The sequence below is a fragment of the Mytilus trossulus genome, chromosome 2 (assembly GCF_036588685.1).
Source record: "Mytilus trossulus isolate FHL-02 chromosome 2, PNRI_Mtr1.1.1.hap1, whole genome shotgun sequence".
Taxonomy (NCBI): Eukaryota; Metazoa; Mollusca; class Bivalvia; order Mytilida; family Mytilidae; genus Mytilus; species Mytilus trossulus.
The window spans coordinates 101,763,172-101,835,260 of record NC_086374.1 but is presented as its reverse complement, the minus strand read 5'-3'; the positions used below and the strand labels follow the sequence as shown (position 1 = coordinate 101,835,260).

The following is a 72,089-nucleotide window of genomic DNA, read 5'->3' as shown; positions in this document are numbered from 1 at the left end:
TGATTGGTTGATTGATTGATTGGTTGGTTGGTTGGTTGGTTGGCTAAACATGTTGATTGGTTGATTAAACACGTTGGTTGGTTGGTTAAACAACACGTTTGATAGTGTTTCTTGAAACAAGCGAGAAAGAAACAAATGAGATCGTGGACTCCATATTAAACACATGAGACGGAAACATGCACTGATTGGTTGATTGATTGATTGGTTGGTTGGTTGGTTGGTTGGCTAAACATGTTGATTGGTTGATTAAACACGTTGGTTGGTTGGTTAAACAACACGTTTGATAGTGTTTCTTGAAACAAGCGAGAAAGAAACAAATGAGATCGTGGACTCCATATTAAACACATGAGACGGAAACATGCACTGATTGATTGATTGATTTATTGGTTGGTTGGTTGGTTGGTTGGTTGGTTGGTTGGTTAAACACGTTGATTGGTTGATCAAACACATTCATTCGTAAGTGGGGGTAAAAAAAAAGGGGGGGGGGTCCTAGGGATTTTTTTTTTTATATAAACGGAACAGAATGGTTAAAATTGTCGTTTTACAATTTAAATCAATTGCTTCTTAAAAGCAATTGTAAACGGTCTTGCCCCCCCCCCCTTTTGAAACATGATTGATTGTTATGTGTGTGTGTGTTTGTTTGTCTGTCTGTTTGTTTGTTTGTTTGTCTGTTTGTTTCTGTAAGGGGTCTATATTATTCCGGGGAAGTTTCATGTTTAGTTCGGAAAGTTTTTATTTTATTTCAGGTCCAGCGCGCGCGCCAGATTGAGGAGACATCACGTGACGCGGGTTGATAATAACGAAAACTCAGTCTTTTTATTTCTTTTCAGGTGGAGACGTTGAACAGACAACATCTATAGAGATGGAATGTGCACAATGTAATTTCTTTTGTCATTGTAGGAAATTGACATTTCGGTCACAGTTCACCAGCAGTGCATGATTTGGATTTTATTGATCCGGTGTAACTTTAAAACACGCGTTGCATGCTTATTTTCTTGTAATGTACATTTATCAGCACCAGTTTGTAACACAGATAAGTATTTTAATCTAGGAGCGAACATTTTATTTTAGGATTTCACTGAGATTTACGGCCCTGCACTGCTAATTTTGCATAGGTACTTTTTCTGTACAAAAAATCTGTAGTACTGGAAAATTACTTTTAAAATATAGTACTTTTTTAGTACTTTAAATTTATTGTAATATTTAAGTACTTGTTTTTTACAGTACTTGATTTGTACTTCAAATTTTAAGTACTCAATTTGTACTTTAATTGTGTAGTACTAAATGTGTACCTCAAATATTAGGTACAAATCAAGTACTGTAAAAAACAGGTACCTAAATATTACAATAAATTTAAAGTACTAAAAAAGTACCATATTTTAAAAGTAATTTTCCAGTACCACAGATTTTTTGTACAGAAAAAGTACCTATGCAAAAGTAGCAGTGCAGGGCCGTAAATCTCAGTGAAATCCTAAAATAAAATGTTCGCGATTTTTACGGCATTGCCATTTCTTTTCTCTAGGAAAAGTCTTGAGAGATATCTGCACCACGTTGTTTTATGAACCTTTAGTACATGTATGCCCTGCTGACTGCACATTTTGGGGTCGATTAGACTTGTAGTTTCAGAGTATAACTGATAAGAAGGATGTGGATTTTTTGTTTTCAGAAGAGATGTAAGAACAATATTGAAATTCAATTCTTCTTGAATAATTGATCATAGGTCTTTCCTTCCATATTGTTTTAATGAAACTGTCATAAATAAACGGTCATACATATTGATTGATTGGTTGGTTGGTTGGTTGGTTGGTTGGTTTATTACTTAAACACTTGGGTTAGGGTCTCTTGAAGCAACCGGAAAAAACTGAGATCTTGGACCCCGTATTGAACACACGAGACGGAAACATGCACTGATTTATTGATTGATGGATTGATTGGTTGGTTGGTTGGTTGGTTGGTTGGTTGGTTGGTTGGTTAAACATGTTGATTGGTTGATTAAACACGTTGGTTGGTTGGTTAAACACGTTAGATAGTGTTCCTCGAAACAAGCGAGAAAGAAACTAATGAGATCGTGGACTCCATATTAAACACATGAGACGGAAACATGCACCGATTGGTTAATTGATTGGTTGGTTGGTTGGTTGGTTGGCTAAACATGTTGATTGGTTGATTGAACACGTTGGTTGGTTGTTTGGTTGGTTAAACACGTTTGATAGTGTTTTTTGAAACAAGCGAGAAAGAAACAAATGAGATCGTGGACTCCATATTAAACACATGAGACGGAAACATGCACTGATTGGTTGATTGATTGATTGGTTGGTTGGTTGGTTGGTTGGCTAAACATGTTGATTGGTTGATTAAACACGTTGGTTGGTTGGTTAAACACGTTGGAAAGTGTTTCTTGAAACAAGCGAGAAAGAAACAAATGAGATCGTGGACTCCATATTAAACACATGAGACGGAAACATGCACTGATTGGTTGATTGATTGGTTGGTTGGTTGGCTAAACATGTTGATTGGTTGATTAAACACGTTGGTTGGTTGGTTAAACGACACGTTTGATAGTGTTTCTTGAAACAAGCGAGAAAGAAACAAATGAGATCGTGGACTCCATATTAAACACATGAGACGGAAACATGCACTGATTGGTTGATTGATTGATTGGTTGGTTGGTTGGTTGGCTAAACATGTTGATTGGTTGATTAAACACGTTGGTTGGTTTGTTAAACACGTTGGAACGTGTTTCTTGAAACAAGCGAGAAAGAAACAAATGAGATCGTGGACTCCATATTAAACACATGAGACGGAAACATGCACTGATTGGTTGATTGATTGGTTGGTTGGTTGGCTAAACATGTTGATTGGTTGATTAAACACGTTGGTTGGTTGGTTAAACGACACGTTTGATAGTGTTTCTTGAAACAAGCGAGAAAGAAACAAATGAGATCGTGGACTCCATATTAAACACATGAGACGGAAACATGCACTGATTGGTTGATTGATTGATTGGTTGGTTGGTTGGTTGGCTAAACATGTTGATTGGTTGATTAAACACGTTGGTTGGTTTGTTAAACACGTTGGAACGTGTTTCTTGAAACAAGCGAGAAAGAAACAAATGAGATCGTGGACTCCATATTAAACACATGAGACGGAAACATGCACTGATTGGTTGATTGATTGGTTGGTTGGTTGGCTAAACATGTTGATTGGTTGATTAAACACGTTGGTTGGTTGGTTAAACGACACGTTTGATAGTGTTTCTTGAAACAAGCGAGAAAGAAACAAATGAGATCGTGGACTCCATATTAAACACATGAGACGGAAACATGCACTGATTGGTTGATTGATTGATTGGTTGGTTGGTTGGTTGGTTGGCTAAACATGTTGATTGGTTGATTAAACACGTTGGTTGGTTGGTTAAACAACACGTTTGATAGTGTTTCTTGAAACAAGCGAGAAAGAAACAAATGAGATCGTGGACTCCATATTAAACACATGAGACGGAAACATGCACTGATTGGTTGATTGATTGATTGGTTGGTTGGTTGGTTGGTTGGCTAAACATGTTGATTGGTTGATTAAACACGTTGGTTGGTTGGTTAAACAACACGTTTGATAGTGTTTCTTGAAACAAGCGAGAAAGAAACAAATGAGATCGTGGACTCCATATTAAACACATGAGACGGAAACATGCACTGATTGATTGATTGATTTATTGGTTGGTTGGTTGGTTGGTTGGTTGGTTGGTTGGTTAAACACGTTGATTGGTTGATCAAACACATTCATTCGTAAGTGGGGGTAAAAAAAAAGGGGGGGGGGGTCCTAGGGATTTTTTTTTTTATATAAACGGAACAGAATGGTTAAAATTGTCGTTTTACAATTTAAATCAATTGCTTCTTAAAAGCAATTGTAAACGGTCTTGCCCCCCCCCCTTTTGAAACATGATTGATTGTTATGTGTGTGTGTGTTTGTTTGTCTGTCTGTTTGTTTGTTTGTTTGTCTGTTTGTTTCTGTAAGGGGTCTATATTATTCCGGGGAAGTTTCATGTTTAGTTCGGAAAGTTTTTATTTTATTTCAGGTCCAGCGCGCGCGCCAGATTGAGGAGACATCACGTGACGCGGGTTGATAATAACGAAAACTCAGTCTTTTTATTTCTTTTCAGGTGGAGACGTTGAACAGACAACATCTATAGAGATGGAATGTGCACAATGTAATTTCTTTTGTCATTGTAGGAAATTGACATTTCGGTCACAGTTCACCAGCAGTGCATGATTTGGATTTTATTGATCCGGTGTAACTTTAAAACACGCGTTGCATGCTTATTTTCTTGTAATGTACATTTATCAGCACCAGTTTGTAACACAGATAAGTATTTTAATCTAGGAGCGAACATTTTATTTTAGGATTTCACTGAGATTTACGGCCCTGCACTGCTAATTTTGCATAGGTACTTTTTCTGTACAAAAAATCTGTAGTACTGGAAAATTACTTTTAAAATATAGTACTTTTTTAGTACTTTAAATTTATTGTAATATTTAAGTACTTGTTTTTTACAGTACTTGATTTGTACTTCAAATTTTAAGTACTCAATTTGTACTTTAATTGTGTAGTACTAAATGTGTACCTCAAATATTAGGTACAAATCAAGTACTGTAAAAAACAGGTACCTAAATATTACAATAAATTTAAAGTACTAAAAAAGTACCATATTTTAAAAGTAATTTTCCAGTACCACAGATTTTTTGTACAGAAAAAGTACCTATGCAAAAGTAGCAGTGCAGGGCCGTAAATCTCAGTGAAATCCTAAAATAAAATGTTCGCGATTTTTACGGCATTGCCATTTCTTTTCTCTAGGAAAAGTCTTGAGAGATATCTGCACCACGTTGTTTTATGAACCTTTAGTACATGTATGCCCTGCTGACTGCACATTTTGGGGTCGATTAGACTTGTAGTTTCAGAGTATAACTGATAAGAAGGATGTGGATTTTTTGTTTTCAGAAGAGATGTAAGAACAATATTGAAATTCAATTCTTCTTGAATAATTGATCATAGGTCTTTCCTTCCATATTGTTTTAATGAAACTGTCATAAATAAACGGTCATACATATTGATTGATTGGTTGGTTGGTTGGTTGGTTGGTTGGTTTATTACTTAAACACTTGGGTTAGGGTCTCTTGAAGCAACCGGAAAAAACTGAGATCTTGGACCCCGTATTGAACACACGAGACGGAAACATGCACTGATTTATTGATTGATGGATTGATTGGTTGGTTGGTTGGTTGGTTGGTTGGTTGGTTGGTTGGTTAAACATGTTGATTGGTTGATTAAACACGTTGGTTGGTTGGTTAAACACGTTAGATAGTGTTCCTCGAAACAAGCGAGAAAGAAACTAATGAGATCGTGGACTCCATATTAAACACATGAGACGGAAACATGCACCGATTGGTTAATTGATTGGTTGGTTGGTTGGTTGGTTGGCTAAACATGTTGATTGGTTGATTGAACACGTTGGTTGGTTGTTTGGTTGGTTAAACACGTTTGATAGTGTTTTTTGAAACAAGCGAGAAAGAAACAAATGAGATCGTGGACTCCATATTAAACACATGAGACGGAAACATGCACTGATTGGTTGATTGATTGATTGGTTGGTTGGTTGGTTGGTTGGCTAAACATGTTGATTGGTTGATTAAACACGTTGGTTGGTTGGTTAAACACGTTGGAAAGTGTTTCTTGAAACAAGCGAGAAAGAAACAAATGAGATCGTGGACTCCATATTAAACACATGAGACGGAAACATGCACTGATTGGTTGATTGATTGGTTGGTTGGTTGGCTAAACATGTTGATTGGTTGATTAAACACGTTGGTTGGTTGGTTAAACGACACGTTTGATAGTGTTTCTTGAAACAAGCGAGAAAGAAACAAATGAGATCGTGGACTCCATATTAAACACATGAGACGGAAACATGCACTGATTGGTTGATTGATTGATTGGTTGGTTGGTTGGTTGGCTAAACATGTTGATTGGTTGATTAAACACGTTGGTTGGTTTGTTAAACACGTTGGAACGTGTTTCTTGAAACAAGCGAGAAAGAAACAAATGAGATCGTGGACTCCATATTAAACACATGAGACGGAAACATGCACTGATTGGTTGATTGATTGGTTGGTTGGTTGGCTAAACATGTTGATTGGTTGATTAAACACGTTGGTTGGTTGGTTAAACGACACGTTTGATAGTGTTTCTTGAAACAAGCGAGAAAGAAACAAATGAGATCGTGGACTCCATATTAAACACATGAGACGGAAACATGCACTGATTGGTTGATTGATTGATTGGTTGGTTGGTTGGTTGGCTAAACATGTTGATTGGTTGATTAAACACGTTGGTTGGTTTGTTAAACACGTTGGAACGTGTTTCTTGAAACAAGCGAGAAAGAAACAAATGAGATCGTGGACTCCATATTAAACACATGAGACGGAAACATGCACTGATTGGTTGATTGATTGGTTGGTTGGTTGGCTAAACATGTTGATTGGTTGATTAAACACGTTGGTTGGTTGGTTAAACGACACGTTTGATAGTGTTTCTTGAAACAAGCGAGAAAGAAACAAATGAGATCGTGGACTCCATATTAAACACATGAGACGGAAACATGCACTGATTGGTTGATTGATTGATTGGTTGGTTGGTTGGTTGGTTGGCTAAACATGTTGATTGGTTGATTAAACACGTTGGTTGGTTGGTTAAACAACACGTTTGATAGTGTTTCTTGAAACAAGCGAGAAAGAAACAAATGAGATCGTGGACTCCATATTAAACACATGAGACGGAAACATGCACTGATTGGTTGATTGATTGATTGGTTGGTTGGTTGGTTGGTTGGCTAAACATGTTGATTGGTTGATTAAACACGTTGGTTGGTTGGTTAAACAACACGTTTGATAGTGTTTCTTGAAACAAGCGAGAAAGAAACAAATGAGATCGTGGACTCCATATTAAACACATGAGACGGAAACATGCACTGATTGATTGATTGATTTATTGGTTGGTTGGTTGGTTGGTTGGTTGGTTGGTTGGTTAAACACGTTGATTGGTTGATCAAACACATTCATTCGTAAGTGGGGGTAAAAAAAAAGGGGGGGGGTCCTAGGGATTTTTTTTTTTATATAAACGGAACAGAATGGTTAAAATTGTCGTTTTACAATTTAAATCAATTGCTTCTTAAAAGCAATTGTAAACGGTCTTGCCCCCCCCCCTTTTGAAACATGATTGATTGTTATGTGTGTGTGTGTTTGTTTGTCTGTCTGTTTGTTTGTTTGTTTGTCTGTTTGTTTCTGTAAGGGGTCTATATTATTCCGGGGAAGTTTCATGTTTAGTTCGGAAAGTTTTTATTTTATTTCAGGTCCAGCGCGCGCGCCAGATTGAGGAGACATCACGTGACGCGGGTTGATAATAACGAAAACTCAGTCTTTTTATTTCTTTTCAGGTGGAGACGTTGAACAGACAACATCTATAGAGATGGAATGTGCACAATGTAATTTCTTTTGTCATTGTAGGAAATTGACATTTCGGTCACAGTTCACCAGCAGTGCATGATTTGGATTTTATTGATCCGGTGTAACTTTAAAACACGCGTTGCATGCTTATTTTCTTGTAATGTACATTTATCAGCACCAGTTTGTAACACAGATAAGTATTTTAATCTAGGAGCGAACATTTTATTTTAGGATTTCACTGAGATTTACGGCCCTGCACTGCTAATTTTGCATAGGTACTTTTTCTGTACAAAAAATCTGTAGTACTGGAAAATTACTTTTAAAATATAGTACTTTTTTAGTACTTTAAATTTATTGTAATATTTAAGTACTTGTTTTTTACAGTACTTGATTTGTACTTCAAATTTTAAGTACTCAATTTGTACTTTAATTGTGTAGTACTAAATGTGTACCTCAAATATTAGGTACAAATCAAGTACTGTAAAAAACAGGTACCTAAATATTACAATAAATTTAAAGTACTAAAAAAGTACCATATTTTAAAAGTAATTTTCCAGTACCACAGATTTTTTGTACAGAAAAAGTACCTATGCAAAAGTAGCAGTGCAGGGCCGTAAATCTCAGTGAAATCCTAAAATAAAATGTTCGCGATTTTTACGGCATTGCCATTTCTTTTCTCTAGGAAAAGTCTTGAGAGATATCTGCACCACGTTGTTTTATGAACCTTTAGTACATGTATGCCCTGCTGACTGCACATAAGAAGGATGTGGATTTTTTGTTTTCAGAAGAGATGTAAGAACAATATTGAAATTCAATTCTTCTTGAATAATTGATCATAGGTCTTTCCTTCCATATTGTTTTAATGAAACTGTCATAAATAAACGGTCATACATATTGATTGATTGGTTGGTTGGTTGGTTGGTTGGTTGGTTTATTACTTAAACACTTGGGTTAGGGTCTCTTGAAGCAACCGGAAAAAACTGAGATCTTGGACCCCGTATTGAACACACGAGACGGAAACATGCACTGATTTATTGATTGATGGATTGATTGGTTGGTTGGTTGGTTGGTTGGTTGGTTGGTTAAACATGTTGATTGGTTGATTAAACACGTTGGTTGGTTGGTTAAACACGTTAGATAGTGTTCCTCGAAACAAGCGAGAAAGAAACTAATGAGATCGTGGACTCCATATTAAACACATGAGACGGAAACATGCACCGATTGGTTAATTGATTGGTTGGTTGGTTGGTTGGTTGGCTAAACATGTTGATTGGTTGATTGAACACGTTGGTTGGTTGTTTGGTTGGTTAAACACGTTTGATAGTGTTTTTTGAAACAAGCGAGAAAGAAACAAATGAGATCGTGGACTCCATATTAAACACATGAGACGGAAACATGCACTGATTGGTTGATTGATTGATTGGTTGGTTGGTTGGTTGGTTGGCTAAACATGTTGATTGGTTGATTAAACACGTTGGTTGGTTGGTTAAACACGTTGGAAAGTGTTTCTTGAAACAAGCGAGAAAGAAACAAATGAGATCGTGGACTCCATATTAAACACATGAGACGGAAACATGCACTGATTGGTTGATTGATTGGTTGGTTGGTTGGCTAAACATGTTGATTGGTTGATTAAACACGTTGGTTGGTTGGTTAAACGACACGTTTGATAGTGTTTCTTGAAACAAGCGAGAAAGAAACAAATGAGATCGTGGACTCCATATTAAACACATGAGACGGAAACATGCACTGATTGGTTGATTGATTGATTGGTTGGTTGGTTGGTTGGCTAAACATGTTGATTGGTTGATTAAACACGTTGGTTGGTTTGTTAAACACGTTGGAACGTGTTTCTTGAAACAAGCGAGAAAGAAACAAATGAGATCGTGGACTCCATATTAAACACATGAGACGGAAACATGCACTGATTGGTTGATTGATTGGTTGGTTGGTTGGCTAAACATGTTGATTGGTTGATTAAACACGTTGGTTGGTTGGTTAAACGACACGTTTGATAGTGTTTCTTGAAACAAGCGAGAAAGAAACAAATGAGATCGTGGACTCCATATTAAACACATGAGACGGAAACATGCACTGATTGGTTGATTGATTGATTGGTTGGTTGGTTGGTTGGCTAAACATGTTGATTGGTTGATTAAACACGTTGGTTGGTTTGTTAAACACGTTGGAACGTGTTTCTTGAAACAAGCGAGAAAGAAACAAATGAGATCGTGGACTCCATATTAAACACATGAGACGGAAACATGCACTGATTGGTTGATTGATTGGTTGGTTGGTTGGCTAAACATGTTGATTGGTTGATTAAACACGTTGGTTGGTTGGTTAAACGACACGTTTGATAGTGTTTCTTGAAACAAGCGAGAAAGAAACAAATGAGATCGTGGACTCCATATTAAACACATGAGACGGAAACATGCACTGATTGGTTGATTGATTGATTGGTTGGTTGGTTGGTTGGTTGGCTAAACATGTTGATTGGTTGATTAAACACGTTGGTTGGTTGGTTAAACAACACGTTTGATAGTGTTTCTTGAAACAAGCGAGAAAGAAACAAATGAGATCGTGGACTCCATATTAAACACATGAGACGGAAACATGCACTGATTGGTTGATTGATTGATTGGTTGGTTGGTTGGTTGGTTGGCTAAACATGTTGATTGGTTGATTAAACACGTTGGTTGGTTGGTTAAACAACACGTTTGATAGTGTTTCTTGAAACAAGCGAGAAAGAAACAAATGAGATCGTGGACTCCATAATAAACACATGAGACGGAAACATGCACTGATTGATTGATTGATTTATTGGTTGGTTGGTTGGTTGGTTGGTTGGTTGGTTGGTTGAACACGTTGATTGGTTGATCAAACACATTCATTCGTAAGTGGGGGTAAAAAAAAAGGGGGGGGGGGGGTCCTAGGGATTTTTTTGTTTATATAAACGGAACAGAATGGTTAAAATTGTCGTTTTACAATTTAAATCAATTGCTTCTTAAAAGCAATTGTAAACGGTCTTGCCCCCCCCCCCTTTTGAAACATGATTGATTGTTATGTGTGTGTGTGTTTGTTTGTCTGTCTGTTTGTTTGTTTGTTTGTCTGTTTGTTTCTGTAAGGGGTCTATATTATTCCGGGGAAGTTTCATGTTTAGTTCGGAAAGTTTTTATTTTATTTCAGGTCCAGCGCGCGCGCCAGATTGAGGAGACATCACGTGACGCGGGTTGATAATAACGAAAACTCAGTCTTTTTATTTCTTTTCAGGTGGAGACGTTGAACAGACAACATCTATAGAGATGGAATGTGCACAATGTAATTTCTTTTGTCATTGTAGGAAATTGACATTTCGGTCACAGTTCACCAGCAGTGCATGATTTGGATTTTATTGATCCGGTGTAACTTTAAAACACGCGTTGCATGCTTATTTTCTTGTAATGTACATTTATCAGCACCAGTTTGTAACACAGATAAGTATTTTAATCTAGGAGCGAACATTTTATTTTAGGATTTCACTGAGATTTACGGCCCTGCACTGCTAATTTTGCATAGGTACTTTTTCTGTACAAAAAATCTGTAGTACTGGAAAATTACTTTTAAAATATAGTACTTTTTTAGTACTTTAAATTTATTGTAATATTTAAGTACTTGTTTTTTACAGTACTTGATTTGTACTTCAAATTTTAAGTACTCAATTTGTACTTTAATTGTGTAGTACTAAATGTGTACCTCAAATATTAGGTACAAATCAAGTACTGTAAAAAACAGGTACCTAAATATTACAATAAATTTAAAGTACTAAAAAAGTACCATATTTTAAAAGTAATTTTCCAGTACCACAGATTTTTTGTACAGAAAAAGTACCTATGCAAAAGTAGCAGTGCAGGGCCGTAAATCTCAGTGAAATCCTAAAATAAAATGTTCGCGATTTTTACGGCATTGCCATTTCTTTTCTCTAGGAAAAGTCTTGAGAGATATCTGCACCACGTTGTTTTATGAACCTTTAGTACATGTATGCCCTGCTGACTGCACATTTTGGGGTCGATTAGACTTGTAGTTTCAGAGTATAACTGATAAGAAGGATGTGGATTTTTTGTTTTCAGAAGAGATGTAAGAACAATATTGAAATTCAATTCTTCTTGAATAATTGATCATAGGTCTTTCCTTCCATATTGTTTTAATGAAACTGTCATAAATAAACGGTCATACATATTGATTGATTGGTTGGTTGGTTGGTTGGTTGGTTGGTTTATTACTTAAACACTTGGGTTAGGGTCTCTTGAAGCAACCGGAAAAAACTGAGATCTTGGACCCCGTATTGAACACACGAGACGGAAACATGCACTGATTTATTGATTGATGGATTGATTGGTTGGTTGGTTGGTTGGTTGGTTGGTTGGTTAAACATGTTGATTGGTTGATTAAACACGTTGGTTGGTTGGTTAAACACGTTAGATAGTGTTCCTCGAAACAAGCGAGAAAGAAACTAATGAGATCGTGGACTCCATATTAAACACATGAGACGGAAACATGCACCGATTGGTTAATTGATTGGTTGGTTGGTTGGTTGGTTGGCTAAACATGTTGATTGGTTGATTGAACACGTTGGTTGGTTGTTTGGTTGGTTAAACACGTTTGATAGTGTTTTTTGAAACAAGCGAGAAAGAAACAAATGAGATCGTGGACTCCATATTAAACACATGAGACGGAAACATGCACTGATTGGTTGATTGATTGATTGGTTGGTTGGTTGGTTGGTTGGCTAAACATGTTGATTGGTTGATTAAACACGTTGGTTGGTTGGTTAAACACGTTGGAAAGTGTTTCTTGAAACAAGCGAGAAAGAAACAAATGAGATCGTGGACTCCATATTAAACACATGAGACGGAAACATGCACTGATTGGTTGATTGATTGGTTGGTTGGTTGGCTAAACATGTTGATTGGTTGATTAAACACGTTGGTTGGTTGGTTAAACGACACGTTTGATAGTGTTTCTTGAAACAAGCGAGAAAGAAACAAATGAGATCGTGGACTCCATATTAAACACATGAGACGGAAACATGCACTGATTGGTTGATTGATTGATTGGTTGGTTGGTTGGTTGGCTAAACATGTTGATTGGTTGATTAAACACGTTGGTTGGTTTGTTAAACACGTTGGAACGTGTTTCTTGAAACAAGCGAGAAAGAAACAAATGAGATCGTGGACTCCATATTAAACACATGAGACGGAAACATGCACTGATTGGTTGATTGATTGGTTGGTTGGTTGGCTAAACATGTTGATTGGTTGATTAAACACGTTGGTTGGTTGGTTAAACGACACGTTTGATAGTGTTTCTTGAAACAAGCGAGAAAGAAACAAATGAGATCGTGGACTCCATATTAAACACATGAGACGGAAACATGCACTGATTGGTTGATTGATTGATTGGTTGGTTGGTTGGTTGGCTAAACATGTTGATTGGTTGATTAAACACGTTGGTTGGTTTGTTAAACACGTTGGAACGTGTTTCTTGAAACAAGCGAGAAAGAAACAAATGAGATCGTGGACTCCATATTAAACACATGAGACGGAAACATGCACTGATTGGTTGATTGATTGGTTGGTTGGTTGGCTAAACATGTTGATTGGTTGATTAAACACGTTGGTTGGTTGGTTAAACGACACGTTTGATAGTGTTTCTTGAAACAAGCGAGAAAGAAACAAATGAGATCGTGGACTCCATATTAAACACATGAGACGGAAACATGCACTGATTGGTTGATTGATTGATTGGTTGGTTGGTTGGTTGGTTGGCTAAACATGTTGATTGGTTGATTAAACACGTTGGTTGGTTGGTTAAACAACACGTTTGATAGTGTTTCTTGAAACAAGCGAGAAAGAAACAAATGAGATCGTGGACTCCATATTAAACACATGAGACGGAAACATGCACTGATTGGTTGATTGATTGATTGGTTGGTTGGTTGGTTGGTTGGCTAAACATGTTGATTGGTTGATTAAACACGTTGGTTGGTTGGTTAAACAACACGTTTGATAGTGTTTCTTGAAACAAGCGAGAAAGAAACAAATGAGATCGTGGACTCCATAATAAACACATGAGACGGAAACATGCACTGATTGATTGATTGATTTATTGGTTGGTTGGTTGGTTGGTTGGTTGGTTGGTTGGTTGAACACGTTGATTGGTTGATCAAACACATTCATTCGTAAGTGGGGGTAAAAAAAAAGGGGGGGGGGGGTCCTAGGGATTTTTTTGTTTATATAAACGGAACAGAATGGTTAAAATTGTCGTTTTACAATTTAAATCAATTGCTTCTTAAAAGCAATTGTAAACGGTCTTGCCCCCCCCCCCCTTTTGAAACATGATTGATTGTTATGTGTGTGTGTGTTTGTTTGTCTGTCTGTTTGTTTGTTTGTTTGTCTGTTTGTTTCTGTAAGGGGTCTATATTATTCCGGGGAAGTTTCATGTTTAGTTCGGAAAGTTTTTATTTTATTTCAGGTCCAGCGCGCGCGCCAGATTGAGGAGACATCACGTGACGCGGGTTGATAATAACGAAAACTCAGTCTTTTTATTTCTTTTCAGGTGGAGACGTTGAACAGACAACATCTATAGAGATGGAATGTGCACAATGTAATTTCTTTTGTCATTGTAGGAAATTGACATTTCGGTCACAGTTCACCAGCAGTGCATGATTTGGATTTTATTGATCCGGTGTAACTTTAAAACACGCGTTGCATGCTTATTTTCTTGTAATGTACATTTATCAGCACCAGTTTGTAACACAGATAAGTATTTTAATCTAGGAGCGAACATTTTATTTTAGGATTTCACTGAGATTTACGGCCCTGCACTGCTAATTTTGCATAGGTACTTTTTCTGTACAAAAAATCTGTAGTACTGGAAAATTACTTTTAAAATATAGTACTTTTTTAGTACTTTAAATTTATTGTAATATTTAAGTACTTGTTTTTTACAGTACTTGATTTGTACTTCAAATTTTAAGTACTCAATTTGTACTTTAATTGTGTAGTACTAAATGTGTACCTCAAATATTAGGTACAAATCAAGTACTGTAAAAAACAGGTACCTAAATATTACAATAAATTTAAAGTACTAAAAAAGTACCATATTTTAAAAGTAATTTTCCAGTACCACAGATTTTTTGTACAGAAAAAGTACCTATGCAAAAGTAGCAGTGCAGGGCCGTAAATCTCAGTGAAATCCTAAAATAAAATGTTCGCGATTTTTACGGCATTGCCATTTCTTTTCTCTAGGAAAAGTCTTGAGAGATATCTGCACCACGTTGTTTTATGAACCTTTAGTACATGTATGCCCTGCTGACTGCACATTTTGGGGTCGATTAGACTTGTAGTTTCAGAGTATAACTGATAAGAAGGATGTGGATTTTTTGTTTTCAGAAGAGATGTAAGAACAATATTGAAATTCAATTCTTCTTGAATAATTGATCATAGGTCTTTCCTTCCATATTGTTTTAATGAAACTGTCATAAATAAACGGTCATACATATTGATTGATTGGTTGGTTGGTTGGTTGGTTGGTTGGTTTATTACTTAAACACTTGGGTTAGGGTCTCTTGAAGCAACCGGAAAAAACTGAGATCTTGGACCCCGTATTGAACACACGAGACGGAAACATGCACTGATTTATTGATTGATGGATTGATTGGTTGGTTGGTTGGTTGGTTGGTTGGTTGGTTGGTTGGTTAAACATGTTGATTGGTTGATTAAACACGTTGGTTGGTTGGTTAAACACGTTAGATAGTGTTCCTCGAAACAAGCGAGAAAGAAACTAATGAGATCGTGGACTCCATATTAAACACATGAGACGGAAACATGCACCGATTGGTTAATTGATTGGTTGGTTGGTTGGTTGGTTGGCTAAACATGTTGATTGGTTGATTGAACACGTTGGTTGGTTGTTTGGTTGGTTAAACACGTTTGATAGTGTTTTTTGAAACAAGCGAGAAAGAAACAAATGAGATCGTGGACTCCATATTAAACACATGAGACGGAAACATGCACTGATTGGTTGATTGATTGATTGGTTGGTTGGTTGGTTGGTTGGCTAAACATGTTGATTGGTTGATTAAACACGTTGGTTGGTTGGTTAAACACGTTGGAAAGTGTTTCTTGAAACAAGCGAGAAAGAAACAAATGAGATCGTGGACTCCATATTAAACACATGAGACGGAAACATGCACTGATTGGTTGATTGATTGGTTGGTTGGTTGGCTAAACATGTTGATTGGTTGATTAAACACGTTGGTTGGTTGGTTAAACGACACGTTTGATAGTGTTTCTTGAAACAAGCGAGAAAGAAACAAATGAGATCGTGGACTCCATATTAAACACATGAGACGGAAACATGCACTGATTGGTTGATTGATTGATTGGTTGGTTGGTTGGTTGGCTAAACATGTTGATTGGTTGATTAAACACGTTGGTTGGTTTGTTAAACACGTTGGAACGTGTTTCTTGAAACAAGCGAGAAAGAAACAAATGAGATCGTGGACTCCATATTAAACACATGAGACGGAAACATGCACTGATTGGTTGATTGATTGGTTGGTTGGTTGGCTAAACATGTTGATTGGTTGATTAAACACGTTGGTTGGTTGGTTAAACGACACGTTTGATAGTGTTTCTTGAAACAAGCGAGAAAGAAACAAATGAGATCGTGGACTCCATATTAAACACATGAGACGGAAACATGCACTGATTGGTTGATTGATTGATTGGTTGGTTGGTTGGTTGGCTAAACATGTTGATTGGTTGATTAAACACGTTGGTTGGTTTGTTAAACACGTTGGAACGTGTTTCTTGAAACAAGCGAGAAAGAAACAAATGAGATCGTGGACTCCATATTAAACACATGAGACGGAAACATGCACTGATTGGTTGATTGATTGGTTGGTTGGTTGGCTAAACATGTTGATTGGTTGATTAAACACGTTGGTTGGTTGGTTAAACGACACGTTTGATAGTGTTTCTTGAAACAAGCGAGAAAGAAACAAATGAGATCGTGGACTCCATATTAAACACATGAGACGGAAACATGCACTGATTGGTTGATTGATTGATTGGTTGGTTGGTTGGTTGGTTGGCTAAACATGTTGATTGGTTGATTAAACACGTTGGTTGGTTGGTTAAACAACACGTTTGATAGTGTTTCAGCGAGAAAGAAACAAATGAGATCGTGGACTCCATATTAAACACATGAGACGGAAACATGCACTGATTGGTTGATTGATTGATTGGTTGGTTGGTTGGTTGGTTGGCTAAACATGTTGATTGGTTGATTAAACACGTTGGTTGGTTGGTTAAACAACACGTTTGATAGTGTTTCTTGAAACAAGCGAGAAAGAAACAAATGAGATCGTGGACTCCATAATAAACACATGAGACGGAAACATGCACTGATTGATTGATTGATTTATTGGTTGGTTGGTTGGTTGGTTGGTTGGTTGGTTGGTTGAACACGTTGATTGGTTGATCAAACACATTCATTCGTAAGTGGGGGTAAAAAAAAAGGGGGGGGGGGGGTCCTAGGGATTTTTTTGTTTATATAAACGGAACAGAATGGTTAAAATTGTCGTTTTACAATTTAAATCAATTGCTTCTTAAAAGCAATTGTAAACGGTCTTGCCCCCCCCCCCTTTTGAAACATGATTGATTGTTATGTGTGTGTGTGTTTGTTTGTCTGTCTGTTTGTTTGTTTGTTTGTCTGTTTGTTTCTGTAAGGGGTCTATATTATTCCGGGGAAGTTTCATGTTTAGTTCGGAAAGTTTTTATTTTATTTCAGGTCCAGCGCGCGCGCCAGATTGAGGAGACATCACGTGACGCGGGTTGATAATAACGAAAACTCAGTCTTTTTATTTCTTTTCAGGTGGAGACGTTGAACAGACAACATCTATAGAGATGGAATGTGCACAATGTAATTTCTTTTGTCATTGTAGGAAATTGACATTTCGGTCACAGTTCACCAGCAGTGCATGATTTGGATTTTATTGATCCGGTGTAACTTTAAAACACGCGTTGCATGCTTATTTTCTTGTAATGTACATTTATCAGCACCAGTTTGTAACACAGATAAGTATTTTAATCTAGGAGCGAACATTTTATTTTAGGATTTCACTGAGATTTACGGCCCTGCACTGCTAATTTTGCATAGGTACTTTTTCTGTACAAAAAATCTGTAGTACTGGAAAATTACTTTTAAAATATAGTACTTTTTTAGTACTTTAAATTTATTGTAATATTTAAGTACTTGTTTTTTACAGTACTTGATTTGTACTTCAAATTTTAAGTACTCAATTTGTACTTTAATTGTGTAGTACTAAATGTGTACCTCAAATATTAGGTACAAATCAAGTACTGTAAAAAACAGGTACCTAAATATTACAATAAATTTAAAGTACTAAAAAAGTACCATATTTTAAAAGTAATTTTCCAGTACCACAGATTTTTTGTACAGAAAAAGTACCTATGCAAAAGTAGCAGTGCAGGGCCGTAAATCTCAGTGAAATCCTAAAATAAAATGTTCGCGATTTTTACGGCATTGCCATTTCTTTTCTCTAGGAAAAGTCTTGAGAGATATCTGCACCACGTTGTTTTATGAACCTTTAGTACATGTATGCCCTGCTGACTGCACATTTTGGGGTCGATTAGACTTGTAGTTTCAGAGTATAACTGATAAGAAGGATGTGGATTTTTTGTTTTCAGAAGAGATGTAAGAACAATATTGAAATTCAATTCTTCTTGAATAATTGATCATAGGTCTTTCCTTCCATATTGTTTTAATGAAACTGTCATAAATAAACGGTCATACATATTGATTGATTGGTTGGTTGGTTGGTTGGTTGGTTGGTTTATTACTTAAACACTTGGGTTAGGGTCTCTTGAAGCAACCGGAAAAAACTGAGATCTTGGACCCCGTATTGAACACACGAGACGGAAACATGCACTGATTTATTGATTGATGGATTGATTGGTTGGTTGGTTGGTTGGTTGGTTGGTTGGTTGGTTGGTTAAACATGTTGATTGGTTGATTAAACACGTTGGTTGGTTGGTTAAACACGTTAGATAGTGTTCCTCGAAACAAGCGAGAAAGAAACTAATGAGATCGTGGACTCCATATTAAACACATGAGACGGAAACATGCACCGATTGGTTAATTGATTGGTTGGTTGGTTGGTTGGTTGGCTAAACATGTTGATTGGTTGATTGAACACGTTGGTTGGTTGTTTGGTTGGTTAAACACGTTTGATAGTGTTTTTTGAAACAAGCGAGAAAGAAACAAATGAGATCGTGGACTCCATATTAAACACATGAGACGGAAACATGCACTGATTGGTTGATTGATTGATTGGTTGGTTGGTTGGTTGGTTGGCTAAACATGTTGATTGGTTGATTAAACACGTTGGTTGGTTGGTTAAACACGTTGGAAAGTGTTTCTTGAAACAAGCGAGAAAGAAACAAATGAGATCGTGGACTCCATATTAAACACATGAGACGGAAACATGCACTGATTGGTTGATTGATTGGTTGGTTGGTTGGCTAAACATGTTGATTGGTTGATTAAACACGTTGGTTGGTTGGTTAAACGACACGTTTGATAGTGTTTCTTGAAACAAGCGAGAAAGAAACAAATGAGATCGTGGACTCCATATTAAACACATGAGACGGAAACATGCACTGATTGGTTGATTGATTGATTGGTTGGTTGGTTGGTTGGCTAAACATGTTGATTGGTTGATTAAACACGTTGGTTGGTTTGTTAAACACGTTGGAACGTGTTTCTTGAAACAAGCGAGAAAGAAACAAATGAGATCGTGGACTCCATATTAAACACATGAGACGGAAACATGCACTGATTGGTTGATTGATTGGTTGGTTGGTTGGCTAAACATGTTGATTGGTTGATTAAACACGTTGGTTGGTTGGTTAAACGACACGTTTGATAGTGTTTCTTGAAACAAGCGAGAAAGAAACAAATGAGATCGTGGACTCCATATTAAACACATGAGACGGAAACATGCACTGATTGGTTGATTGATTGATTGGTTGGTTGGTTGGTTGGCTAAACATGTTGATTGGTTGATTAAACACGTTGGTTGGTTTGTTAAACACGTTGGAACGTGTTTCTTGAAACAAGCGAGAAAGAAACAAATGAGATCGTGGACTCCATATTAAACACATGAGACGGAAACATGTACTGATTGGTTGATTGATTGGTTGGTTGGTTGGCTAAACATGTTGATTGGTTGATTAAACACGTTGGTTGGTTGGTTAAACGACACGTTTGATAGTGTTTCTTGAAACAAGCGAGAAAGAAACAAATGAGATCGTGGACTCCATATTAAACACATGAGACGGAAACATGCACTGATTGGTTGATTGATTGATTGGTTGGTTGGTTGGTTGGTTGGCTAAACATGTTGATTGGTTGATTAAACACGTTGGTTGGTTGGTTAAACAACACGTTTGATAGTGTTTCTTGAAACAAGCGAGAAAGAAACAAATGAGATCGTGGACTCCATATTAAACACATGAGACAGAAACATGCACTGATTGGTTGATTGATTGATTGGTTGGTTGGTTGGTTGGTTGGCTAAACATGTTGATTGGTTGATTAAACACGTTGGTTGGTTGGTTAAACAACACGTTTGATAGTGTTTCTTGAAACAAGCGAGAAAGAAACAAATGAGATCGTGGACTCCATAATAAACACATGAGACGGAAACATGCACTGATTGATTGATTGATTTATTGGTTGGTTGGTTGGTTGGTTGGTTGGTTGGTTGGTTGAACACGTTGATTGGTTGATCAAACACATTCATTCGTAAGTGGGGGTAAAAAAAAAGGGGGGGGGGGGGGTCCTAGGGATTTTTTTGTTTATATAAACGGAACAGAATGGTTAAAATTGTCGTTTTACAATTTAAATCAATTGCTTCTTAAAAGCAATTGTAAACGGTCTTGCCCCCCCCCCCCTTTTGAAACATGATTGATTGTTATGTGTGTGTGTGTTTGTTTGTCTGTCTGTTTGTTTGTTTGTTTGTCTGTTTGTTTCTGTAAGGGGTCTATATTATTCCGGGGAAGTTTCATGTTTAGTTCGGAAAGTTTTTATTTTATTTCAGGTCCAGCGCGCGCGCCAGATTGAGGAGACATCACGTGACGCGGGTTGATAATAACGAAAACTCAGTCTTTTTATTTCTTTTCAGGTGGAGACGTTGAACAGACAACATCTATAGAGATGGAATGTGCACAATGTAATTTCTTTTGTCATTGTAGGAAATTGACATTTCGGTCACAGTTCACCAGCAGTGCATGATTTGGATTTTATTGATCCGGTGTAACTTTAAAACACGCGTTGCATGCTTATTTTCTTGTAATGTACATTTATCAGCACCAGTTTGTAACACAGATAAGTATTTTAATCTAGGAGCGAACATTTTATTTTAGGATTTCACTGAGATTTACGGCCCTGCACTGCTAATTTTGCATAGGTACTTTTTCTGTACAAAAAATCTGTAGTACTGGAAAATTACTTTTAAAATATAGTACTTTTTTAGTACTTTAAATTTATTGTAATATTTAAGTACTTGTTTTTTACAGTACTTGATTTGTACTTCAAATTTTAAGTACTCAATTTGTACTTTAATTGTGTAGTACTAAATGTGTACCTCAAATATTAGGTACAAATCAAGTACTGTAAAAAACAGGTACCTAAATATTACAATAAATTTAAAGTACTAAAAAAGTACCATATTTTAAAAGTAATTTTCCAGTACCACAGATTTTTTGTACAGAAAAAGTACCTATGCAAAAGTAGCAGTGCAGGGCCGTAAATCTCAGTGAAATCCTAAAATAAAATGTTCGCGATTTTTACGGCATTGCCATTTCTTTTCTCTAGGAAAAGTCTTGAGAGATATCTGCACCACGTTGTTTTATGAACCTTTAGTACATGTATGCCCTGCTGACTGCACATTTTGGGGTCGATTAGACTTGTAGTTTCAGAGTATAACTGATAAGAAGGATGTGGATTTTTTGTTTTCAGAAGAGATGTAAGAACAATATTGAAATTCAATTCTTCTTGAATAATTGATCATAGGTCTTTCCTTCCATATTGTTTTAATGAAACTGTCATAAATAAACGGTCATACATATTGATTGATTGGTTGGTTGGTTGGTTGGTTGGTTGGTTTATTACTTAAACACTTGGGTTAGGGTCTCTTGAAGCAACCGGAAAAAACTGAGATCTTGGACCCCGTATTGAACACACGAGACGGAAACATGCACTGATTTATTGATTGATGGATTGATTGGTTGGTTGGTTGGTTGGTTGGTTGGTTGGTTGGTTGGTTAAACATGTTGATTGGTTGATTAAACACGTTGGTTGGTTGGTTAAACACGTTAGATAGTGTTCCTCGAAACAAGCGAGAAAGAAACTAATGAGATCGTGGACTCCATATTAAACACATGAGACGGAAACATGCACCGATTGGTTAATTGATTGGTTGGTTGGTTGGTTGGTTGGCTAAACATGTTGATTGGTTGATTGAACACGTTGGTTGGTTGTTTGGTTGGTTAAACACGTTTGATAGTGTTTTTTGAAACAAGCGAGAAAGAAACAAATGAGATCGTGGACTCCATATTAAACACATGAGACGGAAACATGCACTGATTGGTTGATTGATTGATTGGTTGGTTGGTTGGTTGGTTGGCTAAACATGTTGATTGGTTGATTAAACACGTTGGTTGGTTGGTTAAACACGTTGGAAAGTGTTTCTTGAAACAAGCGAGAAAGAAACAAATGAGATCGTGGACTCCATATTAAACACATGAGACGGAAACATGCACTGATTGGTTGATTGATTGGTTGGTTGGTTGGCTAAACATGTTGATTGGTTGATTAAACACGTTGGTTGGTTGGTTAAACGACACGTTTGATAGTGTTTCTTGAAACAAGCGAGAAAGAAACAAATGAGATCGTGGACTCCATATTAAACACATGAGACGGAAACATGCACTGATTGGTTGATTGATTGATTGGTTGGTTGGTTGGTTGGCTAAACATGTTGATTGGTTGATTAAACACGTTGGTTGGTTTGTTAAACACGTTGGAACGTGTTTCTTGAAACAAGCGAGAAAGAAACAAATGAGATCGTGGACTCCATATTAAACACATGAGACGGAAACATGCACTGATTGGTTGATTGATTGGTTGGTTGGTTGGCTAAACATGTTGATTGGTTGATTAAACACGTTGGTTGGTTGGTTAAACGACACGTTTGATAGTGTTTCTTGAAACAAGCGAGAAAGAAACAAATGAGATCGTGGACTCCATATTAAACACATGAGACGGAAACATGCACTGATTGGTTGATTGATTGATTGGTTGGTTGGTTGGTTGGCTAAACATGTTGATTGGTTGATTAAACACGTTGGTTGGTTTGTTAAACACGTTGGAACGTGTTTCTTGAAACAAGCGAGAAAGAAACAAATGAGATCGTGGACTCCATATTAAACACATGAGACGGAAACATGCACTGATTGGTTGATTGATTGGTTGGTTGGTTGGCTAAACATGTTGATTGGTTGATTAAACACGTTGGTTGGTTGGTTAAACGACACGTTTGATAGTGTTTCTTGAAACAAGCGAGAAAGAAACAAATGAGATCGTGGACTCCATATTAAACACATGAGACGGAAACATGCACTGATTGGTTGATTGATTGATTGGTTGGTTGGTTGGTTGGTTGGCTAAACATGTTGATTGGTTGATTAAACACGTTGGTTGGTTGGTTAAACAACACGTTTGATAGTGTTTCTTGAAACAAGCGAGAAAGAAACAAATGAGATCGTGGACTCCATATTAAACACATGAGACGGAAACATGCACTGATTGGTTGATTGATTGATTGGTTGGTTGGTTGGTTGGTTGGCTAAACATGTTGATTGGTTGATTAAACACGTTGGTTGGTTGGTTAAACAACACGTTTGATAGTGTTTCTTGAAACAAGCGAGAAAGAAACAAATGAGATCGTGGACTCCATAATAAACACATGAGACGGAAACATGCACTGATTGATTGATTGATTTATTGGTTGGTTGGTTGGTTGGTTGGTTGGTTGGTTGGTTGAACACGTTGATTGGTTGATCAAACACATTCATTCGTAAGTGGGGGTAAAAAAAAAGGGGGGGGGGTCCTAGGGATTTTTTTGTTTATATAAACGGAACAGAATGGTTAAAATTGTCGTTTTACAATTTAAATCAATTGCTTCTTAAAAGCAATTGTAAACGGTCTTGCCCCCCCCCCCCTTTTGAAACATGATTGATTGTTATGTGTGTGTGTGTTTGTTTGTCTGTCTGTTTGTTTGTTTGTTTGTCTGTTTGTTTCTGTAAGGGGTCTATATTATTCCGGGGAAGTTTCATGTTTAGTTCGGAAAGTTTTTATTTTATTTCAGGTCCAGCGCGCGCGCCAGATTGAGGAGACATCACGTGACGCGGGTTGATAATAACGAAAACTCAGTCTTTTTATTTCTTTTCAGGTGGAGACGTTGAACAGACAACATCTATAGAGATGGAATGTGCACAATGTAATTTCTTTTGTCATTGTAGGAAATTGACATTTCGGTCACAGTTCACCAGCAGTGCATGATTTGGATTTTATTGATCCGGTGTAACTTTAAAACACGCGTTGCATGCTTATTTTCTTGTAATGTACATTTATCAGCACCAGTTTGTAACACAGATAAGTATTTTAATCTAGGAGCGAACATTTTATTTTAGGATTTCACTGAGATTTACGGCCCTGCACTGCTAATTTTGCATAGGTACTTTTTCTGTACAAAAAATCTGTAGTACTGGAAAATTACTTTTAAAATATAGTACTTTTTTAGTACTTTAAATTTATTGTAATATTTAAGTACTTGTTTTTTACAGTACTTGATTTGTACTTCAAATTTTAAGTACTCAATTTGTACTTTAATTGTGTAGTACTAAATGTGTACCTCAAATATTAGGTACAAATCAAGTACTGTAAAAAACAGGTACCTAAATATTACAATAAATTTAAAGTACTAAAAAAGTACCATATTTTAAAAGTAATTTTCCAGTACCACAGATTTTTTGTACAGAAAAAGTACCTATGCAAAAGTAGCAGTGCAGGGCCGTAAATCTCAGTGAAATCCTAAAATAAAATGTTCGCGATTTTTACGGCATTGCCATTTCTTTTCTCTAGGAAAAGTCTTGAGAGATATCTGCACCACGTTGTTTTATGAACCTTTAGTACATGTATGCCCTGCTGACTGCACATTTTGGGGTCGATTAGACTTGTAGTTTCAGAGTATAACTGATAAGAAGGATGTGGATTTTTTGTTTTCAGAAGAGATGTAAGAACAATATTGAAATTCAATTCTTCTTGAATAATTGATCATAGGTCTTTCCTTCCATATTGTTTTAATGAAACTGTCATAAATAAACGGTCATACATATTGATTGATTGGTTGGTTGGTTGGTTGGTTGGTTGGTTTATTACTTAAACACTTGGGTTAGGGTCTCTTGAAGCAACCGGAAAAAACTGAGATCTTGGACCCCGTATTGAACACACGAGACGGAAACATGCACTGATTTATTGATTGATGGATTGATTGGTTGGTTGGTTGGTTGGTTGGTTGGTTGGTTGGTTGGTTAAACATGTTGATTGGTTGATTAAACACGTTGGTTGGTTGGTTAAACACGTTAGATAGTGTTCCTCGAAACAAGCGAGAAAGAAACTAATGAGATCGTGGACTCCATATTAAACACATGAGACGGAAACATGCACCGATTGGTTAATTGATTGGTTGGTTGGTTGGTTGGTTGGCTAAACATGTTGATTGGTTGATTGAACACGTTGGTTGGTTGTTTGGTTGGTTAAACACGTTTGATAGTGTTTTTTGAAACAAGCGAGAAAGAAACAAATGAGATCGTGGACTCCATATTAAACACATGAGACGGAAACATGCACTGATTGGTTGATTGATTGATTGGTTGGTTGGTTGGTTGGTTGGCTAAACATGTTGATTGGTTGATTAAACACGTTGGTTGGTTGGTTAAACACGTTGGAAAGTGTTTCTTGAAACAAGCGAGAAAGAAACAAATGAGATCGTGGACTCCATATTAAACACATGAGACGGAAACATGCACTGATTGGTTGATTGATTGGTTGGTTGGTTGGCTAAACATGTTGATTGGTTGATTAAACACGTTGGTTGGTTGGTTAAACGACACGTTTGATAGTGTTTCTTGAAACAAGCGAGAAAGAAACAAATGAGATCGTGGACTCCATATTAAACACATGAGACGGAAACATGCACTGATTGGTTGATTGATTGATTGGTTGGTTGGTTGGTTGGCTAAACATGTTGATTGGTTGATTAAACACGTTGGTTGGTTTGTTAAACACGTTGGAACGTGTTTCTTGAAACAAGCGAGAAAGAAACAAATGAGATCGTGGACTCCATATTAAACACATGAGACGGAAACATGCACTGATTGGTTGATTGATTGGTTGGTTGGTTGGCTAAACATGTTGATTGGTTGATTAAACACGTTGGTTGGTTGGTTAAACGACACGTTTGATAGTGTTTCTTGAAACAAGCGAGAAAGAAACAAATGAGATCGTGGACTCCATATTAAACACATGAGACGGAAACATGCACTGATTGGTTGATTGATTGATTGGTTGGTTGGTTGGTTGGCTAAACATGTTGATTGGTTGATTAAACACGTTGGTTGGTTTGTTAAACACGTTGGAACGTGTTTCTTGAAACAAGCGAGAAAGAAACAAATGAGATCGTGGACTCCATATTAAACACATGAGACGGAAACATGCACTGATTGGTTGATTGATTGGTTGGTTGGTTGGCTAAACATGTTGATTGGTTGATTAAACACGTTGGTTGGTTGGTTAAACGACACGTTTGATAGTGTTTCTTGAAACAAGCGAGAAAGAAACAAATGAGATCGTGGACTCCATATTAAACACATGAGACGGAAACATGCACTGATTGGTTGATTGATTGATTGGTTGGTTGGTTGGTTGGTTGGCTAAACATGTTGATTGGTTGATTAAACACGTTGGTTGGTTGGTTAAACAACACGTTTGATAGTGTTTCTTGAAACAAGCGAGAAAGAAACAAATGAGATCGTGGACTCCATATTAAACACATGAGACGGAAACATGCACTGATTGGTTGATTGATTGATTGGTTGGTTGGTTGGTTGGTTGGCTAAACATGTTGATTGGTTGATTAAACACGTTGGTTGGTTGGTTAAACAACACGTTTGATAGTGTTTCTTGAAACAAGCGAGAAAGAAACAAATGAGATCGTGGACTCCATAATAAACACATGAGACGGAAACATGCACTGATTGATTGATTGATTTATTGGTTGGTTGGTTGGTTGGTTGGTTGGTTGGTTGGTTGAACACGTTGATTGGTTGATCAAACACATTCATTCGTAAGTGGGGGTAAAAAAAAAGGGGGGGGGGGGTCCTAGGGATTTTTTTGTTTATATAAACGGAACAGAATGGTTAAAATTGTCGTTTTACAATTTAAATCAATTGCTTCTTAAAAGCAATTGTAAACGGTCTTGCCCCCCCCCCCCTTTTGAAACATGATTGATTGTTATGTGTGTGTGTGTTTGTTTGTCTGTCTGTTTGTTTGTTTGTTTGTCTGTTTGTTTCTGTAAGGGGTCTATATTATTCCGGGGAAGTTTCATGTTTAGTTCGGAAAGTTTTTATTTTATTTCAGGTCCAGCGCGCGCGCCAGATTGAGGAGACATCACGTGACGCGGGTTGATAATAACGAAAACTCAGTCTTTTTATTTCTTTTCAGGTGGAGACGTTGAACAGACAACATCTATAGAGATGGAATGTGCACAATGTAATTTCTTTTGTCATTGTAGGAAATTGACATTTCGGTCACAGTTCACCAGCAGTGCATGATTTGGATTTTATTGATCCGGTGTAACTTTAAAACACGCGTTGCATGCTTATTTTCTTGTAATGTACATTTATCAGCACCAGTTTGTAACACAGATAAGTATTTTAATCTAGGAGCGAACATTTTATTTTAGGATTTCACTGAGATTTACGGCCCTGCACTGCTAATTTTGCATAGGTACTTTTTCTGTACAAAAAATCTGTAGTACTGGAAAATTACTTTTAAAATATAGTACTTTTTTAGTACTTTAAATTTATTGTAATATTTAAGTACTTGTTTTTTACAGTACTTGATTTGTACTTCAAATTTTAAGTACTCAATTTGTACTTTAATTGTGTAGTACTAAATGTGTACCTCAAATATTAGGTACAAATCAAGTACTGTAAAAAACAGGTACCTAAATATTACAATAAATTTAAAGTACTAAAAAAGTACCATATTTTAAAAGTAATTTTCCAGTACCACAGATTTTTTGTACAGAAAAAGTACCTATGCAAAAGTAGCAGTGCAGGGCCGTAAATCTCAGTGAAATCCTAAAATAAAATGTTCGCGATTTTTACGGCATTGCCATTTCTTTTCTCTAGGAAAAGTCTTGAGAGATATCTGCACCACGTTGTTTTATGAACCTTTAGTACATGTATGCCCTGCTGACTGCACATTTTGGGGTCGATTAGACTTGTAGTTTCAGAGTATAACTGATAAGAAGGATGTGGATTTTTTGTTTTCAGAAGAGATGTAAGAACAATATTGAAATTCAATTCTTCTTGAATAATTGATCATAGGTCTTTCCTTCCATATTGTTTTAATGAAACTGTCATAAATAAACGGTCATACATATTGATTGATTGGTTGGTTGGTTGGTTGGTTGGTTGGTTTATTACTTAAACACTTGGGTTAGGGTCTCTTGAAGCAACCGGAAAAAACTGAGATCTTGGACCCCGTATTGAACACACGAGACGGAAACATGCACTGATTTATTGATTGATGGATTGATTGGTTGGTTGGTTGGTTGGTTGGTTGGTTGGTTGGTTGGTTAAACATGTTGATTGGTTGATTAAACACGTTGGTTGGTTGGTTAAACACGTTAGATAGTGTTCCTCGAAACAAGCGAGAAAGAAACTAATGAGATCGTGGACTCCATATTAAACACATGAGACGGAAACATGCACCGATTGGTTAATTGATTGGTTGGTTGGTTGGTTGGTTGGCTAAACATGTTGATTGGTTGATTGAACACGTTGGTTGGTTGTTTGGTTGGTTAAACACGTTTGATAGTGTTTTTTGAAACAAGCGAGAAAGAAACAAATGAGATCGTGGACTCCATATTAAACACATGAGACGGAAACATGCACTGATTGGTTGATTGATTGATTGGTTGGTTGGTTGGTTGGTTGGCTAAACATGTTGATTGGTTGATTAAACACGTTGGTTGGTTGGTTAAACACGTTGGAAAGTGTTTCTTGAAACAAGCGAGAAAGAAACAAATGAGATCGTGGACTCCATATTAAACACATGAGACGGAAACATGCACTGATTGGTTGATTGATTGGTTGGTTGGTTGGCTAAACATGTTGATTGGTTGATTAAACACGTTGGTTGGTTGGTTAAACGACACGTTTGATAGTGTTTCTTGAAACAAGCGAGAAAGAAACAAATGAGATCGTGGACTCCATATTAAACACATGAGACGGAAACATGCACTGATTGGTTGATTGATTGATTGGTTGGTTGGTTGGTTGGCTAAACATGTTGATTGGTTGATTAAACACGTTGGTTGGTTTGTTAAACACGTTGGAACGTGTTTCTTGAAACAAGCGAGAAAGAAACAAATGAGATCGTGGACTCCATATTAAACACATGAGACGGAAACATGCACTGATTGGTTGATTGATTGGTTGGTTGGTTGGCTAAACATGTTGATTGGTTGATTAAACACGTTGGTTGGTTGGTTAAACGACACGTTTGATAGTGTTTCTTGAAACAAGCGAGAAAGAAACAAATGAGATCGTGGACTCCATATTAAACACATGAGACGGAAACATGCACTGATTGGTTGATTGATTGATTGGTTGGTTGGTTGGTTGGCTAAACATGTTGATTGGTTGATTAAACACGTTGGTTGGTTTGTTAAACACGTTGGAACGTGTTTCTTGAAACAAGCGAGAAAGAAACAAATGAGATCGTGGACTCCATATTAAACACATGAGACGGAAACATGCACTGATTGGTTGATTGATTGGTTGGTTGGTTGGCTAAACATGTTGATTGGTTGATTAAACACGTTGGTTGGTTGGTTAAACGACACGTTTGATAGTGTTTCTTGAAACAAGCGAGAAAGAAACAAATGAGATCGTGGACTCCATATTAAACACATGAGACGGAAACATGCACTGATTGGTTGATTGATTGATTGGTTGGTTGGTTGGTTGGTTGGCTAAACATGTTGATTGGTTGATTAAACACGTTGGTTGGTTGGTTAAACAACACGTTTGATAGTGTTTCTTGAAACAAGCGAGAAAGAAACAAATGAGATCGTGGACTCCATATTAAACACATGAGACGGAAACATGCACTGATTGGTTGATTGATTGATTGGTTGGTTGGTTGGTTGGTTGGCTAAACATGTTGATTGGTTGATTAAACACGTTGGTTGGTTGGTTAAACAACACGTTTGATAGTGTTTCTTGAAACAAGCGAGAAAGAAACAAATGAGATCGTGGACTCCATAATAAACACATGAGACGGAAACATGCACTGATTGATTGATTGATTTATTGGTTGGTTGGTTGGTTGGTTGGTTGGTTGGTTGGTTGAACACGTTGATTGGTTGATCAAACACATTCATTCGTAAGTGGGGGTAAAAAAAAAGGGGGGGGGGTCCTAGGGATTTTTTTGTTTATATAAACGGAACAGAATGGTTAAAATTGTCGTTTTACAATTTAAATCAATTGCTTCTTAAAAGCAATTGTAAACGGTCTTGCCCCCCCCCCCCTTTTGAAACATGATTGATTGTTATGTGTGTGTGTGTTTGTTTGTCTGTCTGTTTGTTTGTTTGTTTGTCTGTTTGTTTCTGTAAGGGGTCTATATTATTCCGGGGAAGTTTCATGTTTAGTTCGGAAAGTTTTTATTTTATTTCAGGTCCAGCGCGCGCGCCAGATTGAGGAGACATCACGTGACGCGGGTTGATAATAACGAAAACTCAGTCTTTTTATTTCTTTTCAGGTGGAGACGTTGAACAGACAACATCTATAGAGATGGAATGTGCACAATGTAATTTCTTTTGTCATTGTAGGAAATTGACATTTCGGTCACAGTTCACCAGCAGTGCATGATTTGGATTTTATTGATCCGGTGTAACTTTAAAACACGCGTTGCATGCTTATTTTCTTGTAATGTACATTTATCAGCACCAGTTTGTAACACAGATAAGTATTTTAATCTAGGAGCGAACATTTTATTTTAGGATTTCACTGAGATTTACGGCCCTGCACTGCTAATTTTGCATAGGTACTTTTTCTGTACAAAAAATCTGTAGTACTGGAAAATTACTTTTAAAATATAGTACTTTTTTAGTACTTTAAATTTATTGTAATATTTAAGTACTTGTTTTTTACAGTACTTGATTTGTACTTCAAATTTTAAGTACTCAATTTGTACTTTAATTGTGTAGTACTAAATGTGTACCTCAAATATTAGGTACAAATCAAGTACTGTAAAAAACAGGTACCTAAATATTACAATAAATTTAAAGTACTAAAAAAGTACCATATTTTAAAAGTAATTTTCCAGTACCACAGATTTTTTGTACAGAAAAAGTACCTATGCAAAAGTAGCAGTGCAGGGCCGTAAATCTCAGTGAAATCCTAAAATAAAATGTTCGCGATTTTTACGGCATTGCCATTTCTTTTCTCTAGGAAAAGTCTTGAGAGATATCTGCACCACGTTGTTTTATGAACCTTTAGTACATGTATGCCCTGCTGACTGCACATTTTGGGGTCGATTAGACTTGTAGTTTCAGAGTATAACTGATAAGAAGGATGTGGATTTTTTGTTTTCAGAAGAGATGTAAGAACAATATTGAAATTCAATTCTTCTTGAATAATTGATCATAGGTCTTTCCTTCCATATTGTTTTAATGAAACTGTCATAAATAAACGGTCATACATATTGATTGATTGGTTGGTTGGTTGGTTGGTTGGTTGGTTTATTACTTAAACACTTGGGTTAGGGTCTCTTGAAGCAACCGGAAAAAACTGAGATCTTGGACCCCGTATTGAACACACGAGACGGAAACATGCACTGATTTATTGATTGATGGATTGATTGGTTGGTTGGTTGGTTGGTTGGTTGGTTGGTTGGTTAAACATGTTGATTGGTTGATTAAACACGTTGGTTGGTTGGTTAAACACGTTAGATAGTGTTCCTCGAAACAAGCGAGAAAGAAACTAATGAGATCGTGGACTCCATATTAAACACATGAGACGGAAACATGCACCGATTGGTTAATTGATTGGTTGGTTGGTTGGTTGGTTGGCTAAACATGTTGATTGGTTGATTGAACACGTTGGTTGGTTGTTTGGTTGGTTAAACACGTTTGATAGTGTTTTTTGAAACAAGCGAGAAAGAAACAAATGAGATCGTGGACTCCATATTAAACACATGAGACGGAAACATGCACTGATTGGTTGATTGATTGATTGGTTGGTTGGTTGGTTGGTTGGCTAAACATGTTGATTGGTTGATTAAACACGTTGGTTGGTTGGTTAAACACGTTGGAAAGTGTTTCTTGAAACAAGCGAGAAAGAAACAAATGAGATCGTGGACTCCATATTAAACACATGAGACGGAAACATGCACTGATTGGTTGATTGATTGGTTGGTTGGTTGGCTAAACATGTTGATTGGTTGATTAAACACGTTGGTTGGTTGGTTAAACGACACGTTTGATAGTGTTTCTTGAAACAAGCGAGAAAGAAACAAATGAGATCGTGGACTCCATATTAAACACATGAGACGGAAACATGCACTGATTGGTTGATTGATTGATTGGTTGGTTGGTTGGTTGGCTAAACATGTTGATTGGTTGATTAAACACGTTGGTTGGTTTGTTAAACACGTTGGAACGTGTTTCTTGAAACAAGCGAGAAAGAAACAAATGAGATCGTGGACTCCATATTAAACACATGAGACGGAAACATGCACTGATTGGTTGATTGATTGGTTGGTTGGTTGGCTAAACATGTTGATTGGTTGATTAAACACGTTGGTTGGTTGGTTAAACGACACGTTTGATAGTGTTTCTTGAAACAAGCGAGAAAGAAACAAATGAGATCGTGGACTCCATATTAAACACATGAGACGGAAACATGCACTGATTGGTTGATTGATTGATTGGTTGGTTGGTTGGTTGGCTAAACATGTTGATTGGTTGATTAAACACGTTGGTTGGTTTGTTAAACACGTTGGAACGTGTTTCTTGAAACAAGCGAGAAAGAAACAAATGAGATCGTGGACTCCATATTAAACACATGAGACGGAAACATGCACTGATTGGTTGATTGATTGGTTGGTTGGTTGGCTAAACATGTTGATTGGTTGATTAAACACGTTGGTTGGTTGGTTAAACGACACGTTTGATAGTGTTTCTTGAAACAAGCGAGAAAGAAACAAATGAGATCGTGGACTCCATATTAAACACATGAGACGGAAACATGCACTGATTGGTTGATTGATTGATTGGTTGGTTGGTTGGTTGGTTGGCTAAACATGTTGATTGGTTGATTAAACACGTTGGTTGGTTGGTTAAACAACACGTTTGATAGTGTTTCTTGAAACAAGCGAGAAAGAAACAAATGAGATCGTGGACTCCATATTAAACACATGAGACGGAAACATGCACTGATTGGTTGATTGATTGATTGGTTGGTTGGTTGGTTGGTTGGCTAAACATGTTGATTGGTTGATTAAACACGTTGGTTGGTTGGTTAAACAACACGTTTGATAGTGTTTCTTGAAACAAGCGAGAAAAAAACAAATGAGATCGTGGACTCCATATTAAACACATGAGACGGAAACATGCACTGATTGATTGATTGATTTATTGGTTGGTTGGTTGGTTGGTTGGTTGGTTGGTTGGTTAAACACGTTGATTGGTTGATCAAACACATTCATTCGTAAGTGGGGGTAAAAAAAAAGGGGGGGGGGTCCTAGGGATTTTTTTTTTTATATAAACGGAACAGAATGGTTAAAATTGTCGTTTTACAATTTAAATCAATTGCTTCTTAAAAGCAATTGTAAACGGTCTTGCCCCCCCCCCCTTTTGAAACATGATTGATTGTTATGTGTGTGTGTGTTTGTTTGTCTGTCTGTTTGTTTGTTTGTTTGTCTGTTTGTTTCTGTAAGGGGTCTATATTATTCCGGGGAAGTTTCATGTTTAGTTCGGAAAGTTTTTATTTTATTTCAGGTCCAGCGCGCGCGCCAGATTGAGGAGACATCACGTGACGCGGGTTGATAATAACGAAAACTCAGTCTTTTTATTTCTTTTCAGGTGGAGACGTTGAACAGACAACATCTATAGAGATGGAATGTGCACAATGTAATTTCTTTTGTCATTGTAGGAAATTGACATTTCGGTCACAGTTCACCAGCAGTGCATGATTTGGATTTTATTGATCCGGTGTAACTTTAAAACACGCGTTGCATGCTTATTTTCTTGTAATGTACATTTATCAGCACCAGTTTGTAACACAGATAAGTATTTTAATCTAGGAGCGAACATTTTATTTTAGGATTTCACTGAGATTTACGGCCCTGCACTGCTAATTTTGCATAGGTACTTTTTCTGTACAAAAAATCTGTAGTACTGGAAAATTACTTTTAAAATATAGTACTTTTTTAGTACTTTAAATTTATTGTAATATTTAAGTACTTGTTTTTTACAGTACTTGATTTGTACTTCAAATTTTAAGTACTCAATTTGTACTTTAATTGTGTAGTACTAAATGTGTACCTCAAATATTAGGTACAAATCAAGTACTGTAAAAAACAGGTACCTAAATATTACAATAAATTTAAAGTACTAAAAAAGTACCATATTTTAAAAGTAATTTTCCAGTACCACAGATTTTTTGTACAGAAAAAGTACCTATGCAAAAGTAGCAGTGTAGTTTAAATACATACTTTTGACATTTCTTCTATAAGTAAACATTGATTTTCTAGCTTGTTCCGGCAGTTTCTGTTAACGTTGTTACATATCATATTTGCTATTAACATTTACAAGTACACCTAGCTAGGTAAAATTATCAATAGCTTTAATTTCTTTATTATTCTGATAGCATTCTTTCATTTCCTATATAATGGCATTACTGTTTAGTAAAGCCATTTCACAATCGTTAACATATATTGAAAATAGCATATGGGAGATAACTCCTATCCCTGCATCAAATCCAATTCATTGGTGAAGTAATCAGAACTGTAACCATGAACATATACACAAGTAGACACATTAGTATGATAATATTTAATTTTAGTAATGAGTTTATCTTGTATACTATTTTTGACAATTAATACCATAGCATAAGCTTTTTAACAGTTTCGATTGATTCTGTGTAATAAACAAAACAACAATTAAGTTCTTTGCTTGCTGATTGCGACATTACAATTACAGAAATTAAAGCAAACATTGCATCTACAGTTTCAAAACAATATATTGGCATATAGTGTTTAAATTGTCCTTTTTTAACCAATGATTGGATTTTAATATTGATTAATATTCATAAAAGTGATAGAAACATTAAAAAACATTGGAATTAAAGCAGTCGAATATGATAACAATAATTACAATGATTTGGTTACAATTTTTTTTTGACATTGAAAAATAAAATTATCCTATAATTTAATCTAAATCCTGAATTTCAAAAATGAATATTGTGTTTTGCAAGGGACTACTATAGTCACAAACTTATAACCACAATTTTAGAACATTTACAACAAATGTTTCTTCTTAGAAATGAAAATAAGAAATTAAATAAGTTTCTTAAAACAAACTCTAACAATATTTAAAGTGTCACTAGCTACGAGGTATATGAAAAACCTAATATACTATTTTTGTGGCTCAATCAATAATGAAATACAAATAGTGAAATAATAATTTCCTTTTAGTAGCCGACAAGGTTCAATTTATGAGGATAATAAAAATGGTGACAATGCGGAAACTAGTTCCATTTGCTCCACTACCCCGTTCACACTGCGGCTTAAGTTATGACATCCTCAATGGTTAGCATATATCACTTGGAAAATACCAGTACTGTTTTAGAATTAAAACTAAAAAGGAATTAGACAGACATATATTATATAAATGTATAGTTGTGAGTGTAAAGAAATGAAAACAAAAATATAATTTCGAGGCGTCCGTATCACATGTTTACCTGTTATGAACGATAACATCCATTAGTGTTAAGCCGAAGGATTTATAAACACAAGAATGTAATTGTTACGAATCGTTTCACTTTTAATTTTATGTCGGGTTTTGTTCATTGTTAAAACCTGTGCGATGACCTATAGTTGTTAACATCCTCGTCCTCAGTTCTCTGATGGAAAGTTGTCTGATTGTACATTAACATATGTCCTTATCTATGTATTGAATATTTTGGCATATATGTGATATGTATCGTCTATAATTGTTGGTGAGATAAATCACTGTTTCAGAGAAAGCTACTATTACTGTGAGATTAGTTTTTACATTGAATATAAACAAAATTAATAAATCAAAATAGATAAAAATAAAATCATATAGCTATAATATAGAAAAATCTTAAAGGTTATGTATAACTAACGTTAAAGGTAAATAAACTAGTATTTTAAGCATAAGTATTTCTTTCGAAACTTTATGTAATACAAACCATTACAAACAGTAAGAACTTCTTTCTTATGCGCGTAATTATTTTTACGACACTTGGTACGAGGCAAAGCTTCCTGCCTTGAAGCCTAAGCAGACAATCTTCTTTTGTTTGTTGTAATCTACTGCATCAGGAGATTTAAGTCCATCACGATCAGTAAGTAAGAACTTGCTATCTTTCCCGTCATGTTGTATTACTGTCAGGTTATTTGAGGTTCCACCAACAACAAACACGTTCTGATTACTGTCCACTGATAACCCACTCGGTTCGGAAATAGACTGATTCTTGAATACCCAGATTTTTTGTCCTGTCATGCTACAGCAGTGTACTGTATTACTGCCCTGGTGTGAATAGTATATCCTGTCTCTGGTCGTTGTTATATTATACACTCTGTAAACATCGATATCGATTGTATTTAATGTCGTCCCATTCAAGTCCATCACTACTATGCCTTGGTGCCATACAGAAACATACAGCTTCTGGTCCTGGTAAGATATTCCAAAGCAGCAACCACTACACTTCACCCTCTTCCTTTCACTAGTATTCTTTGTGTTTATAATCTCTAGATATTCCTTCCTCCCATATGTAACAGCAATACAGTCGGTATCTACTAATGTAAGACTAAACGGTTTATTAGGGACAGGAATGTCACGTATGTGTTGACCATTGTTATTGTATTCCATTAATCTACCAGATCTATAATAGTCTGCAATTAAGATTCGGTCGTCTGGTAATACAATGCAGCCAGAGATAGATTCGTCTGATCCTTTGATATCAAACTTCTGTTTCAGCTTCAGACTGACATTTTGAATGTTTTGCGATAATCCCTGTATCTGTATCTGAGCCTGGTCGATCTTTGCATCTTTTAATTGTAGATTGGCCGTAGTTTCCATAACTTTGATTTCTCCAAACAGTTTTACCTCATTCACTAAGGAGTTGATCACATGATTGACCTCTATCTCCATTCTGTTTTTCGTACAATTTCTGATCTCTTCTTTGAGTGATTCAATCTTTTTTCTCATTGTTTTGTTTAAATGGCGCGTTCCTAGAAATACTTGTAGGTCAGACGCAAAACTTTTCATTTGAATCGTCTGCTCTTTCAGTATTTCTACCTCTTTCTCCATTTGCCTCAATTGATTAAGAATTTTCATGATTTTAGATTTACAGTTTCCATGTTTTGATTTCAAATCTAGAAGCAGTTTTTTCTCGAGTTCATCCAAGTATTCATTTAGATTCTTTCGTGTGTCTGTAATCGTTTTCCGTATTGTTTGTTCATCTTGGTCCACATTTGTCAAAGCTATTTCTCGGTCTTTGATACAGTGCTTCACGTTGTCTATCGTTGCTGAAATAGTTCCTTCTAAGTCTAAGAGTGCACTCGATTGTTTGGCGTTTTTTGATGCTTCTTCAATGGAGATGATGTCAGAAGCGGAACAGGATTTATGGTCCAAAGGAATACAGACTACGCATACAGCAATATCGTGTTTCTTGCAGTAAAGATCAAACTTTTTACCGTGAATTTCACAATTGAGATTTACGGAAATATTTTCAATTTGACGATAGTCCTCAATTGAAATCATCTTGTGATCCCTTAAAACTTTCATAGATTTGTGGTATTTTTCACATTCTCCACAGAATCCTTCTTCACATATGGTACACCATTGCTTTGCAGTTTTCGAGATGTCCTCATATCGACACGAACCACACGATATGCTCAGTTTAGATGCCATGTTAGTTTTTCTGTTCAAATATGATATATGTTAAGTTAGTTAAAAGATCTATACTAAGTCTATTCATTAAGATAAATTTTGATTTTTTTTATTGTTTGTTGATGATAACTGTACGCTATAATTTGGTGGCAAGTTTTCATTGGTTGATTTAGTCATATTAAGAGTGCCCAGAGAAATTTCCAGCAATCTATTTTTAGTTACATGTTGGATGTGTTATGAGTGATATTTTAATCTTAGATTTTAGATTTTTTGTAGGCATTATTGGCTTAGAACTATCAGTCAATGACAACGAAGAAGCTCAGATCTATACTTTGTGTCATTGTGTTGTAAAGGATGTATAAATACCCTGCTATTGATAGTCTGTGTTGTAAAGGATGTATAAATACCCTGCTATTGCTAGTCTGTGTTGTAAAGGATGTATAAATACCCTGTTATTGATAGTCTGTGTTGTAAAGGATGTATAAATACCCTGCTATTGATAGTCTGTGTTTTTGATAGATGTTTTTCTGATTTAATATGATTTGTTGAGATTTGTAAAGTATTTTGTAATGATATGATGTCCCAGAATATAGAAAGATTGAGTACTGATAAACATGCTTAACCCAAACACCTTCTTTGTTTGCTTGTGCCAATTCCGATGCATGAATTTCATAATGGTTCAGTGGTGTTTTTTGGTTAAATTCTTATTTAAATTAGGCCGCAAATATAAAAAAAGAAGATGTAGTATGATTGCCATTGAGATAACTATCCTCAAAAAACCAAAATGACACAAACATTAACAACTATAGTTCAACGTACGGCCTTCAACAATGAGCAAAAGCTGTAAAAACTACTGAGAAAATTGCTGTTGTTGTCACAGGCTATAAATCTTTATAAATATTAAACAGTATAGTGTATCTATAACCTAAATATCAATAGTTTTGTGGTATGTTTGTCTGAAAAAAAGGCAATTATTTGCTTTGTCAAATGCCATAAGGTAGCAATACACAGTTAGGAAAAAAACTTTTAAAAATTGACACTCATAATTTTTAAAAACCCCCTTTCCCGTCCTGTCTAACAAAGAAGGCTTTATATGTGTGTTATGCATGTATATACTTGTAGAAAGAGAATCTTCCATAGATTTGATTTCTAATGGTCATAAGGGTAAATATAATCCCTTTTGGGTGTAACCATGGCAACAATCTGCATTTCTTAGATACAAAATATAGACAAAAAAAAGGGGGTGAACATGTCACAAAAGTCTCCAAAATTTGGTCTAAAGGAAAATTTCAATGAATTACAGTGATAACTTTCCTGACTCCATAGGTTTATATCTATCAAGTGGTCCAAAAAAAATCATATGTCTTCCTGCTCGTTTTTCCATAAAATTGAATTGAAAAGATCGAGCGCAAAATCTTTGTTGATATACACTACAATAATTTATGGACCTATGAACGGTACGGATAGGAAAATATGGACTGTCAATCATTGAAATGGCCTATAAAACATGTTAAAATCAATCTAAATGTTCATATAAACCCAATAAGAAGGCTACATTATTCTTCAATTACTTAAAAATCAATTTAATTGTACAAAAACTTTCATATTTAAAAAATTCACAGGGGCCATAATGCGAAACTAAACTTCTAACTGTGTATTGCTACCTTAAGGATTAACATTTTTTTTCCCAATTCCACTTTAAATGGATTTCTGTTTTCTACTAGTTAAAACGAACATTTTCGCCTGCTAGTTTTGAAAATCGGTTCAGAAATAAATATTTTATGAATGTTAGCAGTTGACACTGAAATGCAACAAAAAAGTGATCTTATGAAACATGCCATGTCAAAGTGCATTTTCTCCTTTTTTAGTCATTTTTCTAAAACTATACCTTCTAAGCCTGTCTTTCCTTGTTTAAAAACCTAAATTACTGCTGGTGGACTATTAGTCCCCGAGGGTATCACCATCCCAGTAGCCAGTACTTTGGTACTGGCATGAAAATACGGATTTATTGTGTTATTAAAATTTGCTGTTACAAAATATTAGAAATTATTATAAATTAAGGAATGTATCTCCCTCATGCAAAGCTCTGATTCCTTTCACGAATTTGATTATACTTTTTGGACCTTTTGGATTCTAGCTCTTCATCTTTTATATAAGCTTTGGATTTCAAATATTTTAGCCACGAGCATCACTGAAGAGACATGTTTTGTCGAAATGCGCATCTGGTGCAACAAAATTGGTACCGTTGATTTTATTAACCTTAGCAGTAGACAACTTTTACAAGTTAAAGCTATTTTAAAGCTCTAGAATGTCAATTTTGTTGTGTATTACCATACCAAGGCCTTGGTTAAAATTTAGTCAATACTGAACTTATTTATAACAGCAGGGAAAAAATTGGGCTTAATTCATGCTAAATTGTGACTTTATACTTGCTAAAATAATAAATTTGATTTAGTCGTATGAAAAAATATAAAGCGTTCCCTTCTAAGGTTTCTACATAACGCGCAATCTTCTTTTCCAAGGGGTAGCCAATAAAGTATCAATTAATAACGGAACCAAGTCTATGTGTCAAAATGTCTATATTGGTTGCTAAGGACAATAAACAACAAAACTAACATACATTGTCATACTAAAGGTTGTTTCTTCCTTAGAATTGTATCTATAACCTAAATATCAATAGTTTTGTGGTATGTTTGTCTGAAAAAAAGGCAATTATTTGCTTTGTCAAATGCCATAAGGTAGCAATACACAGTTAGGAAAAAAACTTAAAATTGACACTCATAATTTTTAAACACCCCCTTTCCCCTCCTGTCTAACAAAGAAGGCTTTATATGTGTGTTATGCATGTATATACTTGTAGAAAGACAATCTTCCATAGATTCGATTTCTAATGGTCATAAGGGTGAAATATTATCCCTTTTGGGTGTAACCATGGCAACAATCTGCATTTCTTAGATACAAAATATAGCAAAAAAGGGGGGTGAACATGTCACAAAAGTCTCCAAAATTTGGTCTAAAGGAATTTCAATGAATTACAGCAATACCTTTCCTGACTCCAGAGGTTTATATCTATCAAGTGGTCCAAAAAAAATCATATGTCTTCCTGCTCGTTTTTCCATAAAATTGAATTGAAAAGATCGAGCGCAAAATCTTTGTTGATAAACACTACAATAATTTATGGACCTATGAACGGTACGGATAGGAAAATATGGACTGTCAATCATTGAAATGGCCTATAAAACATGTTAAAATCAATCTAAATGTTCATATAAACCCACTAAGAAGGCTATATTATTCTTCAATTACCTAAAAATCAATTTTATTGTACAAAAACTTTCATATTTAAAAAATTCACAGGGGCCATAATGCGCAACTAAACTTCTAACTGTGTATTGCTACCTAAATCCTGGTGCGGTAGGAGCGACAGGAGCGGATACGTACAGCCTTTTTTTCCCAAAGGCGGAAGGGGTTCCCAACCCATAATTAAGGAGTTGCCAGTTTTTACAGACACTATACTGTTTAATATTTATATAGATTTATAGCCTGTGACAACAACAGCAATTTTCTTTCAAATAAGGGTAGCAGTGCCATTTTCAGTACACATTTGTGGGGTTCGTGTTGTTTATTCTTTCGTTTTCTATGTTGTGTCATGTGTACTATTGATTTTCTGTTTGTCTTTTTCATTTTTAGCCATGGCGTTGTCAGTTTGTTTTAGATTTACGAGTTTGACTGTCCCTTTGGTATCTTTCGTCCCTCTTTTTTTTAATCATACCGTAGTTTTGTCAGCTTTAGCAGATAATCTCAACATATCATAAAATACCAGATTATTTTACGGCACGTGAAACTATAACCGTTTTAAAACCAAAGAGACAAAGATAAAGAAGGACTTATCTTACCATGGTCGATCGTGTTATGACTCTGTGTTATTGTACTGGAAAATCAACAAGGAAGCTAATTACATATTTGGTTTTACTTTGTGCTTTGAAAATCTTATTTACACTGAGTTTCCTGATCTATTATAACTGTTATTTATCTGTGAATATTATCTTCAACAACAACATAAAAACATGCGATACTATCTTTTCCAACTTTCGTTTCTATCGCTAGTCAATATATGTGTCTTTACACTTAAATCACATGACCTATTTGTTCATGTATTTAAAATGTCAAAGACGCGGGTAAATTTGAAAATAAAAAAAAACAGCAACGTTTGACACAAGTATTCCCAGATCATTTAATAGTTCTTTAACGCAGATTTCATGAAGTTATTTCAAACATTTAATGTGATGAACAATGAAATACAAATCCCAAAATGATCGTATTTGAGTGTGCAGATGGGGGATGGGGTGGGGTTGTTACATAATAGAGAGTAATGAACCAAAAAATAAAGAATACTAAAATAAAAAGAATAGAGAATAATGGTCAATAATTATAAAGAATAGAGAAAATGGCACAACAAATTAGAATAATACAGATATGGAGTGCCCCCTTTTTCAGAACGTTATATGCTGTTTACCCTAAAGATAAACAATGTCGAAGTTTCTGACTATGGGAAGGTAAATTTTAAACACGTGGCGGTTTTTTTTGCACTGAAAACCACAAAATTTGTCTACAATGAATTACATTGAAGAATCAATAAACATTTGTCAGTGTTCTACTGAAACCACTGTCTCGCCTACTTTTTCTGTTAATCGCAGGCTCAATCAAAATGAAAAATTAAATCAATAGAAATATTCATTCGATACTATTTTTTTTATTGTAAGAAGCTTCTTTTCAAATTTTGAAAATCCTGGATAGTTTATGTATGTAATGAATGTTTTAAATATTAAACTGCAGTCTGAGTAATATTTACTGGAAGACGAACTAAGTCCATGTATAAGTACAATACGGATAAACAGGTACAAAATTTTCTAGATACTAGCTTTTGATCATAAACAAGCAAGTTTGGCAGAAATCCAAGATAGTTTGAGAAAGTTATAAAAGTTTTAAAAACTGTAACCACCGAAAGAATAGAATGTTTCCTGGCAGAAAAACTAAGTCCATTTATAAGTTAAATACAAAAAAAATGATTTAAAAAAAAAGACTCCTGAATAATGATCATAAACAAGCTTCTGTCCTAGTTTTGTAAAAATCCAGAACAGAACAAGAAAGTAATAAAAATTTCAGAATTTTAACTACAGCGTGAATAATTGTGGATGCCGTCAACGAAAACGACGACCAATAATATTAAACAAATATAAGAACAATGCCTAAGAATCCTAAGTATACAATGCTATGGAAACGGAAACGTATCAAATAAAAGCATTGACGAAAACGAAAATATAATCCAGAGAACTATATTGAAGAAACCATTATAGTGAGAAAAAAAACTCACAAAAAGAGCTAACAGAAGGTACAATAGTGTGCCAAAATCAAAAAGCACAAAAGTAAAAAGAAATTCAAGATTAAAAAAAAAAAAAAATTCAATTCGGCTAACACATACCACAACAAACACAAATCTTTGACTAAAATTGTCCGGATAAGGCAGCAGTTACGGTTCATCAAGTAACATCCGTCATTTTAGGTTTATCAAATAAGTAAAATGAATAAACAGTATTCTTGAAAAAAAATATTTCTTGTTTCAAAATTTAACACACCAAATGTATTCGTTTTGCAACCCCAACACAAACATCAAACATGAACAATTGATGCTGGGTACTGAATCATAACCTTTGGCTAGCAAAGATGAACCATTTGTGCAATAACACAGAGTCATTACGCGATCGACCACAGTCAGACTATCCCTTCAATATCGTCGTTTCTGTACTTAAACGTTTATCGTTTAACGTGCCGTAAAAGAATTCGGTATTTGAAGACAATTTTTCTTAATACCTGGGAAAAAACTGACAGAGAACAATTTCTTTTTATATGACGGAAAACATTGTCTAACAAGACAACCATACCGAAGATAAAATTATAAATGTGACAAATATTCTTTGAATCAAAGACTAAAAGCAAAATAATGCAAAAAACGTACAGTCACAAAAAAAATATGTGAAAGGTACCATTTATCACAAAATATCGTACAGATCAAAACAGGAATCCACAGCCTGATTTCAGCATTCAGCCATGAGTTAATCAACATATAATATACTTTCACCAGACTGTTGTATCCCGGTTGTAGATAAGCACATAGAATCGCAATGAATCGAATAGCTTTAAATGGACATATAATTTTATATGTTAGATTAAAGAATCAGACTGATAATTCTTCATAGTACAAAGATCACCTGATGATCTAAAGATAAAATATTGTGACGTATCTGCATCCATTTTTGGTAAATTTTGAAGATTGTTTTTGTTAGTTTATCCGTCAATTTTTTTTTTATAGACTTTGAATTATATCGGGGTTTGTATATTTAACATTTTGAATATAATGTAAGTTATTATGTAACATATTGCAAATTGATTTTTTTATCATGCGACAGATTTAAGGTACTATCATCAGCTTCTTTAATCTCCGAAAAGTCTCATTCCTTATAAAACTTCGGCTTTATGTTATACTCCTTTTTGGTTAACAAAAAAATCTACATTTTGTAATAAGCTGTTGGTTTTCAAATATTAAAGTTTAATTGTCAAAAATATTTATCTGGTACAGCAAATATGGTTCCGTTAATGTAATAACTGTTACCACACATCATGTTGGGAAGCATGAATATAAACATTTCCCGTATTTCTAGTTATGTCCTTGTTAATTTTTTTTGGACACTCTTTTGAAACTTGTCTAGGAGCAAATGGTGTTTGAGGAACTTTTGAACTGTCAGATGAGTTTATAAAGATTGAAAGTTATTGTGATCATTTAATATTTGACAAAGACAGCAAAAATTGTAATAACTATTTAATTACCACCCTTCCGATGTATAAGGTTTGGGATTGCTTGCATTCAAAATACTCTTCTTTGTACCGCTACATTGTTCATTCAACTGCTTAATTTAAGACATCCTCAACTTGTGTTCATACTTTACGTTGAAAATACCACTAATAATTCAAAATAAGATAGGAATGATACAGTTCATCATGTAAGTGTCCATATTATATCTCAGTTAACTATAATTTGTAACGCTCAAATATTAACATTGTATTGCCAACAATTTATGAATAATTCCGTGGTTGCTGTTGATTTCTGTGTGTCACCATTTCGTTTATTGTTGTTAAAATGAATCCGTTCGTTGTTTTTTTTCTTGTTTAATTATTTCGTTTTTCAAGTGCTGGGCTTACTTTAGTCTAATACTAAATTGTACAGGTTTTGTTCATTATAAAAGCCGTACGATAATTATAACACATAGGTATTTGCGTCTTAGTTGTCCTTTGTGCTTTGTATAAAAAATGTCTCGCTGGCATCATAACACATTTCTTTATTTTTATAGCGCGGCATGCATTAATGATCCAGTACACACTACTGAACCACTAACCTGCCAACACTAAGATTATTGGTTCTTTCCGGCACGAAGCAGGTCCGTTAGAATTTAATAATAGATATCACAAGGATGACCAGTTTTCTTAACTAAGTTTAGGATTTCTTTCCGGGCACTCCTGTTTCCCCCACCAATAAAAACTGACGCTATGAAATAGCAAAATAGTGCTGCAAGTGGCGTTGAACACCAATTAATCAATTTTCATTTTTTTTATATACTTGTCGATTGCTCTTTGGATTATCATATTATAAGGAATGCAATTTGATATTCCTATGGAATTTTCCGTACGCTGAATATATACGAAAATACCCATAAAAATGAACTTTTTATCAAAATATATCGGAACATAACTAGACCTCAATGATAAATGTTTTGTCTCAGCCTAATTCACACATACTACATGATGGTTTGAGAGTATTGTTTCCAGGTATAGATGTTGTTTACCATCTTAATTACGTGTAATAGTGTTCTATAAATTTGTCTTTTTGTTTTGAACCTTTATTGTTTCGTCCATTTTTGGTAATATCCTTTTGGTGCGGCATAGTATTTATACATTTTGCCATTTTGTTTTGTGTTATGGGCATTGTCTGTTTTCCTGTTTTTCGTTGCTACTCCTGCACTTTTTCTATGGAGTATCTAACGATATTTTGTTTTTCTCTGATGACATAGTTATTTGTGCTGTATGCAAATATTTTTCATTTTTATCTATCATAAGACACAATTTTGTTTTTATTTTTACGAAAATACCCATAAAACCTCCTTTAGTTTAAAACTAAATGTATAGGTTTTGTTCATTATAAAAAGCCTAAGATAATTATAACACATATATGTTTGCATCGTATTCCTTTAGGTTTTGTATAAAAAATGTCTGGCATTATAACACATTTCTTCATCTTTATAGTGAGGCAGGCATTGGTGATCTAGTACACACTACTGAAGCACTAGCCTGTAAACATTATGGATTCTCTCCGGGACGTCGCAGGTACGTTTGACTCTAAACATAGATCACAAGGATTGTCAGTTTTCCTACAAACATTTTGAGTTTCTTTTCGGGCTGCTGTACATGTTTCCACCACCGATATAAACTGACCGATATAAAATGGCAAAAAAGTGCTTCAATGTTTTTATTTTATATACTTGTCGACTTTGATTGCTCTTTGGGTTGTCATATTTCAAAGAATGCAATTCGATAACACTATGCAAATTAACTCATCATAGATACATGGATTGAAATTATATATTTTCCGTACACTGAACTTTTACGAAAATACCCATACCCATTTTTAACAACCTTTTATCAAATTACATCGTAAGATAACAAGACCTCGATGATAATTTTTTTGTTACGTGCAGTACTGCTCTGTTAATTTTTCTTTTTGTTTTTAACCTTTATTGTTTCGTCCATTTTTTGTAAAATCCTTGGTGGGGCTCAGTATTTATAAATTTCGCCATTTTGTTTTTTGATATGGTCATTGTCTGTTTTCTTGTCTGTCATTGTGACTTATGCGCTTTGTCTAACGCTATTTTGTTTTTCTTTGTTGACATATTTAACGTTGTTTGTGTGTCGACTAAATGTAAATATGTTTACTGTACATGTCGTTTGGTGTAAACACGGCCTTATATACTATTTTGATTTGTTCACATGTATAACTAAGTATTTAAAGCAAAGTATTTTTTCCAATTGAATTTTCTAATGAAGGAAACATAAGTCCAACGTTATGTGTCGTCTTTTTAACGACTGTCTAGATTTATTATCAATTTCTATGTCCGTTGATATATGTAAATACGTAAACACTTCATTTCTCTGTCCATGTGTTATTTCTACAAAACTTGGTACAATGCGACGCTTCCATCCTTGTAGCCTAAACAGACAATCTTCTTTTGTTCTTTGTAATTTACTGCACAAGGAGACAGAAGTCCATCACGATCAGTAAGTAAGATCTTGCTATCTTTCCCGTTATATTGTATAAGTGTCAGGTTGTTAGAGGTCTGACCAACAACAAATACGTTCTGATTACTATCCACTGATAAACCTCTCGGTAAAGAAATAGACTTATTATTAAATACCCAGATTTCTTGTCCTGTCATACTACAACAGTGTACTGTATTACTATCGTTGTCTGTATAGTATATCCTGTCTCTGGTCGTTGTTATATGATCCACACTGTAAACCTCGATATCGATGGTATGCAATGTCTTTCCATTCAAGTCCATCACTACTATGCCTTGTCGATATACAACAACATACAGCTTCTGGTACTGGTAAGATATCCCATAGCACAAACTACTACAATTCAACCTCTTTCTTTCACTAGTATTCTTTGTATTTATAATCTCCATGTATTTAGACGTTCCATATGTAACAGCAATACAGTCAGTATCTGATATTGTAAGACTATGCGAGTTATCAGAGACAGGAATGTCACGTATGTGTTGACCATCGTTGTTGTATTCCATTAACTTACCAGATTCATAATAGTCCGCAATAATAATTCGGTCGTCCGGTAATACAATGCAGCCAGTTATTGGTTGGTTTGATTCTTTGATATCAAACTTCTGTTTCAGCTGTAGACTGACATCTTGAATATTTTGCGATATCCCATGTACCTGTATCTGAGCCTGATAGAACTTTAATTTGCATCTTTTAATTATTGTAGATTGGCCATAGTTTCAATAACTTTGATTTCTCCTAATTGTTTTACCTCTTTCACTAAGGAACTGATCACGTTATTCACCTCTATCTCAATTCTCTTTTTCGTACAACTTGTGATCTCTTCTTTGAGTGATCCAATCGTTTTACTAATTGTTTTGTTTAATTGGCGTGTTCCTAGAAATACTTGCAGGTCAGATGTAAAACGTTTCATTTGAAGTGTCTGCTTTTTCAAGTGTTCTACGTCTTTCTCTATTTTCCTCAATTGATGAAGAATTTTAATGATTTTAGATTTACAGTTTTCATGTTTGGATTTCAAATCTAGGAGCAGTTTTCTCTCAAGTTCATCCAAGTATTTATTGAGATTCCGCGTGTCTGTAATCGTTTTACGTATTGTTTGTTCATCTTGGTCGACATTTTTCAGAGCTATTTCTCGATCTTTGATGCAGTGTTTCACGTTGTCTATTGTTGTTGAGATAGATCCTTTTAAGTCTAAGAGTGAAGTTGATTGTTTTGCGTTTTCTGCTGCTTCATCAATGGAGATGACATCAGAAGAGGAACAGGATTTATGTTCTGAATGAATACAGACTACGGACACCGCAATATCGTGTTTCTTGCAATAAAGATCTAGCTTTTTACCATGATTTACTGAAATGCTTTCAATTTGACGATAGTCCTCAATAGAAATCATCTTGTGATTCCTCGTAACTTTCATAGATTTGTGGTATTTTTCACATTCTCCACAGAATCCCTCCTCACATATGGTAAACCATTTCTTTGCATTTTTTAAGAAGTCTTCATATCCACATGAACCACACGTTACGTTCAGTGTCGATGCCATGATTTTTTTCCTGCTCAAATATAAGATGCGTTAAGTATATAAGAAGATCTATAATTCATTGCGGTTAATTTTGATGGCAAGTTTTTATTGGTTGAGGAAGTCATTTTTTAGAGTACTCAGTCAGAGAAATCGTCAGCAAACAGTTTATAATGATTGTATTCCAAGGGAACATATTTTATAATAGAAATGAAAATAACACTTTTAAAATGGTAATGTGCTCGAAAATGTTCTTTGGATTAAGCTGCATCAAGAACGCAAGGGTCAACTATGTGCAAGTCATGTTTGTCTTTTATGTAACAAAAAAAAAACACACGCGAAAAGCACCATGAAGAAATTGATGGATGCGTAATGATTGATATCTGTTTATTATCTTATATGTATGAAATTTTGTTTCTACTTTGCTATAAACTATCTGTCAGTGACTGCGAGAAAGTTCAGATCTGTTCTCTGTGTCATCGTGTTGAAAAAATGCATAAATACCCTTCTACGGCCTGTCTGTGTTTTTGTTACATGTGTTTCTGCTTTGTATCTATACATGTATCTGATTAGTTTTTATAGTATTTCCTAATGTTGTGATGTACTAACTAGGTTATGGGAGGGTTGAACGCTCACAAACATGTGTAACCCCACCCATTCTGTATGTGCTTAACCCATGGCCAAATCAGATGCATGAAGTTTAGTGGTAGTTTTGGTAAAATTGTTTTGTTATAACTTAGGCCGTAAAGTTTTTTAAGTGCATATTTCTCAAGTTGTTGCCTTTTAGATCTTACCATACGATAAGGGTTTTCTCTTTGTTGAAGGCCGTACAGCTATCTATACTTACTTAAATCCACTTCATTTGTATATTTGTTCAAAAGTTTGACTTTTTAGAATTGCAGTTTCATAATTTTTTTCATGCTTTATTTCGATAAAAAATGAATTAAGCACATTATGTATTTTTATCCATTTTGCAAAGAACACAAATAAAATTGAGAATGGAAATGGGGAATGTATCAAAGAGACAACAACCCGACCATACAAAAAACAACAGCAGAAGGTCACCATCAAGTCTTGTAACGAGAAATTCCCGCACCCGGAGGCGTCATTCAGCTGGCCCCATAACAAATATATACTAGTTCAGTAATAATGAACGCCATACTAATTTCCAAATTGTACACAAGAAACTAAAATTGAAATAATACAAGACTAACAAAGACCAGAGGCTCCTGGATTGGGACAGGTGCAAAATTGCGGCGGGGTTAAACATGTTTATGAGATCTCAACCCTCCCCTATACCTCTAGTCAATGTAGAAAAGTAAACGCATAACAATACGTACATTTAAAATTCAACTCAAGAGAAGTCCGAGTCTATGTCAGAAGATGTAATCAAAGAAAATTAACAAAATACATTTTTAAATATACGATTGTTGTCTTAATATAATATCAGATCAGTATGGTCACTGATATTTTTTACTATTTACTATTGCATTTGTCGACTTATTCATAAGAAGAGCTACTTTCTTTATTTCTTGTTTGATTAGTTTTCCTATAGCTAATGACTGTTGAGAAATATGGTTGTTTTTTCTAAAAAAAAATTTAAACAATTGTTTCATACTTATTATCGACTCGTATGGGTATCAAGTCTGCCATGTTGTGTAGACTATTATTTGTTTTTGAAGAGCTATGTTGTTTTCTAGGTTTTCTTTCGTTTTTCGTTGGGTTCTATTTAGGTTCACTGACATGGACGTAAACCCTCATTTCTATTTATATATATATGAGAAAGCAATTAAGATGTCCCTAAATACATTTTTCTCATAATACATATGTGGTTTACCATGCTATTTTAAAACTGTAAAGAAATGGGAGTAATTGCTCAACTTAACAATGTATGTAATAAAGGTGCAAGAAATTGTTCCATTACGATATGATTACGATATGAATGGGGACATATAGTTTGGAACTGCACCTCCTTATTTCTGGGTTTGTACCACCCCTTTTATCAGTGGCTGGATCAGCCTCTGCTGCCCCTACTGCACCCAAAATTAACAGAGACACTACTACCCAACCTGTTATATTATAAAACCAGTGACCAAAACAGGAAATCTCTATCAAATAATGATAACAGTTCTGTTTCTGTTATGAAAATATGTTGACGCTGTCGCCCTTTTCAGTACACATTTGAATGGTACCGTAGTTTCGTCAGATTAAGCAGATAATTTCAACGTATCATCAAATACCAAATTTGTTTACGGCACGTTAATGTATAACCCTTTACGTACAAAGACAATGATATTGAAGGGATAAGCTTACCGTGGTCGATCGTGTTATGACTCTGTGTTATTGTCCCTGGAAAATCAACAAGGTAGTTAGTTACATTTTTCGTTTCACTTTGTTATTTAAAAATCTTATTTACACTAAATTTGATGATATAGTATAACCGTTATTTACATGTGACTATACACTACAACAGCAATAGGAAAACTATTTTCCCCAACTTTCGATTCTAACGTCAGTCATCCTTATAAATCACATGACCTGTTTGTGAGATATTTAAAATGTGAAAGACGCGGGTAAATTTGAAAATTACGGGGAGAAAAAACGTTTGACATATGTATCCTTTAGATCACAAACAAGTTCATTAACGTAGAGTTCACATTGAAAGTGATGGAAAATGAAATACAATTCCAAGAATGATCGTATTTGGGGGTGTAGATGGAGGTTTACAGAATAGAGAATTATGAATAAAAAAAGGATGCTAAAATAAAAAGAAAAGAGAACAATGAGCAAAAATTACAACAAAATTAAAAATACACATATGGAGCGTCCCCCATAGACAGACCCTCATATGCTGTTAACAATAAAGATAGACAATGTCAAAGTTTCTGATTCGGGGAAAGGTCCATTAACGCATGACGCAAGTTGCATGAAAGCGACATACATTTTCTACAATGGATTATAAACAAACACGAAACGAACACACTCTTAAATAAACAGTTTGGTCATACATCAATCTTGCTACAAATCTTACACTAGCAGACACTGATTTTTTTAAGCTGAATCAAATTCTTGTTCGTCTGTTAAAGTGTTTCAGGACATATATAGAAGGTCGTCAAATTCCTGACTGGAAAAAGTTTCTTTGAGTCCATGAGATCAAGCAGGCCTTAATCAGATTTCTTGGGGGGATCGATTGTTCAGCATCATGGTAGATCAACAGTTACTATGATATACGAGGAAGTCATATTTTAGCTAGCACTTCCAAGGACCCTAAATCAGCTCAGAAAGAGTATTCAGATTTTAAGATTTATTTTGTACGCCAGATGAAGTAGATACTCGCATGATTTGACATGTGCATGCTATTCATGTAGACAAAGATATAGGTGTGAAAGGAATCAAGGGTAGGATGATAACAAAGTCACAAGATATAGAGGTTCTAATCTTATGCGTTCCTTACATCCACTGCATGCAGCATACCCATGAGCTATGTTTTCAAACATACACTATAACTTTTATACAAGATTTTCGCAACTATATAGATATAGGAAAAGTGGTGTGAGTGCCAATGAGACATCTCTCCATCCAAATAACAATTTAAAAAAAGTAAACCACTTTGCTAGCCTTGGCTCAAACCGAACAACAAGCTATAAAGGGCCCAAATATTACTACTGTAAAACCATTCAAACGGGAAACCGACGGTCTAATCGATATAAAAAAAAAACAAGAAACGAGAAACACGAACAAATTACATAAACAAACGACTACTTCTGTATACCTGTTCACGAAATATGTAAAAGTCTCGGGTTTGCCATCTTTAACTTTCTACCATGCTGTAACATGATGCGATACAACGTATATGACCCTGTTAAGGACCATGGAGTATGCGCACTGTTTTTTTTAGTCTTGAAGGACAGCCCAGATGATTTTACCGATTTGCCAAACCTTTCTAATTGTGACATTGCTGCACCTAAAGATGCAGATCGAGATCTTGTTGTCAGGTTAAATCATCTCAAGTCAAAACTAAAAATATATCACTGTGACCTAAACAATTTGAGCGTAAAATTTGCTACAATTTGAAATTCCTCCCTTGTCAAACTTTTTACTTGTGAGTCTACTTTCAAACAATATGTCCTCAGAGTTTCACTCCAGACGTAAATTTGATGTCTTCCCATATAGCAGAACTACTTTAACATTCTCCTCTTCAGAATGGACAATGACGGACAATGGCTTGTTCCTTTCTATCTCGAAGGTCATATGTCATCTGAATTTCTGCAATATTTAGTTTCTACTTGTAAGAGGAATTCTGTGTTTTCAAAGGGTTGCATTTGCTTCGAACAAAATCCATCATGTATAGACTTATGCCCATTTCAGGCAAATCACATATGTCAAAATGTAAATACTTCGTGTTGTTGTAGTTAGACACATTGATGGCGAAGTATAAGATTTCATTTTTGGATGTGTCTTATAAATCATTGTTACATGTAGCTATCGAATGAAAATAACGCAGTACATAATAAATAAAAGATCTACTGAATTTTGAAATCGTTGGAAATATAGTAATAATCTATCTAGTTGGGGGGGATATGTAAAAAAAATAGTAATATATATGCTATATGTTCTTTGACGTTGGCCGGGGATCTACAGGATACCATAGAATGTAGTGTAGGTAATACTAGCCTCGATCATGATTTTCTGTTTGCATTTGTTTTTCTTTTTCGTTTTTTTGCCATGCTGAAGTCTGCTTGTGTTCAGTTTATAAGTTTTTGATGTTTCTTTGGTTTCTCACGTATATTTTGTTTGCAATTGTTTGTAAAATACACCGGTACTGTACATAACCCTCTCCCTTATTATATATGTGGAATACTTATAAACATTATAGCCAATTGTTGCTCATTTAGTCATATGTACATGTAGGATAGGGTGATTACCTGTTTCTAATACATGTTTTGTTTTCAAAACGTTTACCCCTCCCCCTTTTTCTCTGTTTGCAGTAATTTTTACTTCTTTAAAGCAAAGCTTTACACAGAGCTTTGTATTCAACCAAATTTGATGTTAATTTCGAAACAAATCATTTGAATATACTCTTTAACACTCAATAACAGACATTTGAGTTTTCCCTAAAGCTTGACGAACACCTTACTGTCAAAAGACGTGAAAATCATATTTTTTGGACAATGTTAAAGTTAAGATCTAAAAAAAATCTTAAGATCGTACTTGTACCGAATTTTATACAAAACAAAAATCAAATTAAGAAATTGAAATAGGTCAAGGTCACTGTTTTTTACAGCTATTTGAAATTTTAAAATTTGCACCCTATATGCAAAAAAGCCAATCTAAAGTCATTTTTGGCGATACAAATATTAAATAAGTTCTAAATCTAGATATAAAAAATATTTTTCTATAAATTGGTTGTTTTTATTTTGCTCAAAATATATGTCGGGAAAACAAGCTATCTAAATTTGACTGTGCATTTTTCTTGATTTTTGGCTTTGACCTTTGAGCCTGATTTAAAAAAGAAACGTGACGACGGCAGACAACGACGACAACGCTATTTCGATGAGGCTTGTTCTCTTCTTTCCAACGATATAAAATATAGCCGTATGTTATTCCGTTAAGGCAAATCGATAAAATTTGTTGAACGGGCACCCTACTAATTGCACAGGTGTTGACTTCAATAAGTACTTGGTTATGCATGGATAAATGTTTACTCACATTAATAAGCACAACTTAAAAGATTGTCAACATGTTTTAGAGGACTTAGTTTTGTGTAGTTTTCTGTTTTTTAAAGGTTTTTCCTTTACACAAAAACCCTGTCTTCATATCGAAACTACAAGGAAGAAACTGAGCGCGAGATCGTATAAAAGTGTCAGATTGTGAGGATATATGTCGATCAGTTTGATCACATATATGGATTTCTGTTGTTTCTAATTTTAAGTTCCCCAAGGGTGTCTAGGAAAACGAAATATGGTCACTTCGTCTTCTCCCGAACGGCAGTAAAAAGAAGTGGGGCGTCCGTTTTGCTGTGCGGGATGTATCACTTTGAGGGGTCCGTAGGTGGCCTGTTGCAATGGAAAATTTCTGTTCCAATCCAATATACCATCATTTTCCAGTGTCAGTCTAAATTTTTCCTACCATCATCCCGAATGGCCTCTATTATGACAAAACCTACCTATTGTTTTTTATTGTTAACTTGTTCTCGTCCTGAACATGCATGAAACATTTGCCACTGGACGTTAAGCAACCAACAATCAATAAATCAATCTAATTTAAAGACGCACCAATTTAGCCTTCTGGTGCAAGTCTCATAACATCACTGATGATTCGCCCAAGGAAAGCAAAATATCAAGAGAAGTTGGTTTTAGCATCACCTTGTCACACACCATATATCTGCGAAACTTCAATAGTACTTTTCCCCCGACCAGTTATATGCATATTAAATGCTCTGAGGTTAAACATTGATATATATTGTATTTTCACACAATATCAACTATAGTCACTATCCGGAAAAACCTCATTTCCGAAGGATTTGATTAACTTTTATCAAAGGTCAATATTTTATTATAAAAAATATAACATTTTAACAGAAAATACACGAAAGAACTTATATATATATTCAAATCGCTCAAAAATAAATAAACTTCTCCAACAAAATCTACATTATCACATCGAAACTATCAAATTGATTGTGAAGGAAAAAATAAATGGTGGAGCTGATTGAAGGATAGGAATTTTCCGTAATTAAAAAAGGAACAAATGATGTTTTTATTTTTGAGTTTCTGACAAAATTGTATGGAATTTTCCCAAGACAATTTGCATGCAGTATTGCAATAATATATTTTGTCCTCTCAAATGTCAAATACTGTTTTTGAATCATATGTTTTCTCGTTTTCAAAGAAAAACGCGTTAAATTTCTATCTTAAAAAAACAGCCAACTTTAAGTTTGAAAATTTTACTTGGAGATGGTATTATATTATTGTCTTCATCATTCCAATGATCCTTGATGATTTGTGCATAGACAATATTTACAAAAAAAAGCGGGAAATTTAACAAAAAAAAATATTTTTGGATTTTAAGGTAACTACCCAAAACCGTAAATTGAGGGGTACCCCTATTAAAGGGACGAAATACAAAAATGTGACCGTAGAAGCTTGTTACGACCCGACGGGAATTAAAATTTAGATATAATTCTATCATTTAAAACAATTTGCAGCCGTGTGTTATTCCGGACCATTAAACTTGTTAACTAAGCGTCTTTTTCGATGTCAGTTGCAGTACTAAATGTATTCACCAGTGGCAATGCAATTATGTTATTCTCTAAATCACCCAAAGTACAAGTAAGTGAAGATAAAGTATCTGTCTACAATTCAACTCTAAATTAATAAAAAAAAAAGGTAATCGTTTCTGAATTTTTAAAATGCGGTTATGGGAGTGGAGTAAGTTTTTAAGAATTTGATCGGACCTCGCCTTTTTATCTTTCAATTTCAGTACATCTGCAATGAATTCATAATATTGGTATATGGTGGTAATGTTTCCTTGACTTTGATTTGATATTTACACCACTGGGTCGATGCCTCTGCTGGTGGACGTTTCGTCCCCGAGGGTATCACCAGCCCAGTAGTCAGCACTTCGGTGTTGACATGAATATCAATTATGTGGTCATTTTTATAAATTTCCTGTTTACAAAACTTTGAATTTTTCGAAAAACTAAGGATTTCTTATCCCAGGCATAGATTACCTTAGCCGTATTTGGCACAACTTTTTGGAATTTTGGATCCTCAATGCTCTTCAACTTTGTATTTGTTTGGTTTATAACTATTTCGATATGAGCGTCACTGATGAGTCTTATGTAGACGAAACGCGCGTCTGGCGTACTAAATTATAATCCTGGTACCTTTGATAACTAATTGTACTTTTATAATCATTAATATTCTTATGACTCACATAGGTAGGACATAAGAAGACAGAGTATACTATAAACTAATTGAATAGACACAAGAAGATGTTGTATGAGTCCGAATGAGACTACTCTCAATCCAAGTCACAATTTGTAAAAGAAAAACCATTACATACGGTCTTCAACTCATAGCCTTGGCTCATACCCAACTGCAAGCTATAAAAAGACCCAAACGTACTGGTATTAAACCATTCAAACCGGAATACCAACTGTACAATCTATATTAAGAAGCTAGAAACGAAAAACACTCATGAACCACACCAACAGACGTTAACTGAACATCAGGTTCCTGACTAATGACAAGTGCAAAAAATGTGGCGAGTTTAAACGTTTTTATAGGTACCAATCTTTACCTTTACCCGAAACAATGGTGTAACATCACAGAATGTTATAAAATAATCATCTCATTTGCACAGTTAATAAGGACACAAGTTCAAGCTAAATAGTGCATGTCAATCACAGTCGCACATCACACTCATACTAATCACGTTAAAGTAGGTACAATGATTACAATGATAACAATGACTAAAAATATATGATTTCAATTTTATTGATGAAAATAATGACAGAAAAACAAGAAATTTACTTCAGAAAATTCTAACAATATTCAGACTAAAGATCAAATTAAAATTCATGATTTAATATGCGCCTATATAAGCTTAAAAAGATGATTCCAAGATGAACATGTATTTTTAAAGTTTGTCACAAAGTTGTATCAAATTTCATCAATGTTGTGGTCGACGTCGACGTCCATTTTTGTTTTTCGTTCACCATTTATGTAAAAACAATGTTAGCTTTATAGTTACTTCGATGAACACGACAGGTTACAAACGTATGGTATGATCGGATTTACCTTCTAGTGGTCTCTAAGATCACTCTTTGTTTTTGTTCGTGATCGTGTTCCTCAGTCTTAGTTTTTTGTTAGATAAATTTGTGGTCATTTGGTGGATGATTTGACTAAGAACAAATATAATTATATACTGTAAACAATTATGATAATTTTTCTTCTTCTAATTAAAACCTAATGGTTGCTTCACTACCCCGTTCACCGCGCTGCCTTTGTTATCACACTTTTAATCGCTAGTATACTTCAAGTGGAAAATATGGATACTATTTCAGATATAAAAGAGGAATTGCTCAATTCGATATGTGGTGTAAGTGTAACGAAAATGAAAATAAACCTTTATAAATTGTTGGCGTGCGAATCACAATTTTATAGGTAAGGAACGCTCTAATCCAATAATTCTAAAACGAAGGATTTATAAATACTAGCCTCAATGTACCTGTATGAAGTTATGTGATCTATATCGTCTATTAATGTTGTGTTGATAAATATCACTGTTTCAGAGAATGCACGTTGATATTCCTGTGCCATTATATGTACACTCAATATAAACTAAAATAGATATGTCGAAATAGATATAACAAAACATGAAAGGTCATAATACAAACCACAATCTTAAAGGTAAAAATATCAACGATGTCTTTAAGCTATAGTTTACCAAATCGTACAAGTTATACCCTATATGTAATATTTTCTATGGCAATCAGATGTACAACAAAGAGCGATTGTACCCTTTTCCAATCTAATCAATTGCTTGATGTATTTTTCATCAAATAACATAGATGGGACAATACCCCTAATGCGCCTTGAAATGAGGAACACAAAAGTCACGTGTAAACAAAAAATCTCTGTGTAGTGATATTTGACACATTTCTATGATAAACAAATAACTGAGGTGAACCATTAGTGTTAAATTAGAAAATAAGGGAACACAGAATAAATGTGTAAAAACCATGGAGCTATGAAATGTGTTCAAAGTATTAAAATTTCAAAGAACTTATTGTGTTAAAATTGGGATTTTTTACCATGAGGAGCGACATCGCAAAAGGATACTCGGGGTTTGCTAAATTACGGGAAAATGAATCACACTTCGTACCCCGAAAATTTAACCACATATGTAAAAATGTCTCAGCTTCGAAACAAGCCATCATACATATACAAGTTTACGATATGGGCTGAGCAACAGAAGAAAACGTTACCATTACGGCCTATGGAATAACAATTGCGCATATTGCCCCATCTTGTGAGAAAGGATCCAGAGATGTCTTAAGCTAATTTCACCTTGTACACCACAGAAAATTGTTAAAATGATGGTTAGTAGTTTTTTATTTATACCTAGTTATCATAAATGATTTCAGATAAATATTATTGATAAAGAACAGCAAAAATTCAATAAAATTTTCACTTTTAAATGCATTACTGGCACGGGGCTGAACACTTTTTTTAGGCACAGTCATAACTTTGTTTACCCCCGAGAGATCCGAAATGAATTGTTTATTCAATTGAAAAAGGCAAGAAAAAACTTACATGTAATATAAATAAATTGTAAGTAAACATGACACAATATAGTCTTTGTTATGCAATTATCACTCTGGTCTACAGGAATAGCTTATAATCAAGGGAGATAACACACTTCACACGAGTAAAGTGAGATACATCATACATGTGCTTTTATCCAATGATTTGACCCTGGTCAGTAGATATCATATGCAAATAAACAGAAAAAAAACATGTACATGTATAAAGAAAATCACGAATTACTATTGTTAATGCACACGAGCAAAACACAAGATATTGTCATTTCTCAGTGAAAAAGGGGGAGGGTCAAACCTTCTTGAACACAATATTGCTATTCAACTACATGTATTAAGCTAGTTAGCTACTACACATTGCTTCTAATATAAACAATTTAAATTAAGGTGGCTAAGCCACAAGGGAGAAGCATTTTTCTTTCTTTGTGATAAAATTTTCAAGAATTAGATTTTTCTCTCTCAATAATACTTATGTATTTAAATTAAATGATAACACAGTTTGAGTTAAATTTTTTTGTCTTATTTCAGTTCCAGACATATCATTACTTTTAAATATGAGATGACAAACTAAAGGTTTTAAAAAGTCCTGAATAACTGGTAAGCATTTTGATTTATTAGGTAAGCTCTAAATTATTTATTTATGGTATTTGTGCAAATGAAATTACAGTCGGTATGTTAAAAATATGCTTATATGAAAACTGTTGCTATGGTCTTGCTATTAAATGAAAAGGCTTGGTTACTGGTCTTTTCGACTCAACATTTCGAGTTAAATCTTGCGTCAACTGATTCTCATGTAACACTGCAAACTCTATTTAGCACTATTTTGATCTGTCATTATTTAATGACGACATAATACGCGTGATGTCACAATGTTTCCTTTAATACCTCATGTGGATTTCTCACTGATAAAGGGTTTTCACTGAAATACATGTAAAAAGCCTTTTTTTCTCAAATAGAATTATGTGAATGGACAAGTTTTGAAAATGTGCACTTCATTGCACTCTAATTACATGATAAGAATGACTTTCCCAGTAGTTTTGAGGGGTTTCCACAGTATTATATACCAGATGTCCACTAGTAAGAATAGTTATTTTGCTGGTTTTTTTTTTAATGAAATCTACATTTTTGCATAATTTCTCTGTCAAAATGCACTTTAAGACACAAGAAAATGTTATAGAATGCTTTAATAGGGTCTGTGTATTGTTATTTAAGGTTATCATCAGAAGTTTTGTCCTTGTTTTGACTAGTAAAGCTATACTGGAAGAAATTAATTATACATGCACGTTGTATTAAAAATAAATGAATATAGCGATAAAAGTGTCATTGCCATATAGTGCTGAAATGACTTTGTTTTTTTTCCGAAATGGACAAAAATACACAGATTTATTCAGAATGTCATACCGATGAAGATCACCTAAAAATATTTGGAAAAATCAGAACTATGGATTTCAATATGGGACAATACCCCTAATGCGCCTTGAAATGAGGAACACAAAAGTCACGTGTAAACAAAAAATCTCTGTGTAGTGATATTTGACACATTTCTATGATAAACAAATAACTGAGGTGAACCATTAGTGTTAATTTAGAAAATAAGGGAACACAGAATAAATGTGTAAAAACCATGGAGCTATGAAATGTGTTCAAAGTATTAAAATTTCAAAGAACTTATTGTGTTAAAATTGGGATTTTTTACCATGAGGAGCGACATCGCAAAAGGATACTCGGGGTTTGCTAAATTACGGAAAAATGAATCACACTTCGTACCCCGAAAATTTAACCACATATGTAAAAATGTCTCAGCTTCGAAACAAGCCATCATACATATACAAGTTTAGGATATGGGCTGAGCAACAGAAGAAAACGTTACCATTACGGCCTATGGAATAACAATTGCGCATATTGCCCCAGATATCCAACCTTACCAAATTTGTTCAAAGGTGTCCAAAAGGTTAACATATATCTTTTTGTATTAACAAAACATGCACTGTACTATGTAATGTATTGAAATGGGTTTTCATTTGATAACTAAGTATTTTAAGCAAGAATATATCTTCCTTATATAATATTCAAAATTAAAATTATATCTGATGAGCAGATTTTTTAACAACACTTGGTACAATGCGATGCTTCCTCTTGTAAAGCATAAACAGATAATCTTCTTTTGTTTGTTGTAATTCACTGCATAAGGCAATTTAAGGCCATCACGATCAGTAAGTAAGACTTTGCTATCTTTCCCGTCATGTTGTATTAACGTCAAGTTGTTTGAGGTCTCACAAGCAACAAATTCGTTCTGATTACTGTCCACTGATAACCCTTTTGGATGGATAATAGACTATTCTTGAAGACCCAGAGTTTTGGTCCTGTTATACTACAACAGTGAACTGTGTTACTGTCGATGTCTGTATAGTATAATCTGTCTCTGGTCGTTGTTATATGATACACAAATAAAACATCGACATCGACTACTATGCCTTGTTTATATACAATAACATACAACTTTTGGTCCTGGTAATATATTCCATAACACCAACTACTACAATTCACCCTCTTCCTTTCACTAGTATATTTAGTGTTTATAATCTCTAGGTATTTAGACAGTCCATATGTAACAGTAATACAGTCGGTATCTACTAATATAAGACTATGCGAGTTATCAGAGACAGAAATGTCACGTATGTGTTGACCATTTTTATTGTATGCCATTAAATAACCAGATCCATAATAGTCTGTAATTATAATTCGGTCTTCTGGTAATACAATGCAGCCAGTGATAGCTCTGTCGGATCCTTTGATAGCAAACTTCTGTTTCAGGTGTAGACTGACATTTTGAATACTTTGTGAAAATCCATGTATCTGTAATTGAGCCTGGTCGAACTTTGCATCTTTTAATTGTAGATTGGCCATAGTTTCAATCGCTTTAATTTCTCCAATCTGTTTTACCTCATTCCCTAAGGAACTGATCACGTGATTGACCTTTATCTCCATTCTGTTTTTCGTACAATTTCTGATCTCTTCTTTGAGTGATCCAATGTTTTTACTCATTGTTTTGTTTGAATGGCGCATTCCCAGAAAAACTTGCAGGTCAGACGCAAAACGTTTCATTTGAAATGTCTGCTCTTTTAGTGTTTCTACCTCTTGCTCTATTTGCCTCAATTGATTCAGAACTTTCATGATTTTAGATTTACAGTTTTCATGTTTTGATTTCAAATCTAGAAGCAGTTTTCTCTCGAGTTTATCCAAATATTCATTTAGATTCTTTCATGTGTCTGTAATCGTTTTCCGTATTGTTTGTTCATCTTGGTCCACATTTGTCAATGCTATTTCTTTGTCGTTTTTTAGATAGTTATTTCTAAGTCTAAGAGTGAAGTTAATTGCTTAGCGTTTTCTGCTGCTTCATCAATGGCGATGACATCAGAAGAGGAACACGATTTATGGTCCGAAGGAATACAGACTACGCATACCGCAATATCGTGTTTCTTGCAATAAAGATCTAGCTTTTTACCTTGAATTCCACAGTTCAGATTCACGGAAATGTTTTCAATTTGACGATAGTCATCAATGGAAATCATCTTGTGGTCTCTAGTTACTTTCATAGATTTGTGGTATTTTTCACATTCTCCACAGAATCCCTCCTCACATATGGTACACCAATCTTTGCATTTTTCGAGGAATCTTCATATCCACACGAACTATCACGAACTACACGGTATGTTCACTTTAGATGCCATGCTAATTTTCCTGCTCAAATATAAGAAACTGTAAGTTAGTTTAGAAGAATTTAACCAGGTTAATTTTTATTTTAAATGATTGTTTGTTGATGATGACTGTACGCTTTAATTTCTTTGCAAGTTTTCATCGGTTAATTGAGTCATATTTAGAGTGCAGAAAAATTTCCAAGTCAATTTATATTTACATGTTGGAGGTGTTATGATTGATATTTTAATCTTAGAAAAAAAATTGTTGTTAAACATTATTGGTAATGAACTATCATTCAATGACTGCGAGGAAGCTCAGATCTGTACTGTGTGCCATCGTGATGTAAAGGATGTATAAATACCCTGATACGTCCGGTCTGTTGTTTTGTTAGATGATTTTCTGATTAAATATGATCTGCTGAGTTTTGTAAAATAATGTTTAATGATGTGATGTCTGAGAATATTGGAGGGTTGAGCAGTCACAAGCATGCTTAACCCGAACACATTTTTTTTGCTTGTCCTAAGACGAATGCATACATTTCGGCGGTTTCTTTTGTTCTTTTTTCAATTAGGGCATAAGTGCATACCTTTTATGGCTTGGTATTTTAGGGCGTGCTATATACGATAAGGGGTTTTCAAATTGTTGAAGGCTATACTTGCCTACATTCACTTTATTTGAACTTTTGTTTAAAAGGTTATATCTTTTTCGAATTTCACAGTCTCCTAATTATTTTTGTGTTATTAAAAATGAAAAAACCTTGTCGAGTTGTTCATAAAAAGATCGAGTTACTTTTCTTAATCTCTTAATTCATTTCATTGGATAATGGCTGTTAAGAAATGTTTTCTTAATTGATTCAATTTGTTTTCATGATTCGTAGGGCATATCAAGCTTAACATGGTGTGTAGACGACTGTTTATTTTTGAAGAGCTATGTTGTTTTCGAGATTAAAAAAAATATATTTTCAGGTTGACTGACAGTGAAGTCTACCCTTTTATTTATCTTTTTTTTTCAGGGAAACAAATAGAGCAATATTACTTCAAATCTTTTTTCTCATCCTACATTTGTTGTTAACCACTTCGGCTATTACATTTGTTGTTAACCACTTGGGCTTTTAACTTTAATTTTATTTGGAGTAATTGCTGCTCTTAACAATGTATGAGACTCAAAGGTGTCGGGCATTGTTCCATTACAATAAACAAAAAGAGTGGTAAAATAAAAACAGGGTAAATTTGAAAATTAAGAAACAAAACGTTTGACATATGTATCCGTTAAATCACATACTAGTTTTGTAACATTGATTTCATGAAGTTATATCCAACAATAAAATTTAGGAACAATGAATTAAAAATTCAAGAATGATATTAAGTTGAGGGTGTAGATGTAGAATAATGGACCAACAAATAGAGAATGCTCACCATAGAGATAGACAATTTTAAAGTTTCGCAGGCTGATTCGGGGAAAGTTTTATTAACTCATGACGTTGATAAACTTTGTTTTTGCACAAAAACGACATGCATTTTCTACAATGGATGCGTCTGGCGTATATGCCCCGTATATCTCATGTGTTTGATTTAATTTCTTGGTCTTTGGAGTAAAAAACAACAAATCATATACATGTAAGTGTCAATATTTTTGTGACGAAAACATTATATCCCCCAAAATATACAAGATAGTCGTAATATATTGTAACATTAAACCTGCAGAAGGAAAATACAGTTATAAAATTGAGAATGGAAATGGGGAATTTGTCAAAGAGACAACAACCCGACCAAATAAAAAAACAACAGCAGAAGGTCACCAACAGGTCTTCAATGTAGCGAGAAATTCCCGCACCCGGAGGCGTCCTTCAGCTGGCCCCTAAACAAATATATACTAGTTCAGTGATAATGAACGCCATACTAATTTCCAAATTGTACACAAGAAACTAAAATTAAAATAATACAAGACTAACAAAGGCCAGAGGCTCCTGACTTGGGACAGGCGCAAAAATGCGGCGAGGTTAAACATGTTTGTGAGATCTCAACCATCCCCCTATACCTCTAACCAATGTAGAAAAGTAAACGCATAACAATACGCACATTAAAATTCAGTTCAAGAGAAGTCCGAATCTGATGTCAGAAGATGTAACCAACAAAAATAGAGAAAATGACAATGATACATAAATAACAACAGACTACTAGCAGTTAACTGACGTGCCAGCTCCAGACTTCAATTAAACTGACTGAAAGATTATTATTTCATCATATGAACATCAGGCACAATCCTTCCCGTTAGGAGTTTAGTATCATACTATCATAACATATATGAGAAAAACATAACACGTGTCATGCCAACAACTGTTTTTAGAATAAATGTGTTTAGTTCCGACGCAAAGACCTTATTAGTGACTCAATATTAACACCAAACTATGCAATCTTTAATAACTTGACAACAGTAACGTAATTATATCCAAAGTCTATTCAAAGGTTTTGTAAGTTTCTGAGGTGAATACTGACACCTTTGTGCTTTATAAAGAATATTTCCATAAAAAATTGGATGTGAAATACCTGAACGTATAAGAAGTCTGCATGTTGAGCTATATTTACGAATGATGTCTTTATACCGATAATAAAATTTAGTAAATGTTTTGACTAGTTTGTGATATCGAAAACCCTGGTGTCATAATTTTTCAGTAATACATAAATTTCTCTCGTTAAAATCTAAAACATTGTTACATACACGAGCGAATCGTACAAGTTGAGATATATAAATACCGTAAGATGGTGACAAGGACACGTCACCATCTAAAAACAGATAATTAACGATAGGAAATTAAAAATCATCCCTTTTATCATAAATTTTAGTATTCAGCTTTCCGTTAGTGATATAGATATCAAGATCGAGGAAAGGGCAGTGGTCGTTGTTAGTATTAGCTTTATTTAAAGTAAGTTCAGCGGGATAAATTTCATTAATATACATACTGAAGTCGTAATTATTGAGAGCCAAAATATCATCCAAATATCTAAAAGTTTTATTAAATTTGTTTATCAGATGTTGTTTTGATGGGTCTTTGCTTATTTTTGTCATAAATTGTAACTCATAACAATACAAAAAGAGGTCCTCAATAAGTGGTGCACAGTTAGTCCCCATTGGAATTCCGATAATCTGACGATATATGGAATCCCCAAAGCGAACAAAAAAGTTAACTATTAAAAATTCAAGGGCATATATAGTAACAAAGCATGTCCAATTGACATAGTTGTTTTGTTTATTACTACTAAAAAATGACCTAAAAGAGTTTGAACATATATATTCACATTCTGATTTTTTGAATGCCCATTTAATTAGGTGTGTGCAATTTTTCTTAATGAGAATGTGAGTTAATGTGGTATACAGGGTAGAAAAATCAAAACTTTGAACAGATTCAAAATCACCAATATCAGCATGCAATTTATCAAGTACTTTCAACGAGTTCTTGACACTCTAAAAGTAATTTATTCCACTATTTTCGAAGGACTTATTTGAACAATTTTTTATAAGGTTTTAATTGTACCAAGTGTGCTGGTAAGAAGAATAGACAATTTAGTAGTTGAACAATGGCCTGAAGACGAAATAAATCTATATTTGTAAGGGGCTTGTGTAGCTACGGAAGCCAATACATAGTTGGGACTTTAATTGTATTTGGCTCTGCTTGTAAAGCGGTGGCTAAACATTATGTTTGTTACAGATTTCGTTTTCTGAAAATAGAGTCAGTTGGAATGTTGGTGAATTGGTGATTTCCTTTTTCAGAACCTGAATGTAAAATTTACGTCAAACAATAATAATATTATTAGCAGCTTTATCTGCCGGGACAAAAACAAATTCCTTGGCTAGTTCTTTTAGTTTATGTTTGATACGAGAAATAGGTTTATTGTGGTTATTGTTAATAGTAAAATGTTCTTTAAAATGTTGAAAACGTATATCAACTATCTTCATTACTGAATTAAAAAAAGAGTCCAAAGATTTTTTGTCAGCTTTTTCCCGTTTTATTCATTTCATACAGTAGGTAAATAAATAATCTGTAATCTGACACCTATAGGTTGCATTTCTGTAAATTTTTGCAATGCAATTTCCAATAGGAACTCCTTTTACGGATAAACTGTACCACTTTTACTGCGAAGTTTTGAAAAAAATCTCTTTGAGATGGAACACAAAGAGCATCATTACTGGGAACCAGTATGTAAACAAAATCAATTTTATATGATTATTCAAGAGCTCACCAAACAAGGCGTGTTTTGAGAAACAGCTGTATTTACAAAGTGCAACCTATATGTAAATTGATATACCCATGGTCTCTGGTTACTATATTTAAATTTGGAAAGATTTGTGTTACCAGCAGCAAACTTGACTAAATAAAAATCAAGATAATTATGCTGGAGTACTTTTTTTTGTGAATTAATGAACGAATAAAAAGTAAAATAACAACAAAAACAAAAACAACAACTGCTAAAAAATACAAATCGGAAAGTCCGTTATTGAATGGCAAAATCAAAAACTTTTGCATTAAAACAGTCGAAAGTAAACAAGTTCAATTTTGATATTGTATTTTCAATCAAATTCCTACATTACAGATAGAATAATAACGTTAACTTAGGAACCAATGATTACAATGATTACGAGAATTACCATGAATTGATTTAGTTATATTCAATAATAAAAAAAATACAACAACAAAAATATATATACATATATGTTTTACATTGACAAATAAAATGATCCTAAAATACAGACAAAAAATCCTGAATTTAAAAACAAATATTGTGTTTTCCATTGGACTACTGTAGTGACAATTTTATAACAAGCATTGTGAATACATACATTAATTAAATTAGTATATTAACACAATGAAGACTTTTGCAACAATGTATTTTCTCTTGGAATTAAATATAAGAAATTTACCAAGTTTCTTAAAACAAATTCTAACAATATTTAAGCTATTGATCTAATAACATATTACTTGATTTAATATGCGGCTATGTGATACAAAAGATGAGTATATAATAAAAGGCTATCACATAGTTGTGAAAGATATCAGCAGTTCCATTACTAACGTTGATGTCTGTTTTTCTTTTACATTCTTTTTGTCGAATGTTAGTTATGTTGTTAGTTTAGTTTAGTAAAACATATTTGAGAAAAAAGTTTTTCAACTTACATTAATCCCTTTTCACTCAGCAGGTGCGAGTGCTGCCTTGTAGCAGTATTAGCCTGCTCTTTTTCAAAATGTACAAGGGTTTCTTTAACATGCAAGGGATATGGAACTCTGTTAAGTTATGTTGCTACTATGAGCAGTACGAAAGGTGACACACGTAAGGCATAATCTGATTAATCCTCCTAGGGTCTCTAAGATCACTCAAAGTTTTCGTTCGGGTTCCTGTTGTTCATTCTTTAGTTCCATATCTAGTGTTTTGTAGCATGTTGTAAGTGTATATTCGAATTTTTAGTTATTTTGCCTTGATTTTGTCAGTTTTGCATTGTTTTTCCGAGCATTATTCACTCTTTTGTGATTTGGTTAGGTGTCTGAAGAATATTTTATGTGGAATTGTTAGATGAATTAATGTAGATTTAAAGTTTTTGTGGTCATAAAAAAAAACTTGTCAAAAAATAAATATGCTGGAAACGATTCACATAAATTGGGATAACTTTTGTTTTTAAACGACTACTTATTATTAGTGCTAAATGGTGGCATTTGGGAAATTAGATACATTTGTTCCGCTACGCCGCTCATTCTGCTCCCTAAATTAAGACATTCTTAATGGATGGTATATCTCACCTGGAAAATACCAATACGATTTTACAAATAAAAAAAGAAAACTCAAATCTATGTGTTGTTAGTGTAAAGTCATAAGTCAGAACGGTTTGTTTTATGAATCATTTCACTTTTATTTTCATGTCGGTGTCATTATAGTATAGTACTTTACAGTATGAATATGGGTTTTGTTCATTATTAAAAACTGTACGATGATCTATAGTTGTTAACATCATCGTCTGTTGTTCTCTTATGGAAAGTTGTCTGATTGACATTTTTACATATCTCCTCGTCTTAATATTGGATACATAAGGCTATTTATGAAATGTATTGTTAATGATTGTTGGTGAGATAAATTACTGTTTCTAAAAATGCAAAATTATATTCTGATTTATAAATGTATTAAATCTAATCTGAAAGTCTACATGTTACATTTATTTATGTGTACTACAAACAAGTCAGTCAACTATATACAGTTGTTTTTGTAATGTGTTATCATGTGACAAACTAAGTATTTTTAGCCACAGTATTTATTCGAATTTAAAAAACAATCTGATGTACAGTAGTTGTCGTTTGTTTATGTAATATATACGTGTTTCTCGTTTCTCGTTTTGTTTATATAGATTAGACCGTTGATTTTCCCGTTTGAATGGTTTTACACTAGTAATTTTGGGGCCCTTTATAGCTTGTTGTTCGGTGTGAGCCAAGGCTCCGTGTTGAAGGCCGTACTTTAACCTATAATGGTTTAATTTTTAAATTGTTATTTGGATGGAGAGTTGTCTCATTGGCACTCACACCACATCTTCCTATATCTAATCACATTAATTTATTCAATGCGATATGTTCGTCTCTTAAAATAAAATAAAAATCTAGCTTCATTTAAATACTTAATGTAGGACAGACAATAACAAACACTTAAGCCATCGATCTAATGTGCGCAGGCATTTTCACGCCACTTGGTACAATGCGATGCTTCCTGTCTTGTAGTTTAAACAGATAACCTTCTTTTGTTTGTTGTAATTCGCTGCATAAGGAGATTTAAGTCCATCACGATTAGTAAGTAAGACTTTGCTATCTTTCCCGTCATGTTGTATTACTATGAGGTTATTTGAGCTTTCACCAGCAACATAGACGTTCTGATTATGATCCACTGATATCCCTCTCGGTGTGGTAATAGACCGATCCTTGAATACCCATATTGTTTGTCCAGTCATACTACAACATTGTACTGTATTACTGTTGTAGTTTGTGTAGTATATCCTGTCACTGGTCGTTGTTATATTATACACCTCTGAAACATCGATATCGATTGTATTTAAAGTCTTCCCATTCAAGTCCATCACTACTATGCCTTGTTCATATACAACAACATACAGCTTCTGGTCCTGGTAAGATATTCCAAAGCAGTAACTACTGCAATTCACCCTCTTCCTTTCACTAGTATTCTTAGTGTTTATAATCTCCAGGTATGTTCCATATGTAACAGCAATACGGTCGGTATCCACTAATGTAAGACTATGTGGTTTACCAGAGACAGGAATGTCACGTATGTGTTGACCATTGTTATTGTATTCCTTTAATATACTACATCCATTATAGTCTGCAATTATGATTCGGTCGTCTGGTAATACAATGCAGCCAGTGACAACCTGGTTTGATCCTTTGATATCAAACTTCTGTTTCAGCTTCAGATTGACATTTTGAATACTTCGCGAAAATCCATGTATCTGTATCTGAGCCTGGTCGATCTTTGCATCTTTTAATTGTAGATTGGCCGTACTTTCCATAACTTTGATTTCTCCAAACAGTTTTACCTCATTCACTAAGGAGTTGATCACGTGATTGACCTCTATCTCCATTCTGTTTTTCGTACAATTTCTGATCTCTTCTTTGAGTAATTCAATCTTTTTTCTCATTGTTATGTTTAAATGGCGCGTTCCTAGAAATACTTGTAGGTCAGACGCAAAACTTTTCATTTGAATCGTCTGCTCTTTCAGTTTTTCTACCTCTTTCTCCATTTGCCTCAATTTATTAAGAATTTTCAAGATTTCAGATTTACAGTTTCCATGTTTTGATTTCAAATCTAGAAGCAGTTTTCTCTCCAGTTTATCCAAGTATTCATTTAAATTCTTCCGTGTGTCTGTAATCGTTTTACGTATTGTTTGTTCATCTTGGTCCACATTTTGCAACGCCATTTCTCGGTCTTTGATACAGTGTTTCATGTTGTCTATCGTTGTTGAGATAGTTCCTTCTAAGTCTAAGAGTGAAGTTGATTGTTTAGCGTTTTTTGATGCGTCATCAATGGAGATGACGTCAGAAGAGGAACAGGATTTATGTTCTAAAGGAATACAGACTACGCATACCGCAATATCATGCTTTTTGCAGTATAGATCTAGCTTTTTACCATGAATCTCACAGTTCAGATTTACGGAAATATTTTCTATTTGACGATAGTCCTCGATAGAAATTATATTGTGATTCCTCGTAACTTTCAAAGATTTGTGGTTTTTTTCACATTCTCCACAGAATCCCTCCTCACATATGGTACACCATTTCTTTGCGTTTTTCGAGACATCTTTATATCCACATGGACCACACAATATGTTCAGTTTAGATGCCATGTTATTTTTCCTGATCAAATATAAGATGAGTAAGTAAATAAGAAGATCTATAATTCATTGCGGTTAATTTTTATTTTAATTGATTGTTGTTTAATGATGGCTGATATATGTTAATGGGAATTTTTATTGTTTGTGAAAGTCATATTTTAAAGTGCCTAGAGAAATACTCAACAGTCAATTTAAAATTTATCGTATTTTAAAGGAACATATTTTATAATAGATACACAAATAATACTTTATAAACAGTGTGTGTCCGAAAAACTTTTCTGGATTAACCTACATCAAGATCGCATGTGTGTCTAATATGTGTCAAAACACGTGAAGAGCAACATGAAAAAAGTATTAGATGCGGTTCTGTATATAAAAATACCCTGCTACGTCCAGTCTGTGTTTTTGTTAGATGATTTTTTTTTGCTTTGTATCGATCTGATTAGTTTTTATAGTATTTTGTAATGTTGTTATGTTACGGGAGGGTTGAGCGCTCGAAACCATGTGTAACCCCACTCATGCTTTATGTGCTTCAGATGCAAGTCAGATGCATGTAGTTCAGTAGTTGTCTTGGTAAAATTGTTTTGTTAAAATTAGGCCGTAAGTTTTCTTAAGTGCATATTTCTCATGTTGTAGCCTTTTAAA

At 34.6% G+C, this 72,089-nt stretch overlaps 3 protein-coding genes across 6 annotated transcripts in view; all 3 read right to left on the bottom strand.

Moving 5' to 3' along the window:
* Positions 1-35,021: 35,021 nt before the first annotated feature.
* Positions 35,022-42,262, bottom strand: LOC134708556 (uncharacterized). Of its 3 annotated transcripts, none has more exons than XM_063569196.1 (3): positions 42,162-42,262; positions 36,422-38,159; positions 35,022-35,843 (listed from the first exon to the last, which is right to left on the bottom strand). In XM_063569196.1, the coding sequence occupies exon 2, from the start codon at positions 38,143-38,145 to the stop codon at positions 36,466-36,468; it is 1,680 nt and encodes a 559-aa protein (XP_063425266.1). In that variant the 5' UTR covers positions 38,146-38,159; positions 42,162-42,262; the 3' UTR covers positions 35,022-35,843; positions 36,422-36,465. The 3 variants fall into 3 exon arrangements, with proteins under 3 accessions (XP_063425266.1, XP_063425268.1, XP_063425267.1); XM_063569198.1 differs by having other exon boundaries at positions 35,022-35,826; XM_063569197.1 differs by lacking the exon at positions 42,162-42,262 and adding an exon at positions 42,021-42,050 and having other exon boundaries at positions 36,422-38,155.
* Positions 42,263-48,226: 5,964 nt separating this feature from the next.
* LOC134706167 (tripartite motif-containing protein 29-like) lies at positions 48,227-49,069 on the bottom strand. The gene has a single exon (XM_063564876.1). It carries the CDS (start codon positions 49,067-49,069, stop codon positions 48,227-48,229), a length of 843 nt encoding a protein of 280 aa, XP_063420946.1.
* Positions 49,070-67,837: 18,768 nt separating this feature from the next.
* Positions 67,838-72,089, bottom strand: part of LOC134708557 (uncharacterized) — a 5,131-nt gene continuing 879 nt past the window's right edge. For both annotated transcript variants that reach the window (XM_063569199.1, XM_063569200.1), the window contains exon 2: positions 67,838-71,466. In XM_063569199.1, the coding sequence (XP_063425269.1) occupies positions 69,783-71,456 (1,674 nt within the window). In that variant the 5' untranslated portion in view covers positions 71,457-71,466 and the 3' untranslated portion in view covers positions 67,838-69,782. The remainder of the gene's footprint in view (positions 71,467-72,089) is intronic.

Bases quoted from the DNA above. Each gene is read 5' to 3' on its own strand.
- LOC134708556 (XM_063569196.1), bottom strand. From the start codon at position 38,145: ATGGCATCTAAACTGAGCATATCGTGTGGTTCGTGTCGATATGAGGAC.
- LOC134706167 (XM_063564876.1), bottom strand. From the start codon at position 49,069: ATGGCATCGACACTGAACGTAACGTGTGGTTCATGTGGATATGAAGAC.